The following is a 72,089-nucleotide window of genomic DNA, read 5'->3' as shown; positions in this document are numbered from 1 at the left end:
TGAGTGTATTGTAGTTCTCAGCTGCGCCGGCTGCAGAGGCAGAGGGACTCCTGTCTGCAGGAGGTCAGGGATCTGAAGGAGGAGCTGGCTGCTCTATGTAAACACAGAACTGCCTTAACGGATGGGATCTGTGTGGACAGGGTAACACATGCTTTTTCTAGCCCACTTGACACTTTCCCCCCCTCTATTACAATCTAATTATTTAATTATTACAATTTCATGCCCTCTCTCCCCTACCTCCTCCCCCACTGTCTCAGAGAGTGACCAATGTCAGGATGTCTGTCCTTGAGAGAGAGGAGTTGGACAGACAGCTGAACACTGCCAAGACAGAGCTGTTTTCTGAGCAGCGGTGCTCTAGACTCAAACTGGACTCTATGCAAGAGGTACAGTATTAGACTGGTTCTCAGAACATGTTACAGTGATAGTCACTGCTTTGAATGTGTTTGAATTTGTTTCTCTGCATCTGTTGGCTCATGCGTGTGTATCAGAAGTTGGACGAAGCTCATGAGGAGCTCCAGCGTGTAACAGAGGAGGAGACGTTACTGAGGGATAGGTGTGCATGTCTGGAGGAGAAACGCAGACTGAAACAGGAGCAGGAGGAGGTACCATCTACACCTGTCTACCTTATTACCCTTTATCATAACCAGACCTAAGCTTTCACCACACCTCTGACCTCTATCTGTCTTAAGATCTCACTGTCTATCCATCTCTCCCATCCTCTGTCTCTCAGGCAGTGGAGGTGCAGGTTTGTGAGCTGCAGAAAGAGCTGGGGGAGAGTGAGAGCAGGGTGGAGAGGATAGTAGCACAGAAGGAGCTGCAGCTGCTGGGGTTCCAGGAGGAGAGTAGTGCCTTGCAGGCAGAGCGAGATGGGCTGCAGGAGGAGCTCCAGAGCCTGAGGAAGCAGCACAGCATCTCCCTGAGAGAGACCCAGGAGCAGGCACTCACACAGACGGTGTGTGGGCTGGGTAGTCCCTAGTACACAGTGTCTATGGATGAGTCAGCTTGACTGTGCGTGTGAATGTCCGATTTTCCATCTTATACCAGCTCTCACCCATTATAAATGAGGGTAACTCACTGTGTGCATGATAGTGTGAAAGCATATGTAGTTAAATGTGTATGTGTGCAGTATGTAAGGGGTGGTTTTGTTTGTCTCCTTTAGCAGCGAGAGCTGGAGCAGTTGAAGAAAGAGTTGGCTTTGACTCATGAGAAACACATCCAGCAGGTGAGAGGCTCTGTCGACTGGGTTTATTTAACATTAGCAAAGATCTCCATATTTCCTTTATGTTTTCTATCAGATTCAAACATTGATGTTTTTCTTGCTGCTGTGTTTCCAGGCTAATATTCAAGCTGAAGAAGAGAAAATAGTTTCTCTCAGAGAACAGGCCTTGTCTCACACACAGCACATTGAGTCCATACAGAGCTGCATCCAGGTCCGTATCTCAGGCTGTCCTATCCTCTGAAAGTATCACACCATACCTTGCATAACTGTTCCTGGGTCAGTTTCACAGTTTCCTCTGCAGATGAAGGAGAATGAGTGGTGGAAGCTAAGGGAGGCTCTTAAGGAGCAGCAGGAGGTCATGAAGAGGCGAGAGGAGGAGCTGTGTGCAGAAGCTCAGGAGATGGTATATACTCCTACTTCCTCTGTCTCCTTTTCTGTCAGATGAAATGTATTGTAAAACTTAAAACAAATATGATAACAGTATCTGTTCTCTACCTTAGATGCACAGCACCATAGAGCGTGAGAGGAAGAAATGGGAGGTAGAGAAAGAAGAGGCTCTACAGTTGCAGTGTGCGATACTGGAGGAGCAAGGCCGGGAGGCTCTGGAGAGAGTGAGGGGAGAGAGTGAGAGAGAGAAGAGGAATGCCCTGGCTCTTCAAAACAAAGTGGTGGAATTGCAGACAGTAAGCAGAACCAAGATGGGGTGGGAGGTAGCCTAGCAGTTAGAGCGGTGGGCCAGTAACCGACAGGTTGAGGTTCGAATACCCGAGCCGACAATGTGAAAAAGGCACTTAACCCTAATTGCTCCAGGGTCGCTTTTGATAGTGGCAGACCCTGGCATTTACCCCTCTCCGATGGTGTCTCAGGGGGATTTGGGATATGCAAAACTACACATTTCCAATTCATACTTGTACATGTGTGAAATAGAGATGTCAATCCTCTCTCCCTCCCCTCTCAGAAAGTGCAGGAGCTGGAAAGTGAAGGCGGTGTGCAGCAGAGTGAGCAGGCGTCTGCTCTGGCTGCAATGCGTAGGTCCCTGAGAGAGAAGCACCAGGCTGAGCTACAGAGACTGCGCAGGCACATGGAACAGGTGATGACAGGCGACCACCTTCTAAACTAGCATCTGGAGATGACTACATATGACATACAGTATACAGTGTATAGTTTCCAGGGGCGCAACTTTGGTTTTAGAAGTGGGGGGACATTTTTATTTATTACTATTACTTTTTTTATCCAGTCGGATAAACACTCCAAACAGCCTACCCGACTGCTCGGAGGCGTCCGCATGGTCCTAAAGCACACCGTTGCCTTGTTTTGTATCACATTCCTTCCAATAAAATTGGAGGGGACAAAAATGCAATTTCAGAATGTGGGGGGGACATTTCCCCCCGTCCACAGTGAAAGTTGCGCCCCTGGTTTCCAGTGTATGGTTGACATGGTGGACCGACTGGGCTGTGGTTGTAGGAGGGCGAGAGGGAAGCTTTGAGGCTGGAGCAGGTTGTCCAACAAGCAGAGGAGGAGGCTGGTAGACTGCAGGTGCTGCTGGGGGAGAGGGAGCACAGCAACAAGCAGGCCACAGCCAGGCTGGAGCAGCAGCACAGACACTGGGCCCGGGAGATGGGGGCAGAGTGTCAGCATCTACAGCACCTACTGGAATACAGTGGGGCCGTAGGGAGCTCCCTTCAGCTCCCACACAGGTACTCTCTCACATAGACACAAACACACACACTCATATTCTCTCTCATACACATACAGAAGCACACATTTCATTATCAGCATATGAATTTGGATATAGTACTGTGTATTCTAATATTTGGTGCTGTGCTGCAGTCCTACGGTGGCCCAGGCAGTCCAAACCCTGCAGGCCCTCAGAGAGCAGTTGCAGCAGTCAATCAGCCAAATACAGCAGGAGCTTGACTCACAGAGACGCAGCACTCAGCAGCTGAGCCGGGACAAAGTGTGTTCAGGACACACTCACTAAAATACACACAAACACACACAGATACAGCACATACAAACATGCTTACACTCTTGTTGCGTTACACATGCTGTTAAGAATCACATTTGTGTGCTATAGGAGCGGGAGTTACGTATTCAGAGGGAACAGATGGAGATGGAGAGAGAGCAGGCTGTGGACTCACTGAAGGAGAGACTCATTCAGGTATGGATCCCACTGTTTTTGTGAGACACACACACACACACACCGTGTACCATCATATATTAATGCTGCAGGAGCACATTGAGGAGCTGAGCGGTCTGCAGCGAGCCCAGGTGCGGGAGGGAGGAGACGAGGCAGGAGGTTTGGCTGCATCCCTGCGCAGGCAGCTGCAGGCCAAAGACCAGGAACTGCGCCAGGTGCAGAGGAGCATGGGACAGTGGAAGGAGCAGACCACGGCTCGCCTGGCACGCAAGTTTGAGGAGGAGCTGACAGCTGAACTGGAGAGGTATGTAGCGTACAATCCCACACTATTTACACAGAGTCGACTTTTAAAGGAGTCACTCATCCTTATTTTTTCAGATGAAGGTGTGCAGGCTTTGAAAAGGTTGTATCATTAACTGACTTTGGGAAGTGTTCTGTTGTGTTCAGTGTTTTCACTTTTCCCACTCCACAGGTGCAAGGCAAAGTTGTTAAAGGGGAGGTAACTGACTTTACCATTTTGAGACAGCATGTCTAGAGACTAAGCCTAGAGTCTAACTCACTAACTAGTCATCCCATTCTTCTTACAAACCATCATCATCATCATCATCATCTCAACTCACTGTAGAGCAGTTCTGTTCAGTAGTTTGTACACTGTTAGCACTGATGTGTTTATACAGTGACATTAACCATCAAAGTTGCACGTTAGTTATGCTCTGTCAGGAGAAGATATTTCCTACAGACTATCTATAATATCTGGGTGTGTTTGTGTTGCAGGAAGGCACCTAAGGCAGAAGAGGAGAAGCAGAGGAAGCTGGAGAAACTGAAAGGGGAGATGGGACGCATTACTGGGGTAAACATCACCATATAAGACCTGCGGGAGCCTGGGCATGAAGCTACTCTAAGGAGGGTTTGTTTGTGCTGAAGTAGTTTACTGGTTGTTGGTTAAGGCTAGGGTTAACTGAATGTGCAGTTAAAGTTAGGGTAAGGGTTAGGGTTAGCACGGTAGGGTAAAAAGCATGACATTTTTATTATTCAGTTGGATAAAAGTATTATTTTGAGGTGGGTAAACTGATTGATTAATTTAAGGCCTAGATTCAATCAGATCAAGCATAGCTGATGTTTTGGCAGACGGAGGTGTAACTGCGTTAGAGCTGTCAAATCAGTAAGCAGCTGCTCATGGTCATTGTCACGAAGCCACACCCGTCCCACTGTCACGATCGAGGTAAGGAGTAGACCAAGGCGCAGCGTGATGAACAAACATACTTTAATTAGTTAAAGCATCAAAATACAAAACAAAACACGACTCGTGACGTCCACGGTATCAATGACCGAACACGGAACAAAAACCCACAACCACAAAGGGAAAACATACAGTTAAATATGGCTCCCAATCAGAGACAACCAGCCAACAGCTGACACTCGTTGCCTCTGATTGGGAGTCACTCAGGCAAACATAGAATACAACAAACTAGAATGAACACCAACACAGAAATACACACATAGAAATGAACACACCCTGGCTCAACATAATGAGTCCCAGAGCCAGGGTGTGACAGTACCCCCCCCTAAAGGCGCGGACTGCGACCGCGCCTCAACTAAACAAACCAGGGGAGGGCTGGGCGGGCATACCTCCTCGGCGGCGGTTCTGGCTCCGGCCTTGACCACCACCCTCCAATACACCCCCCATAGTGCCCCTGGTCCAGTCTGGCCCCGCCGGCTGGAGCAGGACTGGACTTAACAGGAGCGATCCTTACCAGGCTGTCGACTCGCACCCCTGGCTTGGTGCGTGGAGGAGGAACGGGCCTTACCAGGCTGACGACGCGCACCCCTGGCTTGGTGCGTGGAGGAGGAACGGGCCTTACCAGGCTGACGACTCGCACCCCTGGCTTGGTGCGTGGAGAAGGAACGGGCCTTACCAGGCTGACTTCTCGCACCCCTGGCTTAGTGCGAGTGGCAGGAACAGGCCGGACCGGGCTGGCGACGCGCACCGTAGGTTTGGTGCGAGTGGCAGGAACAGGCCGGGTCGGGCTGGCGACGCGCACCGTAGACTTGGTGCGGGTGGCAGGAACAGGCCGGGTCGGGCTGGCGACGCGCACCGTAGACTTGGTGCGGGTGGCAGGAACAGGCCGCACCGGGCTGGCGACGCGCACCGTAGGTTTGGTGCGAGTGGCAGGAACAGGCCTGGTCGGGCTGGCGACGCGCACCGTAGACTTGGTGCGGGTGGCAGGAACAGGCCGGACCGGGCTGGCGACGCGCACCGTAGGTTTGGTGCGAGTGGCAGGAACAGGACGGACCGGGCTGGCGACGCGCACCGTAGGTTTGGTGCGAGTGGCAGGAACAGGCCGGGTCGGGCTGGCGACGCGCACCGTAGACTTGGTGCGGGTGGCAGGAACAGGCCGGACCGGGCTGGCGACGCGCACCGTAGGTTTGGTGCGAGTGGCAGGAACAGGCCGGGTCGGGCTGGCGACGCACACCGTAGGCTTGGTGCGTGGAGCAGGAACAGGCCGGGCTGGGCTGTCGACGCACACCGTAGGCTTGGTGCGTGGAGCAGGGACAGGCCGGACTGGGCTGGCGACGCACACCGTAGGCTTGGTGCGTGGAGCAGAGACAGGCCGGGCTGGGCTGGCGACGCACACCGTAGGCTTGGTGCGTGGAGCAGGGACAGGCCGAACCGGGCTGTGGAGACGGATAGGAGGCCTGGAGTGAAGAGCGGCCACCACCCGTCCTGGCTGAATGCCTACCCTCACACACTCTGTGTGAGGCATCCGCACAGGACGTACAGGGCGGTGAACCCCTGGCCTGGTGGCCTTCTGGATCCGCCCCCTTTTCTCCTCCGTCAGCCCCGTCGTCCATGCCGTGTGCCCCCCCCTAAAAAATTTCTGGGGTTGCCTCACGACCGTCCGACGACGACCCTGATCACGCCGTTGCTCCTCTCTCCGTCGCCTCTCCACTGTCTCACTCCATGGCCGGCGATCCATCCCGGCCAGGATTTCCCCCCAAGTCCAGGACCCTTTACCGTCCAATATCTCCTCCCATGTCCAGGCTGTCTGCTCCTGGACACGCTGCTCCTCTTTCGCCAGGGCCTTTCCTGGCGCTTCCTCCCATGTCCACCCCAAGGGCTGCCCCTGGACACGCTGCTTGGTCGTTGCATGGTGGGTTTTTCTGTCACGATCGAGGTAAGGAGTAGACCAAGGCGCAGCGTGATGAACAAACATACTTTAATTAGTTAAAGCATCAAAATACAAAACAAAACACGACTCGTGACGTCCACGGTATCAATGACCGAACACGGAACAAAAACCCACAACCACAAAGGGAAAACATACAGTTAAATATGGCTCCCAATCAGAGACAACCAGCCAACAGCTGACACTCGTTGCCTCTGATTGGGAGTCACTCAGGCAAACATAGAATACAACAAACTAGAATGAACACCAACACAGAAATACACACATAGAAATGAACACACCCTGGCTAACGCGTATCTGATTGAATAAAGCCCTAAATTAGATAAACATTATTTTGAGTTGGATCAATTTATTTTGAGTTGATGGAATTATTATTTTTGATTTGGATAAATGTATTATTGTGAGTTGGATTAAATTATTATTATTATTATTATTAAATTAATCAATCAGTTTACTCAAAATAATAACTCTACACAAATCAAAATAATTTCATACAATTCAAATGACCAAACTCTAATTATTCAATAACCCTAACCATAGCATAACCCTAACCCTAGAAATAGCCCTAACCCTAAACTTAACCCTAGCTTCATGTCCACACCCCTCCGGCTTGGAATGCAATTCTCATCAAATGAATGGGAAGTCTGAATACGAGGCAAATGTAAACAAGTTAGGACACCAGAAAGGGGCTGAAATACAGTACTACCCTGGGGAAAATGTGACATCTGGTAACCATAGAGGCTACTTTAGGGCCTAGATTGAATCTTTCCTTCTCTACTCCTTTGTCTGTCTCTAATCCCCAACCCTCTGCTCTCCTCTCCCATCTCCCTGTCTCCTGTTAGGAATGCAGTGACTCTGGAGCTCAGCAATCAGCATCCTCTCCCTCCCTCCACATTGGGGAACCCCCTACCTCCCCCGGGTCCTCAGACCTGGCCTCCTTCAAGCTACTGCGTCACCTCCAGAGCCGGGTCAAACAGCTCCGTGCTGAGAACCAGGCCCATGCCTGCAGCTCCTCTCAACTGGGCAAGACCCCACTAGGCAGGGCCCCAATGGAGCTGGCTGGGTCCTACCTGGAAACAGTGAGTTCTACGTGCCAACTGAGTGGGGAGGCAATGACATCCTCTGTCCTACTAATAGTAATAACTTAATAATAATAGTATTTTGGGTCCTGATTTAAATGAAGTGCTATTTACAAAGGCTTCATAAAGCATTCATAAAGACTTCATAAACACTACATAAATGAGTCACAAATTATCTATAACCGTATGTCATGCTCTGTAAAGGATTCATAAATGTGGCATAACCTACTATGCCAAATATGACATTAACCAGTGCTTATTAAAGGGTGACATAAGCACCACTTAGTAAAGGCTTTATAAATCATATTAAATTGAGGCTTCACAAAGCATCTATAACCTTGTCATGTCATACTCTAAAACATTTCTAGGAGGGCCCAACCTCTTTCCCTCTTGGGTGCGTAGCCAATATTGGACCTTACCCCAACCTTCCCCAAAATGCTGTGGTGCAGGATGACACGCGCTCCATAAAGTGCAGTCATGGTAGTCACATTACACCAGGCACAACTTACATTGATGAAAGCCCCCAACATCAGAAAATGGAAAGTGGCTTTCTTCTGGGACCAAGTTATATCTTCCTCAGTACACGAACATGCACAGTCGCACACAACAATATAACTTGAGCCAAACTGTGCGGTGCTGGACCCAGTCAGGTCTTTGACACATTCACCCTCTCCCGCTGAAAGATCAACCACAGAATGTTCCAGTTGTAATCAAGGGCTAGATACTGTACTTACTTTGAAGTCAGACGCCTTATGTTATTCATAACACCTACATAAGGCTTAATGTTGTAAACATTGTTGGGCCGCCCATCCTATAAATGTTTTACGTGTATGACATGCCAAGGTTATGGGTCTATAATCTATAGATCGCCTCATCTAGCTCTGTGAAGCCTTTATTAAGCAGTGCTTATGTCACTCTTTAAAAATCACTGGTTTATGCTATATTTGACAAAGTGGGTTATGTCACATTTTCCATGGGTGGTTATGCCACACAGTTATGCCACATTTATGAATCCTTTATAGAGCATGACATATGATAATAGATTTTGACCCATTTATGTAGTGCTTATGAAGCCCTTATTTGGTCTGTCATATCTGTTAAAACCAGTGGTGTAAAAATACTTTAGAGTACTACATAAGTCGTTTTTTGGGGTATCTGTACTTTACTTTAATATTTATATTTTTAGCAACTTATACTTTAACTTCACTACATTCCTGAAGAAAATCATGTACTTTTTACTCCATACAGTTTCCCTGACACCCAAAAGTACTCATTACATTATGAATGCTTAGCAGGATGGAAAATGGTCCAATTCACACACTTCTCAAGAGAACATCCCTGGTCATCCCTACTGCCTCTGATCTGTTGGACTCACTAAACACATATGCTTGTTTGTAAATGATGTCTGAGTGTTGGAGTGTGCCCCTGGCTATCCATAAATTTTAAAAACAAGAAAATTGTGCCGTCTGGTTTGCTTAATATAAGGAATTTGAAATTATTTATACTTTTACTTTTGATACTTAAGTATATTTTAGCAATTACATTTACTTTTGATACTTAAGTATATTTAAAACCAAATACTTTTAGACTTTTACTCAAGTAGTATTTTACTGGGTGACTTTCACTTTTACTTGAGTCATTTTCTATTAAGGTATGTTTACTTTTACTCAAGTATGACACTGGGTACTTTTTCCATCACTGGGTAAAACAAGCTTCAGTGTATCTTTGTGTTGGCATGGTTTATGATGTGTTACTAAGGAGAAGTAGTGGTGGGGTGGGCGACATTTTTGAAAAGTTGAAATGCAGTTTTAAAAGTATTCTCTGGAGTAATAGGTATATTCTATCTGTAATTCTTATCCAATCAGATCACACCATCCCAGGAATGCGCTCAGTTTTGGAGTCGTTCCCGTTCCAGGACAGTCCAGAGTGAAGGACTGTGAGTTTTGCCAGATGACAACGAGTGTGTGTTTGAAAAATGAATTACTGGAGGACAGCAATCTCAAATCACTTCAAGGTACTCGTAAACTGGATGACACATTTGGGGTAAATGGCCTAAAGGTCAAAATGGGTTAAGTTGATGTTCCTCTGCCTTTGGAGCAAATACGTTTTACTGCTTGGCTAAAGGTTGGGGACTGAGTGAATGTTTGCTCAACCAACTGACATGTCTGCATAGTGCCTATTCCGGAGCTGTGACTCTTTAGGCAGAGGGATCAAGCTGAAATTAGGAACGTTTGAAGAAGCAAGTCATCTTGTGTCAGTTTCTTGCAGTTGCTCAATGTACACTCGGCCAGTTTATTGGGTACACCCATCTAGTACCGGGTCGGACCCCCCTGAATTCTATGGGGCAGGGATTCTACAAGTCGGAAATGTTCCACAGGTATGTTGGTCCATGCTGATGCAATGGCATCAGGCAGTTGCTATAGATTGAACGGCTGTCCCATTGACACCAGGCAGGATGGGTCCATGGACTCATGCTACTTACGCCAAATCCTGACTCTGCCATCAGCATGATGCAACAGGAACCGGGATTTGTCGGACCAGGCGATGTTTTTCCACTCCTCAATTGTCCAGTGTTGGTGATTGCATGTCCACTGGAGCGGCTACTTCTTGTTTTTAGCTGTTAGGAGTGGAACCTGGTGTGGTTGCAATAGCCCATCCGTGACAATGATCGACGAGTTCTGCGTTCCGAGATGCCGTTCTGCACACCACTGTTGTACTGCACCATTATTTGTCTGTGGTCCGCCTGTTAGCTTGCACGATTCTTGCCATTCTCCTTCGACCTCTCATCAACGAGCTGTTTTCGCCCACAGGACTGCCACTGACTGGATGTTTATTGTTTGACGCACTATTCTCGGTAAACCCTAGACACTGTCGTGCGTGAAAAGCCCAGGAGGGTGGCCGTTTCTGAGATACTGGATCCTGCGTGCCTGGCACCGACGATCATACCACGTTCAAAGTCGCTTAAGTCACTCATTCTTCCCATTCTAACATTCAATTGAACAGTAACTGAATGCCTTGATGCATGTCTGCCTGCTTTATATAGCAATCCACGGCCACGTGATCCATTTTTGTGAACTGGGTGGTGTACCTAATAAACTGGCTGGTGAATGTATACTTCAGATTGCATGCATATTTAAGTTGTACAGATAATCCAAATATTTGTTTTTATTTAGAAATACATTTTGTTAGGAACTGGAATAAACTTTTAATATTTAAAATCCGTGATTTTTCATACTCTATGTACCTTTGGCATTAAAACATTGTACATGAACACCATAAGCAATAAATAATTTATTTAGAAACAGATATAAAGTTGTAACACTCATCTGGCTAATGCTTCTGTTAAGGTGCATATATGAGAGGATACAATCAAAATGTACAATGATGGTGAATTTTAGTACATTCATTATTTTTCACATTATTGTAGGAAGACCAACATAGCTGTCTTTCCTCCAAAGCAAACTGGTATACTATAACTTAAAATGCATAACAACAGTTTAAAGAAAGCTGACATGCTTTCAGCAGACTTTATTCTTGAATGCGGAAACAAGGACCAAACCAGCTTTAAACAGTAACTGTTCTTAAAAACATAACCCCACTGGGGCTAAAAGATGAGTATAAAACGTTCATACTGACATTATCGGAGCTCAACGCCCCTACTTCCCTTTGAATAAAGTTGAATGTATTACATCCTTGTTCTTTGTAAACCAAAGCATTGGCTAAGCACATATCATATTTGCTTGCATTTAATGTAACTACAACAAAACAGAGACTTCTCCAAGTTGGCTAAGCAGTCTGCTATGAAACAGTTGTTACAACAGAATGTATTAGACCATTTAGAAATATCAGAAACTCTTGACGTGTGCTGCCACTGGTCTTAAACTTCAACATAGACATTCCATTAAAGGGATAGTTCGGGATTTTGGCATGAAGCCCTTTATCTACTTCCATGCTAGCTGATTCCAAAGACTTCTAGTCTTTGCGCTAACGCTAGTTAGCATTGGCTCGCGAAATTGCCTCTAACTTCCTTTATACTGGACGCAGACATAAAAATGGTATCCACAAGTTCATCTGAAGTATATAAAGATCTTCATTTCCAAAATCCCAAACAATCCCTTTAAAAGGTGTCTTAATAAAATTACTGTGGCTTTGTGGTCCTTGCTATAATTTGTCCCATTGCATCTTTTCCTGGATCATAGTAGACAAAGGGATACTGCAAGATTTCAAGATTTAGGTCATTTTTCTACTTACCCAGAGTCAGATGAACCCATTTTTAGGTCTCTGCATGCAGTTTGGAGATCATTGAAGTTAGCATATCATTAGCTTAGCACAATTACTGCAAGTCTCCAGGTACAGTAGCCAGCTCCTCTCAAAAGCAGGGAAATATACCTAGCTACTCCAAAGCTGGGTGGTTGGTAATTTATAGTTTTACAATATTTTATCAATTAATTAATTTGACTGATAATCATAAGAAATGAGATTCACTTCCTCATTCTGTCCCGTTGTCGCATAAAGATCGCAACGTTGTATCTATCAATGGCGCTGCCCGTATGCCCACAGACGCCATAATGGGACAGATACAACGTTATCTCTATACATCTTTGTGCGGCAACGGGACAGAATGAGGAAATGGACAGAATCTCGTTTCTAATGATTATCAGTAAAATTAACTAATTTATAAAATATCGATTAACATGTATAGCTTTGTGAGACTATACAGTGCCTTCAGAAAGTATTCATAACCCTTGACTTATTTCACATTTTGTTGTGTTAAAGCCTGAATTAAAATTGGTTAAAATTGATTTGCCTTCCTCACCCATCTAGACACAATACCCCATAATGACAAAGTGAAAACATGTTTTTTGAAATTTTTGCAAATTGATTGAAAATGAAATGCAGAAATATCTCATTTACATAAGTCTTCACACCTGAGTCAATACATGTTAAAATAACCTTTGGCAACAATTACAGCTGTCTTTCTGGTTAAGTCTCTAAGAGCATTGCACACCTGGATATTTGTACAATATTTGCACATTATTCTTTTTTTAATTCTTCAAACCGATTTAAGTCCAAACTGTAACTAGGCCACTCAGGAACATTCAAGGTCGTCTTGGTAAGCAACTTCAGTGCATATTTGGCCTTGTGTTTTAGGTTATTATCCAGCTGAAAGGTGAATTTGTCTCCCAGTGTCTGTTAGAAAGCAGACTGAACCAAGTTTTCCTCTGGGATTTTGCCTGTGCTTAGCTCTATTCCGTTTATTTTTATCCTAAAAAACTCCCTAGTCATTGCCGACGACAAGCATACCCATAACATGATGCAGCCACCACCATGCTTGAAAATATGAAGTGGTAAGAGGAACAGCCTGAAGAGGATCTGCCCCAAACATAATGCTTTGTATTCAGGATATAAAGTTCATTTCTTTGCACATTTCTTTTTGCAGTTTTACTTTAGTGCCTTATTGCAAACAGGATGCATGTTTTGGAATATTTGTATTGTGTACAGGCTTCCTTCTTTTCACTCTGTCATTTAGGTTAGTATTGTGGAGTAACTACAATGCTGTTGATCCATCCTCAGTTTTCTCCCATCAAAGCCATTAAACTGTTTTAAAATCACCATTGGCCTCATTGTGAAATCCCTGAGCGGTTTCCTTCCTGTCCGGCAACAGAGTTAGGAAGGACGCCTGTATCTTTTTGGTGACTGGGTGTATTGATACACCATCCAAAGTGTAATGAATAACTTCACCATGCTCAAAGGGATATTCAATGTCTGCTTTTTTTTTTTTTTTTTACCCATCTACCAATAGGTGCCCTTTGTGAGGCATTAGAAAACGTCCCTGGTCTTCATGGTTGAATCTTTGTTTGAAATTCACTGCTCGACTGAGGGACCTTATAGATCATTCTATGTGTGGGGTACAGAGATCAGGTAGTCTTTCAAAAAGCATGTTAAACACTATGATTGCACACAGAGTGAGTCCATGCAACTTATTATGTGACATTTTACTTCTGAACTTATTTAGGCTTGCCATAACCAAGGCGTTGAATACTTATTGACTCAAGAAACTTCAGCTTTTAATTTTTTATTAATTTATAAATGTTTCAAAAAATATAATTCCACTTTGACATTATAGGGTATTATGTGTAGGCCAGTGATACAGTCTCAATTTAATCAATTTTAAATTCAGGCTGTAACAGAACAATGTGGAAAAAGTCAAGGGGTGTGAATATTTTCTGAAGGCATTGAAAATGACCAACCACACCCAGCTGTAGAGTAGTTAGGTCTATTTCCCTGCTTTTGTGAGGAGCTGGCTACTGTACTACCTAGAGCAGAGTATGTGAGCAGTCGGAAATCCCGCTCCATGTAGCGGTACTTGCGCATACTCTGGCGCTCCATGTCCTTTCCAACTGCTCTGCTAAAAACTGCTCTTTGCTCACAGGAAAATAAACTGCTGCTCCAAATTCACTCCACTCATTAAAATCACAATTTATTTAACCAACACGATCTATTTTTGTGACTACCTGGACCTACCATTTCGTTTGAAGTATTGAAACCAAACCATATGATTTGAATGAAAAGGTGAACGTAAGAAGCACTCATCATTTCAAATAGGCTACATGTCATATTAAACAGCATATAAACACTCTAAATAGGTCAGAGCCAGACAGGGAACCTAAGAAGGAACAAAAATGAATTATTTAGGCTATATTATTTTAATTATTTCAAGGCTATAGCCTACAAAGAAATACATAGTGAAGCATTTGCGAGTGCAACACTAGGCTGGTGGGGACATAAAGGGCTCAGCATTTAAACAACATTTCATTGTATTAAATCATTATAGTCTATAAATTGCGCATATAGGCTGTGACTAACTTAGAATTAAATACAAATTAAACGAAAAATGCCTTATTAGGCTGTGCTTTTTAATTCATTTTTAGAAACACGAGTTTGGCCAGTCTGTTGCTTCAGGCTCATGCCTGGTGCCTGGAGAGCAGGCCAGCAGCAGAGAATATCCTCTCCACGCTTGCAGAGCCACTGGGATGGTAAACACCCTTTTGGCCACTCTTGCCAGGCTGGGCAGAGATGTTTTTATTCTTGTATTTTTTATATATAGGTAGGCCTAAAGGTTCAGGCAAAATAACCCAATCAAAACAGAAAGCTCCTTGAAAGTGAGAATATGCCAGGCCTATTGGGCCAAAATCAATGATGGCCTATTGTACAGATAATAGAAAACAATTTACGAAACTTTTAAGAGATCTGATTTTTTGTTTATAAATACTTTGCTACAATGACACACTTAGCTAGCTACCCACCTCGTTCCTTTATGTTAGATGTGCACATAGTAAGTACACCATCATGCTTTCGGGATACGTGTCTTTTCAGATTCCACAATGATTATTTAGTTGTGGACACTACATCACCGCACTCCCTCTCCTGCTCCTCATCTTCGGAAGTCACCTTGATTTTGCACCTGTGTGTTTTATCAGTTTCTTTATGAAAATATTTAGCGAACTCCATGACAGAAGCTAGAGCAAGGGGCTATAGCAGCACACAAGTAGACTACAAATGCATGCTGGGCCGGGCTTGCCCTGAGCTCGTGAAGTGAGCGCTATTGGAGCGAGAAGGCCGCGCTCCAGTCAAATGGGCACGCTCCGCTCACATACTCTGACCTGGAGACTTCCAACAAATGCGCTAAGATAACATTATGCTAACTTCCATAATCTCCAAACTGCACGCAGACATAAAAATGGTATCCATGAGTTCTTCTGACACTGGGTAAGTAGAAAAACAACAACAAACCCAACATTTATTTACGTTGTGATGCAGTGACGACCACAAGTCTCTTTTGGACGAGATTTACTTTATTACCAAAATTATCCTATTTACACTTTGTATTCAATTTTGACAGTAGAATAAATGGTTCTCACTCATATTGATGCCACATAGGCTGTTTTCTAAATGAGAAGTTGGTTTTTAGAGGCAGTTGCTCTTTAAATCCAGTATTATCTGACTATAACACAAAGAAAGTGGGTACATACATGTGCCATGCTGCCCAACAGCCTGGTCTTGATCCAAAGCGGACGTTCATATCACTGTGAAGCTTTTGGATCTGTCTATACAGTTTTTTCTGCCTCTCCATGGCTTCTCTGAGGGGCCAACCAAGTGATCCAAGGCTGAGACCTGTAGCTACTCTGGGCATTCCTGATGCTGGGTCTCCAAAGCCCTACAGCTCCATGTCCTCCTCTCCAGAGCTGTGGGCCCCGGCCCCTGGGCTGCAGTACAGAGGGGAGTACGTCTCCCCTGGGGGGTTTGTGGGGGTGGAGGGAATCTGAGGTGTAGGAGTGGCACTGGGGGTCGGGGGTTGCCTGCTGGTAGTCTGCTGCTTCCTCTGCAGGGAGTCTTTCAGCTTTCGGGCCAGCGCATCCTCTGGGAGGCGCCATACTACCAGCTCCATACAGGAGTGGCTCCTATGGGAACAGGAGAGGAACAGGTGAGTCGATGGGACTGAAAGAGAGAAACAAATAGTGAACACCTCCAAAAGGTATAACGTTTATTCACTACTGGCCACCATGACAGACGGGTCAGGGTTCTATACTAACTTTTCCCACTGTTGCCACTGATGCTACCAACCTTTTCAGTTGGTGGCACCAGCACATGATTTGTTCACACCAATTTTTGTAAGAATTGTTTTAAGAATGATCTGGCCCGTGTCCCATAATGTGCCTGCATTCCATACAGAACCAGGCTAATGACTAGCCATCTTTTAAATTACCATACCCTTGAGTGCTTACATTGATTTGGATAGATTTACTGTAACAGCAAAGAAAAGAGACTGTTAAATGTATTTATTGCAGATTTTAAAGTGCCACGTGTTCTTTTTTGCAAAATCCTTGAGAGCAGAATTTGAAAAAACGATACTTGATACCACAGCAACAACAAAAGGAAAGCGGGGAGAAGGACTGTGATTTCTTTTTTTAAATAGAAAAACAAAATGGGATGTTCTAAATCCACAACAATGCTTAAACCACATCAGGGGCAATTCTTTAGGTCTGGGAAAAACTTGAGACATTTATATTTCTTTGTGTAGTTACCCTTTAATTCAGGTTCACACCAGCCAGACAGTTGTGTTCGCTAGTGGTGTTTCTGTAGCACACAATGTGATGGAGTTTTCAAAACAAATGGCCACTGGATTGATGCAAATAATCATGATTTCCCAGTGCCAACTGAAAGCTACTGGCCCGAATGAGAAAAATACTGTCCCGGGTCAAGATCTGACCGGAAAGCGAATGATACGTGCATAATTTCAATAGCAGGTGATTTTATCTTTCATTTACGGGCTGAGCAAGTAGCCTATACAGGGTTCATACAGACATTGGCAAGTCAAATAAAAATGACTTTCAAGGACTTTTTCAAGCACTTAATTGTAATTTTCAAGGACCTAAATTGTATATTTAATTGTTGTACCAGCCTATAGAAAAAAATAACTCCCCCCAAAATGTATGCAAAAAAAGTATGTATTACCATTGAACCCTGTGGGTAGGTAGGTACTTGAATGAAATGTTCCTCTGAGGTGGGGGATGAGAAGGAGAGGAATACTTACACAGACTGGGCCACAGTGTGGGGGAGAATGTCACTGATGCCACGCTGAAGCCCCTCCCTCAGACTGTCAGACATCACCAGCACTGGCCGCCTGGGTGCTGGCTCTACATCCAGGTCCTCATCATCATCATCATCATCATCCTCCAGGGTGATCCTGACAGAAACAGACTAACTTCACTGTATGACAGAGTGTGTAGTGCACGGTGCAGACAAAACAAATGGTGATAATGCTAATACAAGTTATATTCAGTTACAATGCATATTGAAATTATGATGAGTTATGGACAGTAACAGAAACTGGAATCTCTCACATTGCCCTCATAAGGTCTCTCATAGCTAACCTTTCCTCAATCTCCTGCAGTCTCCTATGAGCAGTCGCCACCTCGATGCAGGAGCCTTCTGCTTCTGGACGGGCCAGATGGGAGGGAGACCCGGATATGGGCAGCTCCAGGTTCTGAGTCCCCAGGCAGTGCTGGGGAGGTGCTTGGCTGGCTGATTCAGGTAGAGGGGAGCAGTTGTTGCCTGGTGGCCAGATCTGACACACATTAGGGCTGAGGTCATCCAAAGGATCACATCCTGCCTCTCCCATCAGCCTCCTCTTTTTGGCACTGCATCCTCTGGAGAACAAACACAAATAATTTGTCCTTTGAAACTAACATGCGCTGCAGAATAAACACTGACGTTCATATTATAGATTTTTCCTATTCTTAACTCACTCGTCATCTGCTCTCCTCCTGTGCTTTCTCAGGCATCGTCTCTCCCAACTCCTGAAGAAATAGCAATAAGAGAAAAAGAAACGCAAGTAAAATGTAATGCCAACATGCTAGCAAGTCTGGGTCTTGCAAAACTCCTGTAAAGCACATGGTTGTTACATCTGTGTGTATTGTGCAGCGGTCCCATCAGTAGAAGCAACACAAACATAGACACATGCATACAAACACACGATAACATACGCACTATACACATATGTACACATGGATTTTGTGTTATAGATATGTGGTAGTAGAGGCCTGAGGGCACACACTTAATACATTGTGAAATATGTTATGAATGTATTGTAATGTATTGTAATGTATTGTAACTGCCTTAATTTTGATGGACCCCATGAAGTGTAGCTGCTGCCTTGGCAGCAGCTAATGGGGATCCATAATAAATACAAATACAAATACTCACGTGCTTGGGGGCGACACTCCTGGCAGGTGTTGAAAGGTATTTGCAGAGCCAATATTGATCCCCATTTCAGGTACATTGATAAAGCCAGGGAATGAGTACATGGCAGGCAGAAAGCCCAGCTCGCTGCTCATGGGGCTGGGATGATGCTCCCGGTTTATCTGAGGTGGAAGGGTTGAACAAAAGCCTCGATGGTAGATGAGCAGACAGAAACAAGGAGGATAAATTGACTTCTTGAAGGCCAACCTAGAAAACAGAAATCGATTATTATAAAAATGAACCATTTTACAGGCATGTGTGTAGCTGTCAGTGGTGCACAGATGGATATAACTAATAAATAATGTTTGGTACAGCAGCGATAGCTGTTGTTTTGGTCACCTATCCATCATAACAAATATTACTTTTAACTACTGTACTAGCTAATGTCGACTCAGCTAGCTACTAATTCTGAATCTTGTAAATTGTCACTCTTCTTCGCCTAGCGTTATGGCTAGCTGCCTTGATCAAATTTAAATTATCCAATAAAGTTATGAGGCCCTGAAATTTAACTAGTTTACATACCGTTGATAGCCACAGGGTTAGTTCTGTGTAATCTTTGGTAGCTAGTTAGCAAGCTTGCTAAAATTACTATTAGCAAGCTAGCGGAGTCAGCTGCCTAGCAAACTTTATTTCACAGGAATAAATAGTCTTTAACATTAAATAAAGGTAGCCCTTCATAATCAGTAAAGAATGGCTTGCCTTGCTCTTCTGCAATATATTCGTCTCGGGCTATCTATGGCTAGCAAGCTAACTAACTAACTTAGGTAGCTAGCCAGTTAGCACTAAGGGTACAACATGACCCGCCCCGCCCCCTGCCTGTTATTGTTGTTGCATGTGAACCCCTGTTGCAGTTCGAACTTCGAACTCTTGAACGTATTTAGCTAACAAACATACCTGTATAACTTTCACTGCGTTTATCTACCTCTTTATTTTCGCTGTCACATTTTCAGCTTTTCTGAGAATAAATTCTGGGTTGAATGAATGCATTGAAGTGAGGTGCTAAGAACCACCAAGTACACTGCGCAAATGCTGATGAAGAATCGAATCGCGCAAAAAAACTCGTTCACGTTCTACAAAAGACTTGAGCATGCGCTTCTGAGACAACACCAGGTCACTTGACACGACCAATACATGAGAGCAATGTCAACATAAAATCAAGTTAAAGAAGGTATCCTCTTGTCTTGACAACAAGGTCACTCTACAGGTAAGCGACATAGATTTGGATCATTAAGATGAATCATGTGTGAAATGTCATTTTAGGAATAGCTAATCTATTGGCTTGTCTATCAACAACAATAGGGTAGGGATGGACAGCCGAGTAAACTCAACTCCGTTCGTAGAGATTTATGGACGGGGTTGAGTTTACTCAGCTAGTTTGGACACTTATTTTCACTATATAGCGAACGTTAGTTGGCTACTGTAAATGAAAATCTATTGATTCTAGCTGTTTTTTTCCCCTCTCTAAGGTTGGTCAAAATGTATACCCTGTACATTGTGAGTGGACTGCTGGCACTGGTTGCAAGCAAACCCTGTGGTAACTATAATTTATCCCAGAAACACAATATTAGAACACCTGATTGGTCAAGGTCAATATAAAAAATATATATAACTTATGAAACGACCACCTATGTTTGTCCTCTGTAGTTGCATGCCTTTGTTTGTTGAAATCCATACTTTTTCATGAAACGTTAATCAAATACAAGCACCGATTGTTGCTCATTGCTGTTGCTCTAAGGGTGTTTTCACACTTGGTCTCTTTCAGCCATTTTTTGTGTGCAGTGCGAACACTCTAAAGGAACTCAGACCCCTCAAAAGAGCCCCTGAAGCGAACCGAACTGAGACCATCTCGAAAGGTGGGCTGAGTTCGGTTCGGTTGAATTCCGCGGTCCGGGTCCCTTTTTTAGGGCAATGTGAACGCAACGCTCCGCAGGTTCGCTTGTCATTATTCATGCACCACACACTAGACTACTGCAACACCGTTTCCCTTGCCAAAAACCCTCACGTTGGTGCCACAAGAGAATATGGTGCAGGTTCGCGGGGGGAAATGTGTGCTGTTTTTGGATATTGATTAGCGATTGTCAAGGACGCACAGAAATTCCAAAATGTGTGAGTTTTTAGTTCAGATTATTTGTTTGCAATATGTGATCTATAGACTAAGAGAGCTTCATACGCTATTTATTGATTGTGGGGTTTGAATAGTGTGTGAAGACAACATATTTGGAGAGAATCACAACATAGGGTACAACATATATTCTAGCTTTAAAGGGGCAGTAGCCTACCTTGGGTGTACAATTTTCAATTACAGCATTATTTATTTTGCAGTTATTCTATTGCTATGTATTCTGTTAGCAATAAAATGTACATGTTTATAGTATCTTCTGATTACAATTATTATGTCTCATATTTTAATTAAATGCAATCTATTAACTTCCAAAATGTAAGTAGGTACATCTAGCTGTCCGATAACACATTCTGATTGAATGGCTTGTCCTGCACTGTAAAAACCCAGAGTGCATTGAGTGAATGTTGGACAAAGATATTGGTTCCTTTCTAAACATAGCAATGTGAATGCAAAGAGGACTCGTTCCACAAAATAGATGAAGTGAACTGGCAAAATAGTTGATTCTTCATTCAAAGGCAAGGGCAGTGTGCATACAAAACAGAACTGAAAATATATCCTTTATAGTAAAAGCAGTGAATGAATCTATCATCGTATTTACAGGTCAGAGAAAAACTAGCCATTTATAAACATTTCACGCAATTCTACGTAAGTTACAGGCCAATTCCAAATCAGTGTGTTTTGTTTGCAACAAAATTGTCCCTGTTTGCAAATATTTACATCTGAGACGTCATTAGGAATCTGAGCATGGTACTTTCAAAAGTTGCGCCTACCTTTCCACCCCAGAAAGAGTAGGCCTACCGACGCAGAAAAATGTAAGCTTTAACTGCTGGATACTCTTCTTCCGTTGCTTAACCCAACCCATCGGACTCACGTCTTTCCCGGGTATTTTACAGCTTGTCTCTAGCATAAAGCATTGTGGACCAAAGCGTTTTTATAGATCTCTTTATATAATTGGATCCCATTCTATTTTCTTCAAAATCTTAAGCTAACAAGGGGTAGGCCTGTGCTTTTTTTCCAATTATTCTTTAATAAAAGGTAGGCCGATGGCAAACCCCCTCAATTCGAGTCTTGGTTTTAACTTAACAGCCCTTCACTGACACGAGGTAGGCTATTTAAAGAGTGCATGGTGGGTGGAGGAATTTACCCACAAATCTATGGATATAGCAGCCTATAGCCTAATTTACATCTGTCAAACAAGTAGGCCTACCTCTTATTTCTTAAATAGGAAGAAATAAGCTCCAACACAAAGCCCTCTTGTTGTTAGTAAAGTCTAATTAAAATGTAGACAGTTGAAATGAATTATGCCTACTCGAATTTGCCTACTTTCAGTACCATGAGCTGTCCATTTCTGATTGATTGTGCCGCTGCTGCTGCTTGAAGTTTCAGCACCACAGTGTAAGTTACTCGAATCAATAACTCTGATAAATACATTGTGGGCAAGAAACATATTGTTTTGAATAAAATCAATAATATACTGAATAAAAATATAAACGCAACATGTAAAGTGTTGGTCCCATGTTTCATGAGCTGAAATAAAAGATCCACAACATTTTCCATATGCACAAAAAGCTTATTTCTCTAAAATGTTGTGCACAAATGTGTTTACATCCCTGTTAATGAACATTTCTCCTTTGCCAAGATAATCCATCCACCTGACAGGTGTGACATATCAATACACTGATTAAACAGCATGATCATTCCCGGCACAAGGTGCACCTGTATACAATAAAAGGCCACTCTAAAATGTGCAGTTTTGTCACACAACACAATGCCACAGATGTCTGAAGTTTTTGAGGGAGTGTGCAATTGGCTTGCTGATTGCAGGAATGTCCACCAGAGCTGTTGCCAGAGAATTGAATGTTAATTTCTCTACCATAAGCCGCCTCCAACGTCGTTTTAGAGAATTTGGCAGTACGTCCAACCGGCCTCACAACCGCAGACCACGTGTAACCACGCCAGTCCAGGACCTCCACATTCAGCTTCTTCACCTGCGGGATCGTCTGAGACCAGCCACCCGGACAGCTGATGAAACTGAGAAGTATTACTGTCTGTTATAAAGCCCTTTTGTGTGGAAAAATTCATTCTGATTGGCTGGGCCTGGCTCCCCAGTGGGTGGGCATAAGCCCTCCCAGGCCCACCCATGGCTGCGCCCCTGCCCAGTCAAGTGAAATCCAAGGTTAGGTCCTAATTTATTTATTTCAATTGACTGATTTCCTTATATGAACTGTAACTCAGTAAAATCGTTGAAATTGTATGTGGCGTTTATATATTTGTTCAGTATAGTAGTACCAAGCTATCAAAGTTGACCTCCGGTCCTCCTTCTCATCTTTGCGCTTTCCTTCTCAAACTGAACAGAACATAGGCTATGGATAGTCCGCACGCAAAAGTGACTTTTTTTGGACTAGGCTTAAAAAATATAAAAATATGGAAAGAAACCTTTGACTCTCCTCCTGAACTGCCACTGTAGCCCTACACAGCACAGCCATTAGTTTAGCAGCACTCAAAAAAGTGTTTGATCAGCAAGAGCAGAGCAGGCCAGGGCTCAGGGTTGGAATATCCATTGCTGTGTGTAATGCAGCCTATTTTCATTTACACCATCCCAGCAGCTGTCTTAGACATATAACTTTGCTCTGTGCTTCTCCGAGCATGCACTTCGTAGGCTATGGATCATTTGATTGAAACCACACTAAATAGCCTCTAGGTGCACTTAATATTGCGCGCCCAGCGGAGAATCAGAGATGGAGGGGCGGCATCGGGCACACTTTTATTTATATACACTACCGTTCAAAAGTTTGGGGTCACTTAGAAATGTCCTTGTTTTCCAGGAAAACATACATTACATTTATTTGAATAGGAAATATAGCAAAATGAATAGGAAATGTAGTCATTGACAAGGTTAGAAATAATGATTTTTAATTGAAATAATAATTGTGTCCTTCAAACTTTGCTTTCGTCAAAGAATCCTCCATTTGCAGCAATTTCAGCCTTGCAGACCTTTGGCATTCTAGTTGTCATTTTGTTGAGGTAATCTGAAGAGATTTCACCCCATGCTTCCTGAAGCACCTCCCACAAGTTGGATTGGCTTGATGGGCACTTCTTACGTACCATACGGTCAAGCTGCTCCCACAACAGCTCAATAGGGTTGAGATCTGGTGACTGTGCTGGTCACTCCATTATAGACAGAATACCAGCTGACTGCTTCTTCCCTAAATAGTTCTTGCATAGTTTGGAGCTGTGCTTTGGGTCATTGTCCTGTTGTTGGAGGAAATTGGCTCCAATCAAGTGCCGTCCACAGAGTATGGCATGGCGTTGCAAAATGGAGTGATAGCCTTCCTCCTTCAAGATCCCTTTTACCCTGTACAAATCTCCCACTTTACACCCACCAAAGCACCCCCAGACCATCACATTGCCTCCACCATGCTTGACAGATGGCATCAAGCACTCCTCCAGCATCTTTTCATTTGGTCTGCGTCTCACAAATGTTCTTCTTTGTGATCCGAACACCTCAAACTTCGATTTGTCTGTCCATAACACTTTTTTCCAATCTTCCTCTGTACCGTGTCTGTGTTCTTTTGCCCATCTTAATCTTTTATTTTTATTGGCCAGTCTGAGAATTGGCTTTTTCTTTTCAACTCTGCCTAGAAGGTCAGCATCCCGGAGTCGCCTCTTCACTGTTGACATTGAGACTGGTGTTTTGCGGGTACTATTTAATGAAGCTGCCAGTTGAGGACCTGTGAGGCGTCTGTTTCTCAAACGAGACACTCTAATGTATTTGTCCTCTTGCTCAGTTGTACACCGGGGCCTCCCACTCCTCTTTCTATTCTGGTTAGAGACAGTTTGCGCTGTTCTGTGAAAGTAGTAGTACACAGCGTTGTACGAGATCTTCAGTTTCTTGGCAATTTCTCACATGGAATAGCCTTAATTTCTCCGAACAAGAATAGACTGACGAGTTTCAGAAGAACGTTTTTTGTTTCTGGCCATTTTGAGCCTGTAATCGAACCCACAATTGCTGATGCTCCAGATTCTCAACTAGTCTCAAGAAGGCCAGTTTTATTGCTTCTTTAATCAGCACAACAGTTTTCAGCTGTGCTAACATAATTGCAAAAGGGTTTTCTAATGATCAATTAGCCTTTTAAAATGATAAACTTGGATTAGCAAACACAACGTACCATTGGAACACAGGACTGATGGTTGCTGATAATGGGCCTCTGTACGCCTATGTACAGTGGGGAAAAAAAGTATTTAGTCAGCCACCAATTGTGCAAGTTCTCCCACTTAAAAAGATGAGAGAGGCCTGTAATTTTCATCATAGGTACACGTCAACTATGACAGACAAAATGAGAAAAAAAAATCCAGAAAATCACATTGTAGGATTTTTAATGAATTTATTTGCAAATTATGGTGGAAAATAAGTATTTGGTCAATAACAAAGTTTCTCAATACTTTGTTATATACCCTTTGTTGGCAATGACACAGGTCAAACGTTTTCTGTAAGTCTTCACAAGGTTTTCACACACTGTTGCTGGTATTTTGGCCCATTCCTCCATGCAGATCTCCTCTAGAGCAGTGATGTTTTGGGGCTGTCGCTGGGCAACACGGACTTTCAACTCCCTCCAAAGATTTTCTATGGGGTTGAGATCTGGAGACTGGCTAGGCCACTCCAGGACCTTGAAATGCCTCTTACGAAGCCACTCCTTCATTGCCCGGGCGGTGTGTTTGGGATCATTGTCATGCTGAAAGACCTAGCCACGTTTCATCTTCAATGCCCTTGCTGATGGAAGGAGGTTTTCACTCAAAATCTCACGATACATGGCCCCATTCATTCTTTCCTTTACACGGATCAGTCGTCCTGGTCCCTTTGCAGAAAAACAGCCCCAAAGCATGATGTTTCCACCCCCATGCTTCACAGTAGGTATGGTGTTCTTTGGATGCAACTCAGCATTCTTTGTCCTCCAAACACGACGAGTTGAGTTTTTACCAAAAAGTTCTATTTTGGTTTCATCTGACCATATGACATTCTCCCAATCCTCTTCTGGATCATCCAAATGCACTCTAGCAAACTTCAGACGGGCCTGGACATGTACTGGCTTAAGCAGAGGGACACGTCTTGCACTCCAGGATTTGAGTCCCTGGCGGCGTAGTGTGTTACTGATGGTAGGCTTTGTTACTTTGGTCCCAGCTCTCTGCAGGTCATTCACTAGGTCCCCCCGTGTGGTTCTGGGATTTTTGCTCACCATTCTTGTGATCATTTTGACCCCACGGGGTGAGATCTTGCGTGGAGCCCCAGATCGAGGGAGATTATCAGTGGTCTTGTATGTCTTCCATTTCCTAATAATTGCTCCCACAGTTGATTTCTTCAAACCAAGCTGCTTACCTATTGCAGATTCAGTCTTACCAGCCTGGTGCAGGTCTACAATTTTGTTTCTGGTGTCCTTTGACAGCTCTTTGGTCTTGGCCATAGTGGAGTTTGGAGTGTGACTGTTTGAGGTTGTGGACAGGTGTCTTTTATACTGATAACAAGTTCAAACAGGTGCCATTAATACAGGTAACGAGTGGAGGACTGAGGAGCCTCTTAAAGAAGAAGTTACAGGTCTGTGAGAGCCAGAAATCTTGCTTGTTTGTAGGTGACCAAATACTTATTTTCCACCATAATTTGCAAATAAATAAATTAAAAATCCTACAATGTGATTTTCTGGATTTATTTTTCTAATTTTGTCTGTCATAGTTGACGTGTACCTATGATGAAAATTACAGGCCTCTCTCATCTTTTTAAGTGGGAGAACTTGCACAATTGGTGGCTGACTAAATACTTTTTTTCCCCACTGTAGATATTCCATTAAAAATCAGCCGTTTCCAGCTACAACAGCCATTTACAACATTAACAATGTCTACACTGTATTTCTGATCAATTTGATGTTATTTTTATGGACAAAAAAATTGCTTTTCTTTCGAAAACAAGGAAATTTCGAAGTGACCCCAAACTTTTGAACGGTAGTGTATATATGTATTTATATACTAAACCCTCCCCTTGACTGAAATTGAAAAAGCATGACACTCCCCCATTTTCTTCTAGGTAACCATTCTGTAAACGTTGATCCGTCCCTTACATTTCATATGGTATGTATTAATTTGTGGATGTCCATCATCCATTTCGTATGATATGTTATGAATTGCATTTCGTATGATATGTTAAGAATTGCCATTTGTACAATATGTTACGAATTGCAATTTGTACGATATGTTACGAATTTGCAAAACATATGATATTTTAGGAATTCCAATTTGTTGTTGCTAACATTAGCTAGGTGGCTAATGCTAACGTTAGCCACTAGTTGATAGGGGTTAAGGTTAGGGGAAGGGTTAGCCTTTGAATTGCTAGATGTTTGCGTTATACCCCCCTCTCGGTTTTGCCTTAAGTAACTTATCTTATGTAACTATACCAAACGTAACATATCATACTAATTTGAGTGTCCCAGATGTACATTTACTATGTTACGTCTAGTATATGAGACCAGTCTGCGATTCTACAAAACCTGGTCTCCGCTCCACCCAAGTTGGTGAAGTTCATCAAACTTCCTTCACCTGAGTTTCCTCACAAATGCATTTACTCAACACTAGTTATTTGAAGAGCCAGTGGGAAAGTACAGAGTTGGTTAGGCATGATGCACCGATGCTATCCGATACTCTTGGACATCATCGGCACAAAAATCCATAGCTAGCTTCATGTCCTCTGTGTCACGAATGTTGAATAAATATGACACTTCGCTAAGCCCTGCCCCCCTCTTGGTTACTGTTGCAACAATGGCGCCGGAGGGGATGGCTGCCGTTTTACGGGCTCTTAACCAACTGTGCTATTTTGTTAGTTTTTTCGCGTTGTTTGTAACTTATTTTGTAACTTATTGTGTACATAATGTTGCTGCTACTGTCTCTTATGACCTAAAATAACTTCTGGACATCAGAACAGCGATTACCTCGAACTGGACGAAGATTTTTTCTTTAACGAGTCCAACGCGAAGGATATACTGCTTTCTCGGGAACGGGCCCAAATCCCCGTCATTTGCGTGAAGAAAAGATGGAGAAAAAGGGGGCGGAGGTCGGGCTGCCTTCTGAGAATTCGTAGGCGAGTGAGTAAACCTCCACTACCATCCGTTCAATGGCCAACGTGCAATCATTGGAAAACAAAATGGATGATCTACGATCAAGAATATCCTACCCATGGGACATTAAAAACTGTAATATCTTATGTTTCACCCAGTCGTGGCTGAACAACGACACAGATAATATAGAGCTGGCGGGATTTTCCATGCATCGGCAGGACAGAGAAGCTACGTCTGGTAAGACAAGGGGCGCCGGTGTGTGTCTATTTGTCAGTAACAGCTGGTGTGCGATGTCTAATATTAAAGAAGTCTCGAGGTATTGCTCGCCTGAGGTAGAGTACCTTATGATAAGCTGTAGACCACACTATCTATCAAGAGAGTTCTCATCTATTTTATTTGTAGCCATCTATTTACCACCACAAACCGATGCCGGCACTAAGACCGTACTCAACGAGCTGTATAAGGCCATAAGCAAACAACAAAATGCTCATCCAGAAGTGGCCGGGGACTTTAATGCAGGCAAACTTAAATCCGTTTTACCTAATTTCTACCAGCATGTTACATGTGCAACCAGAGGAAAAAAAACTCTAGACCACCTTTACTCCACACACAGAGACACACGCATACAAAGCTCTCCCTCGCCCTCCATTTGGCAAATCTGTCAATAATTCTATCCTCCTGATTCCTGCTTACAAGCAAAAACTAAAGTAGGAAGTACCAGTGACTCGCTCAATACGGAAGTGGTCAGATGACGCGGATGCTACGCTACAGGACTGTTTTGCTAGCACTGACTGGAATATGTTCCGGGATTCATCCAATGGCATTGAGGAGTATACCACCTCAGTCATCGGCTTCATCAATAAGTGCATCGACGACGTCGTCCCCACAGTGACCGTACGTACATATTACATTTACATTTACATTTTAGTCATTTAGCAGACGCTCTTATCCAGAGCGACTTACATATTATTTTTTTTTATACTGGCCCCCTGTGGGAATCGAACCCACAACCCTGGCGTTGCAAACACCATGCTCTATCAACTGAGCTACATCCCTGCCGGCCATTCCCTCCCCTACCCTGGACGACGCTGGGCCAATTGTGCGCCACCCATGAGTCTCCCGGTCGCGGCCGGCTGCGATACATATCCCAACCAGATGTCATGGATTACAGGCAACATCCGCTTAGAGCTAAAGGCTAGAGCTGCTGCTTTCAAGGAGCGGGACACTAATCCGGACGCTTATAGGAAATCCCGCTACGCCCTCAGACGAACCATCAAACAGGCAAAGCGTCAATACAGGATTAAGATTGAATCCTACTACACTGGCTCTGACGTTAGTCGGATGTGGCAGGGCTTGAAAACTATAATGGACTACAAAAGGAAACCCAGCCGCGAGCTGCCCAGGGACGCGAGCCTACCAGACGAGCTAAATGCCTTTTATGCTCGCTTCGAGGCAAGCAACACTGGAGCATGCATGAGAACACCAGCTGTTCCGGACGACTGTGTGATAACGCTTTTGGTAGCCGATGTGAGCAAGACCTTTTAAACAGGTCAACATTCAGGACGTGTACTCAAAGCATGCAACTGGCAAGTGTCTTCACTGACATTTTCAACCTCTCCCTGACTGAGTCTGTAATACCTACAGTGAGGGGAAAAAAGTATTTGATCCCCTGCTGATTTTGTACGTTTGCCCACTGACAAAGAAATGATCAGTCTATAATTTTAATGGTAGGTTTATTTGAACAGTGAGAGACAGAATAACAACAAAATCCAGAAAAACGCATGTCAAAAATGTTATAAATTGATTTGCATTTTAATGAGGGAAATAAGTATTTGACCCCCTCTCAATCAGAAAGATTTCTGGCTCCCAGGTGTCTTTTATACAGGTAACGAGCTGAGATTAGGAGCACACTTTTAAAGGGAGTGCTCCTAATCTCAGCTTGTTACCTGTACAAAAGACACCTGTCCACAGAAGCAATCAATCAATCAGATTCCAAACTCTCCACCATGGCCAAGACCAAAGAGCTCTCCAAGGATGTCAGGGACAAGATTGTAGACCTACACAAGGCTGGAATGGGCTACAAGACCATCGCCAAGCAGCTTGGTGAGAAGGTGACAACAGTTGTTGCGATTATTCGCAAATAGAAGAAACACAAAATAACTGTCAATCTCCCTCGACCTGGGGCTCCATTCAAGTTCTCACCTCGTGGAGTTGCAATGATCATGAGAACGGTGAGGAATCAGCCCAGAACTACACGGGAGGATCTTGTCAATGATCTCAAGGCAGATGGGACCATAGTCACCAAGAAAATAATTGGTAACACACTACGCCGTGAAGGACTGAAATCCTGCAGCGCCCGCAAGGTCCCCCTGCTCAAGAAAGCACATATACATGCCCGTCTGAAGTTTGCCAATGAACATCTGAATGATTCAGAGGAGAACTGGGTGAAAGTGTTGTGGTCAGATGAGACCAAAATGGAGCTCTTCGGCATCAACTCAACTCGCCGTGTTTGGTGGAGGAGGAATGCTGCCTATGACCCCAAGAACACCATCCCCACCGTCAAACATGGAGGTGGAAACATTATGCTTTGGGGGTGTTTTTCTGCTAAGGGGACAGGACAACTTCACCGCATCAAAGGGACGATGGACGGGGCCATGTACCGTCAAATCTTGGGTGAGAACCTCCTTCCCTCAGCCAGGGCATTGTAAATGGGTCGTGGATGGGTATTCCAGCATGACAATTACCCAAAACACACGGCCAAGGCAACAAAGGAGTGGCTCAAGAAGAAGCACATTAAGGTCCTGGAGTGGCCTAGCCAGTCTCCAGACCTTAATCCCATAGAAAATCTGTAGAGGGAGCTGAAGCTTCGAGTTGCCAAACGTCAGCCTCGAAACCTTAATGACTTGGAGAAGATCTGCAAAGAGGAGTGGGACAAAATCCCTCCTGAGATGTGTGCAAACCTGGTGGCCAACTACAAGAAACGTCTGACCTCTGTGATTGCCAACAAGGGTTTTTCCACCATGTACTGAGTCATGTTTTGCAGAGGGGTCAAATACTTATTTCCCTCATTAAAATGCAAATCAATTTATAACATTTTTGACATGCGTTTTTCTGGTTATTTTTTGTTGTTATTCTGTCTCTCACTGTTCAAATAAACCTACCATTAAAATTATAGACTGATCATTTCTTTGTCAGTGGGCAAACGTACAAAATACTTTTTTCCCTCACTGTACATGTTTCAAGCAGACCACCATAGTCCCTGTGCCCAAGGAAGCGAAGGTAACCTGCCTAAATGATTACCGCTCCATAGCACTCACGTCGGTAGCCATGAAGTGCTTTGAAAGGCTGGTCATGGCTCACATCAACAGCATCATCCCGGATAGCCTTGGCCCACTCCAATTCGCATACCGCCCCAACAGATCCACAGATGATGCAATCTCAATCGCACTTCACACTGCCCTTTCCCACCTGGACAAAAGGAACACCTATGTGAGAATGCTGTTCATTGACTACAGCTCAACGTTCAACACCATAGTGCCCACAAAGGTCATCACTAAGATAAGGACCCTAGGACTAAACTCCTCCCTCTGCAACTGGATCCTGGACTTCCTGACGGGCTGCCCCCAGGTGGTAAGGGTAGGCAACAACACGTCTGCCACGCTGATCGTCAACACTGGGGGCCCCTCAGGGGTGCGTGCTTGGCCCCCTCCTGTACTGCCCTGTTCACCTACGACTGCATGGCCAAGCATGACTCCAACACCATCATTAAGTTTGCTGATGACACAACAGTGGTATGCCTGATCACCGACAACGAAGAGATAGCCTATAGGGAGGAGGTCGTGAAGTAGTGAGTGTACTCTGTGTTGTTTTTATCGCACTACTATGCTTTATCTTGGCCAGGTCGCAGTTGTTAATGAGAACTTGTTCTCAACTGGCTTACCTGGTTAAATAAAGGTGAAATAAATAAAAATAAAAAGTACAGCTTGTATAACAGTGTACATTTGCTGTCCCCTAAGTGAAAATGTCCAAATTGGGCCCAAAGTGTCAATATTTTGTGTGGCCACCATCATTTTCCAGCACTGCCTTAACCCTCTTGGGCATGGAGTTCACCAGAGCTTCACAGGTTGCCACTGGAGTCCTCTTCCACTCCTCCATGACGACATCACGGAGCTGGTGGATGTTAGAGACCTTGCACTCCTCCACCTTCCGTTTGAGGATGCCCCACAGATGCTCAATAGGGTTTAGGTCTGGAGACATGCTTGGCCAGTCCATCACCTTTACCCTCAGCTTCTTTAGCAAGGTAGTGGTCGTCTTGGAGGTGTGTTTGGGGTCGTTATCATGTTGGAATACTGCCCTGCGGCCCAGGCTCCGAAGGGAGGGGATCATGCTCTGTATGTCACAGTACATGTTGGCATTCATGGTTCCCTCAATGAACTGTAGCTCCCCAGTGCCGGCAGCACTCATGCAGCCCCAGACCATGACACTCCCACCACCATGCTTGACTGTAGGCACTTGTCTTTGTACTCGTCACATGGTTGCCGCCACACACGCTTGACACCATCTGAACCAAATAAGTTTATCTTGGTCTCATCAGACCACAGGACATGGTTCCAGTAATCCATGTCCTTAGTTTGCTTGTTTTCAGCAAACTGTTTGCAGGCTTTCTTGTGCATCGTCTTTAGAAGAGGCTTCCTTCTGGGACGACAGCCATGCAGACCAATTTGATGCAGTGTGCGGCGTATGGTCTGAGCACTGACAGGCTGACCCCCCCATCCCTTCAACCTCTGCAGCAATGCTGGCAGCACTCATACGTCTATTTCCCAAAGACAACCTCTGGATATGACGCTGAGCACGTGCACTCAACTTCTTTGGTCGACCATGATGAGGCCTGTTCTGAGTGGAACCTGTCCTGTTAAACCGCTGTATGGTCTTGGCCACCGTGCTGCAGCTCAGTTTCAGGGTCTTCGCAATCTTCTTATAGCCCAGGCCATCTTTATGTAGAGCAACAATTCTTTTTTTCAGATCCTCAGAGAGTTCTTTGTCATGAGGTGCCATGTTGAACTTCCAGTGACCAGTATGAGGGAGTGTGAGCGATGACACCAAATTTAACACACCTGCTCCCCATTCACACCTGGGACCTTGTAACACTAACGAGTCACATGACACCGGGGAGGGAAAATGGCTAATTGGGCCCAATTTGGACATTTTCACTTAGGGGTGTACTCACTTTTGTTGCCAGCGGTTTAGACATTAATGGCTGTGTGTTGAGTTATTTTGAGGGGACAGCAAATTTACACTGTTATACAAGCTGTACACTCACTACTTTACATTGTAGCAAAGTGTCATTTCTTCAGTGTTGTCACATGAAAAGATATACTAAAATATTTACAAAAATGTGAGGGGTGTACTCACTTTTGTGAGATACTGTAAGTAAGCATTTCACGGTAAGGTCTACACCTGTTGTATTCGGCGCATGTGAAAAATAAAGTTTGATTTGACAAGCCCAATTCCACATGAAATTAAACACCGACTACCCCTTGCTAATCAGGAAGTTCTTGGGTATGTTGTAGTGGACTGTCATTACAATTGCTTCACGGGAACCTGGTAAAATGATGTTAGTAGTGTAGCTAGCCACTGAATGGATCTGAATTCACTGTCAGCATGCAGTCAAAGCTATAACAACTTTTGGAGCTAACTAGTGCTCTCAAATCATATCCTGATGTCGACAGCAGATGGGAGTTGTATTCATAACATTGCTAACTTAACTAGGCGAACATATATTTTGAGAAAACAAGTTATATTAAGTGGTTTGCTAGCTAGCTAGCGTTAGCAACGTTTGGTGGTCAATGAGACTGAGAGCTAGCTAACCATCTGAACTAGCAAACAATGTAACAAAAGTATAATTTCGGATTCCAACAGGCTCTGCATTTCAGGAATCACAGTAGCAATTACTCCTGGTACACTATTTAGCCATTTAAACATTTTATTTTTAGAAAATAATCTGGTTTTGTCATAGCCCCGATTTTAAACGCGAGCGACAGTTGCTATACATTGGAGTGGGCCCAATGATTGGTTGCCCAAAATTCTGGGGCGGGGCTTAGCAAAGGGTCAATTCCATTCATTTTTACATTGTAGTAAAATGATGTGAAGCAGAGTGGAAGTGATTATGTCAGGTACCTGCAGCAGACCCACGTTTGGAAAGTCTGTTTATTAATATGTTCCTTTGTATATTTTGTGTAATTCTGTCCTATTATAAGAAGCAACCACACGGACAATCGGCAGAGTAAATTCAGATGGAATTTTATTCGACAGACGGGACGTATTTGTTTCCGTCAGTAAATGTATGTGACTGTTGTCCAAGGGACAGCATAGGAACGTTGGGGCTAAGAGTTGGTACACGTTGATCCACTTCATCCACTGCAGGACTTTCAATGATTTTGCAATGAATTGTTTGAGTCTGAATAGATAATGCACAGCCCCTCTTGTTGAACAAATCTGCTGTGATGCAAATAATCTCACTTGTGTCGTGCCACCTCTGCTCTATTAAAGTTCTGTAATTTGATGCACATAATTGATTTCATGTTGCTAAGGCATTCTTACCAGTACATCTGTCTACCACCATACTATTGTCAGCGCCTGGAAAATCCCGCTGGCACTGGGGTCACAGTGACCTGGGTAGACTGACTATGAGCAGCCTGTACTTTGTCCTTGTATGAGTCAGTTACATCAAGGTGACAGTGGGAGAAGTCATGCTTAAGGACACAAATTGGCTGCCTTGTGGAAATTAATTTGGTTATTAAGTTGCTGATGTCTTTGCTTTTCATAGTCCTGCTACGATTGCTGAAACACAGGAAACACTGGTTGGAGAAGTCATGCTTAAGGACACAAATTGGCTGCCTTGTGGAAATTAATTTGGTTATTACGTTGCTGAAGTCTTTGCTTTTTCATATGATTGCTGATACAGCACAGGAAACACTTGTTGTGCAATGCTTTGACCTAGATTACAGAGTTTGAGGATACTATACAGTGGGGAGAACAAGTATTTGATACACTGCCGATTTTGCAGGTTTTCCTACTTACAAAGCATGTAGAGGTCTGTAATTCAACTGTGAGAGACGGAATCTAAAACAAAAATCCAGAAAATCACATTGTATGATTTTAAAGTAATTAATTTGCATTTTATTGCATGACATAAGTATTTGATACATCAGAAAAGCAGAACTTAATATTTGGTACAGAAACCTTTTGTTTGCAATTACAGAGATCATACGTTTCCTGTAGGTCTTGACCAAGTTTGCACACACTGCAGCAGGGATTTTGGCCCACTCCTCCATACAGACCTTCTCCAGATCTTTCAGGTTTCGGGGCTGTCGCTGGGCAATACGGACTTTCAGCTCCCTCCAAAGATGTTCTATTGGGTTCAGGTCTGGAGACTGGCTAGGCCACTCCAGGACCTTGAGATGCTTCTTACGGAGCCACTCCTTAGTTGCCCTGGCTGTGTGTTTCGGGTCGTTGTCATGCTGGAAGACCCAGCCATGACCCATCTTCAATGATCTTACTGAGGGAAGGAGGTTGTTGGCCAAGATCTCGCGATACATGGCCCCATCCATCCTCTCCTCAATACGGTGCAGTCGTCCTGTCCCCTTTGCAGAAAAGCATCCTCAAAGAATGATGTTTCCACCTCCACGCTTCACGGTTGGGATGGTGTTCTTGGGGTTGTACTCATCCTTCTTCTTCCTCCAAACACGGCGAGTGGAGTTTAGACCAAAAAGCTCTATTTTTGTCTCATCAGACCACATGACCTTCTCCCATTCCTCCTCTGGATCATCCGGATGGTCATTGGCAAACTTCAGACGGGCCTGGACATGCGCTGGCTTGAGCAGGGGGACCTTGCGTGCGCTGCAGGATTTTAATCCATGACGGCGTAGTGTGTTACTAATGGTTTTCTTTGAGACTGTGGTCCCAGCTCTCTTCAGGTCATTGACCAGGTCCTGCCGTGTAGTTCTGGGCTGATCCCTCACCTTCCTCATGATCATTGATGCCCCACAAGGTGAGATCTTGCATGGAGCCCCAGTCCGAGTCGATTGACCGTCATCTTGAACTTCTTCCATTTTCTAATAATTGCGCCAACAGTTGTTGCCTTCTCACCAAGCTGCTTGCCTATTGTCCTGTAGCCCATCCCAGCCTTGTGCAGGTCTACAATTTTATCCCTGATGTCCTTACACAGCTCTCTGGTCTTGGCCATTGTGGAGAGGTTGGAGTCTGTTTGATTGAGTGTGTGGACAGGTGTCTTTTATACAGGTAACGAGTTCAAACAGGTGCAGTTAATACAGGTAATGAGTGGAGAACAGGAGGGCTTCTTAAAGAAAAACTAACAGGTCTGTGAGAGCTGGAATTCTTACTGGTTGGTAGGTGATCAAATACTTATGTCATGCAATAAAATGCAAATTATTTACTTAAAAATCATACAATGTGATTTTCTGGATTTTTGTTTTAGATTCCGTCTCTCACAGTTGAGGTGTACCTATGATAAAAATGACAGACCTCTACATGCTTTGTAAGTAAGAAAACCTGCAAAATCGGCAGTGTATCAAATACTTGTTCTCCCCACTGTATATAGTCTCAGTGAGCACACAGCACATCTTTTGGAATCTTACTGTAGGTTTTGCTATAATGTACTATTCTTGTTGCATCAGTTTTCAACCCACATTGTGTCCAGATCCTGTAGGATCGGAACATAGTGAGCTGCTCCTCTCACTCAATAAGAAGCTGCTACGTACTCTGGAGGACCAGGAAACATCCCCCAATCCGAGTGTGCACCTGGCCCTGCGTCTGTCCACTCACCACAACCTTGGCAAGGAGAGTGATCACCTGAATGCACTCAAAACAGATTTCCACAATGACATTGAGAGGTAAAAGACCATGTTTATAAAGCCCTTTTATTGCACATTTCTAGATGTCATTGTGAATGTCATGCTTGATAATGACCTAGTTGTGCAAACGTCCTTTTATGTAGTCAATGCCTTCAAAACTACCTGCAGTGCATTTGTATCCAATTTCTGGAATTACGATTGATACTTCTGAGATTATATTGAAGTATCTTTACCCATCACAACTCTCCTGTATCTCCCCCTTACCCTGTATCCTCTGCTCTCAGCTCTCTGGCTAACAGCCAGCCAGTGGTGGGTCGCCTGGCCCTGTACACTCTGGCCCTGAAGGCCTCCTGCTACGATCTCAACACCCTAACCTTCACCGTCAACCAGAGGAGCGAGACCCTGCTGACTCATCTCAAGAGACAGATGGCACTGGAGAAAGAGCACATCGCCTGTACGCCTCCTCATTCCACCATCTGACCCTTACCATCTTTGTTAATGCTCTATAAAATTTGCCCGTCATACTTTATTTGTTTTCCCAGTCGCTGTTACTAGTTAATTATTTTGTCTGATATGTATTTGTGTCCGTCTTTCTCTCTTGAAGTCAGCCACCGTCCTCTGACAAATTACTACCAGTACTCTCTAGGCGTGCTGGCACTGTGTGTGAGTGGAGTTAGAGTCAATTCTCACGTCAGCAACAAGCTCATCGGGGCTGTAGAGCATGGACATATCAAACATGGAGACTCCGATTGCATCGGTAAGTATGACCAAGGAAATCCAGGAGCATCTCCCAACTCCGATTCTGTTTTCCTATAAAACGTATTCACTCACACTGGCTCCCTCCAATCAGATTCTCTATAGGTGATTTCAGGGAGATGATGCTATACCCTTGCTTCATCCCCTCTGTCTTTCTTTAGACACGTTTGCCATGGCTGGGATGGCCCTGCAGTGCCTGAAGGAGTCTGACACTCAGGTGCAGGATGCGGCTCTGGACAAGGCCCTGGGCGTCATCAAGCAGAAGCTACTGGACTCCCAGCGGGATGATGGTCACATGGGCAATGAGTTCAGCACAGGCCTGGCAGTGCAGGTAAGGACTGGGTCACTTCCCCTCTCTAGGCCTACAGTGCCTTCGGAAAGTATTCAGACCCCTTGACTTTTTCCACATTTCGTTACATTACAACCTTATTCTAAAATTGATAAAATTGTTTTTTTTTCCCTCCCTCATGAATTTACACACAATACCCCATAATGGCAAAGCAAAAACAGGTTTTTAGAAATGTTTGCTAATTTATCATTTAAAAAAAAACAGAAATATTACATTTACATACAGTACCATTCAAAAGTTTGGACACACCTACTCATTCAAGGGTTTTTCTTTATTTTTACTATTTTCTACATTGTAGAAAAGTGAAGAAATCAAAACTATGAAATAACACATGGAATCATGTAGTAACCCAAAAAGTGTTGAACAAATCAAAATATATTTTATATTTGAGATTCTTCAAAGTAGCCAACCTTTGCCTTGATGACAGCTTTGCACACTCTTGGCATTCTCTCAACCAGCTTCATGAGGTAGTCACTTGGAATGCATTTCAATTAACAGGTGTGCCTTGTTAAAAGTTAATTTGTGGAGCCAATCAGTTGTGTTGTGACAAGGTATACAGAAGATGGCCCTATTTGGTAAAAGACCAAGTCCATATTATGGCAAGAACAGCTCAAATAAGCAAAGAGAAACGACAGTCCATCATTACTTTAAGACATGAAGGTCAGTCAATACGGAACATTTCAAGAACTTTGAAAGTTTCTTCAGGTGCAGTCACAAAAACCATCAAGAGCTATGATGAAACTGGCTCTCATGAGGACCGCCACAGGAAAGGAAGACCCAGAGTTACCTCTGCTGCAGAGGATAAGTTCATTAGAGTTACCAGACTCAGAAATTGCAGTAACAGACACAAAAAAAGTAACAGACACATCTCAACATCAACTGTTCAGAGGAGACTGCGTGAATCAGGCCTTGGTCGAATTGCTGCAAAGAAACCACTACATTTACATTTTAGTCATTTAGCAGACACTCGTATCCAGAGTGACTTACAGTTAGTGAATGCATACATGTTGTTTTTTTTCATACTGGCCCCCCGTGGGAAACGAACCCACATCTCATTAACATCTGTACATATACACCCCCAGGAAGAATTACACTTTTTAAAACATTTTCTGACAAGCAAGCACTTAGATATGGTCATTTTCAAATTTTCATAAATTCTTAGAATGTTTGGGAATTACATATACTAAGGCATTTGTGAAAATTCTATAGCAATATAGAGTGGGAAAGCGGCCGTAAGTTTGGACAATTAATAGACACCGCAGTAAATAAAACATCTGTCTCATCCAGGACGGGAATCTACGTAGACCGGTGCACCATAGCCAATCAGAGCTACAGTAGGCCTTTATGCAAACATGCCATTTGCCACACAGGCCTGCCATCATTCACTTTGAACTGGACTGTGTGTTCACAGGTAGTTGCAACAGCACGACTTTGGATCATTAGAACGCATTCGCCAAAAGGCACAAGATACTCCTGAATGGATTTCTGCAAATATGTTAATACCATGGGAGTCCTCTTACATTTGGGAACTTTACAGTCCTATTGATCAAACCCATCAATTTGGCCTCTGCACACCTCTGGAGGCGCCGCAATTGCGTCACACCCTGCATACGGATCCTCCGATCACATTTTCGGATCAAGCATAAATTGGCTTTAACAGTCGTTCAAGTTCTTGCTAGCTAACCAAATGACACCTGTATCTCTAGCTGTGTATAGCCACCGAAAAACAATATGAGGGGAAAAAGTCAGTCACTCACCCACTCCTCCAAATACATGACATGCTCCTAGCAGCTAGCTAACGTTAGTCGCTGTGTTTTTTACTTGCTACATAAATAGATATGCTAGGCTATTAGCCACGTTATGACTGACTTGTGATCATTGCCCTTGCTAGTTTGATTGTATTGGCATTCCCAGACTTAGATACATTTGTCCGTTGTTGTACAAAATATTGAGTCATTGAAACTGAAACAGTGCATCCCGAATGGAGGCAGAAAACAATGTACCAGGCCAAATGTGATTTACAACCTGATAGCAATATTTTTGGACTACCAAGAAATGTATTGGTGAATTATATTATATATTATCATGCATTGAACTGCATCCATCTATTCTGCCAACAATGCCTTAGTGTACCATCATGGAATGTTAAGTCAAATACTAAAGGACACCAATAAGAAGAGACTTGCTTGGGCCAAGAAACACAAGCAATGGACATTAGACCAGTGGAAATCTGTCCTTTGGTCTGGAGTCCAAATTTGAGATTTTTTTTGTTCCAACCGCCTTGTCTTTGTGAGACACAGAGTAGGTGAACGAATTATCTCCGCATGTGTGGTTCCCACCGTGAAGCATGGAGGCGTGATGGTGTTGGGACGCTTTGCTGGTGACACTGTCAGTGATTTATTTAGAATTCAAGGCACACTTAACCAGCATGGCTACCACAGCATTCTGCAGCGATACGCCATCCCATCTGGTTTGCGCTTAGTCCCACTATCATTTGTTTTTCAACAGGACAATGAACCCAACACACCTCCAGGCTGTGTAAGGGCTATTTGACAAAGGAGAGTGATGGAGTGCTGCATCAGGTGACCTGGCCTCCACAATCACCCGACCTCAACCCAATTGAGATGTTTTGGGATGAGTTGGACCGCAGAGTGAAGGACTGTTGAAAAAGCATTCCAGGTGAAGCTGGTTGAGAGAATGCAAAGAGTGTGCAAAGCTGTCATCAAGGCAAAGGGTGGCTACTTTGAAGAATCTAAAATATATTTTTGATTTGTTTAACACTTGTTTTGGTTACTACATGATTCCATATGTGTTATTTCATAGTTTTGATGTCTTCACTATTATTCTACAATGTAGAAAATAGTAAAAAATTAAGAAAAACCCTTGAATGGGGTAGGTGTGTCCGAACCTTTGACTGTAAGTATTCAGACCATTTCTGCAGTACTTTGTTGAAGCACCTTTTGCAGCGACTACAGCCTCGAGTCTTCTTGGGTATGGCGCTACAAGCTTGGCACACCTGTATTTGGGGAGTTTCTCCCATTCTTCTCTGCAGATCCTCTCAAGCTCTGTCAGGTTGGATGGGCAGCGTTGCAGCACAGCTATTTTCAGGTCTCTCCAGAGATGTTCGATCGGGTTCAAGTCCGGGCTCTGGCTGGGCCACTCAAGGACATTCAGAGACTTATCCCGAAGCCACTCCTGTGTTGTCTTGGCTGTGTGCTTAGAGTCGTTGTCCTGTTGGAAGGTGAACCTTCGCTCCAGTCTGAGGTCCTGCTCTGGAGCAGGTTTTCATCAAGGATCTATCTGTACTTAATCTTTGGCTCGATCTTGACTAGTCTCCCAGTCCCTGCCGCTGAAAAACATCCCCACAGCATGATGCTGCCACCATGCTTCACCGTAGGGATGGTGCCAGGTTTCCTCCAGATGTGACGCTTGGCATTCAGGCCAAAGAGTTCAATCTTGGTTTCATCAGACCAGAGAATCTTGTTTCTCATGGTCTGAGAGTCTTTAGGTGCCTTTTGGCAAACTCCAAGGAGTGGCTTCCGTCTGGCCACTCTACCATAAAGGCCTGATTGGTGGAGTGCTGCAGAGATGCTTGTCCTTCTGGAAGGTTCTCCCATCTCCCCAGAGTAACTCTGGAGCTCTGTCAGAGTGACCATCGGGTTCTTGGTCACCTCCCTGACAAAGGCCCTTCTCCCCCGGATTGATTAGTTTGGCTGGCCGGCCGGCCAGCTCTGGAAAGAGTCTTGGTGGTTCCAAACTTTTTCCATTTAAGAATGATGGAGGGCACTGTGTTCTTGGGGACCTTCAGACATTTTTTGGTACCCTTCCCCAGATCTGTGCCTCGACACAATCCTGTCTTGGAGCTCTACGGACAATTCCTTCCACCTCATGGCTTGGTTTTTGCTGTGACATGCACTGTCAACTGTGGGACCTTTTATAGACAGTTGTGTGCCTTTCCAAATCATGTCCAATCAATTGAACTTATCACAGGTGGACTCCAATCAAGTTGTTGTAGAAACATCTCAAGGATGATCAGTGGAAACAGGAGGCACCTGAGCTCAATTTCAAGTCTCATAGCAAAGGGTCTGAATACTTATGCAAATAAGGTATCTGTTTTTTAATAATAATAATAATAATAATATGCGTTTTTTGTTTTTAATACATTTGCAAAGATTTCTAAAAACCTGTTTTCGCTTTGTCATTATGGGGTATTGTATGTAGATTGCTGAGGATTTTTATTTATTTAAGCCATTTTAGAATAAGGCTGTAACGTAACAAAATTTGGAAAAAGTAAAGGGGTCTGAATACTTTCCTAAGGCACTGTGCAGCATTTCCATATATGTCTGAGTGGAGCAATATAAGCATTTCCCATGGGAATAACATGGTGTGTCCCTGTGTCCCAGGCCCTGCTGGCTATGGGCAGCCAGGTGCAGGAGTGTGCTACCTCAATGGAGGCCATAAGGTCAGATGTGAGGAAGGGAACATATCTCAACCCCATGGCCATGTCCCAAACTCTGCCTGCCCTCCAGCAAAATACCTATCTGCAAGTCAAGGGCAAGCAGTGTCGCAATGAGGATGGCAAGTGCTGCATTATCATCTAACCCAACAGTGGTCAATCTGTTTTTGAGGTGTGATCTTCCTCATTCTTACTGCCTCTGCTTTGTTGGGTTTTCCTCTACAGACAGCCTGGTCCTGGAGGCCAGTGAGCCCGTGATGGTGTTACAGAGCCATACCAAAGTAGCCCTGAAGTTTGAGGTGATCAAATCACATGGGGCTCCTGATGTCTATTCTGTTAACGTGCCAACGGGCACCTCGTTGGTTTATGCCCTTGAACTCCTTCAAAAGAAGAACATTGGCTTCACGTGAGTTAATGGGGCACTTTTATAGTTATTTTGGTTGATATGTTAATCAAGTTCCAAATTGATACTTTTTGGAGAGCTAATTTGTCTCATTTACATTGCTACAACTCAAACTTTGTAGAACTTCCCAGTGTGGTGATGAAAAGCTTAGTGTCATATCATAAGTTTAACATTATGAACTCTCCTCCTTGCTCCGTCCTCTGCCTACACTGCAGGTTTGAGAAGGAGACCAGCCTGTGGGGACCCTTCCTGAGCGTGGTGAATGGGGAACGGGCTCGACAGACCGACCGCAGATACTGGCGCCTCTCCTCAGACGGCAACGCTCTCAGCCAGGGTAAGAACAGATGGTTATATGGCATAGGCAACATATACACAACTGCACATGCAAAATACACAACTTTCCTATGTCGTTACTAGTTATTGCTCAACAATACAATTCATGTTTTAGCTGCTTTGATCCAAACATTGATTTCCCTCCTACTGTGACTAAAGATCAAACGATGATTGGTTTCTCTATTAGGTATCAAAGACTTCAAGATTGAGACGGCTCAACAGATCACCATTGAAAACACCAGCTACTGAGAATCAAGATGTTTGAAGCACAGTGATTGACAAGGTGTCATGTCAAGTTATCTGATGTGAAAGTAATCCAGCTCAACAATGTGATTTATACTGTCATGTACTAGGATATTTTTGGAGTAAAAAAATTGTAGAGATCTTAGGATACTCAAAGTTTTGCAACAACCTTTATGGACTTGATTCATTTCCCCAGTGAGTGAAAATGAACTGTTAATTTTAGCAGAGAAAATCAACTCATGACTTTCTTCACTTTTACCTCTATGGATTAAAAACACATTATGTGAATAAACATTTATAGAGAATAATTGCCTTTTTATACTTAACATTTCAAAATCTGGTAATAATAAAAAAATATGTATGGTTTAAACGTTTTGCATTTGAATAAACAAGATAAACCTTTGGCTATATTTGTCTGCTTTATTTACTCATTTTAGCAGTGTTGTATTAAGGGTTGGGGTGGCCATTGTTTCCAAAAATAAATAGGCTAAGCCTACTCTCCAGTCATTTGTATTCATAAATAATTCTGATAAAGTGGAGGTGAGAATGAAATGAAAGTCAAATTACCTCACATCACCCCTGAATTTCACACATAGCTTGTAATTTATCCAGGATTAGGTGACAACAGCAGGTGGCAGGAGCTATGCACAAGCGAATGTATTACTTTTTTTTGACAACCAAAGATGCAGTGTCTGCCTGACTGAGGTACAGTTGAAGTCGGAAGTTTACATACACCTTAGCCAAATACATTTAAACTCAGTTTTTCACAATTCCTGACATTTTATCCTAGTAAAAAGTCCCTGTCTTAGGTCAGTTAGGATCACCACTTTATTTTAAGAATGTGAAATGTCCGAATAATAGTAGAGAGAATGATTTATTTCAGCTTTTATTTATTTCATCACATTCCCAGTGGGTCAGAAGTTTACATACACTCAATTAGTATTTGGTAGCATTGCCTTTAAATTGTTTAACTTGGGTCAAACGTTTCGGGTAGCCTTCCACAAGCTTCCCACAATAAGCTGGGTGAATTTTGACCCATTCCTCCTGACAGAGCTGGTGTAACTGAGTCAGGTTTGTAGGCCTCCTTGCTCGCACACGCTTTTTCAGTTCTGCCCACAAATTTTCTATAGTATTGAGGTCAGGGCTTTGTGATGGCCACTCCAATACCTTGACTTTGTTGTCCTTAAGTCATTTTGCCACAACTGTGGAAGTATGCTTGGGGTCATTGTCCATTTGGAAGACCCATTTGCGACCAAGCTTTAACTTCCTGACTGATGTCTTGAGATGTTGCTTCAATATATCCACATAATTTTCCTTCCTCATGATGCCATCTATTTTGTGAAGTGCACCAGTCCCTCCTGCAGCAAAGCACCCCCACAGCATGATGCTGCCACCCCCGTGTTTCACGGTTGGGATGGCATTCTTCGGCTTGCAAGCAACCCCCTTTTTCCTCCAAACATAACGATGGTCATTATGTCCAAACAGTTCTATTTTTGTTTCATCAGACCAGAGGACATTTCTCCAAAAAGTACAATCTTTGTCCCCATGTGCAGTTGCAAACCGTAGTCTGGCTTTTTTATGGCGGTTTTGGAGCAGTGGCTTCTTTCTTGCTGAGCGTCCTTTCAGGTTATGTCGATATAGGACTCGTTTTACTGTGGATATTGATACTTTTGTACCTGTTTCCTCCAGCATCTTCACAAGGTCCTTTGCTGTTGTTCTGGGATTGATTTGCACTTTTCGCACCAAAGTACGTTCATCACTAGGAGACAGAGCGCGTCTCCTTCCTGAGCGGTATGACGGCTGCATGGTCCCATGGGGTTTATACTTGCGTAGTATTGTTTGTACAGATGAACGTGGTACCTTCAGGCGTTTGGAAATTGCTCCCAAGGATGACCCAGACTTGTGGAGGTCTACATTTTATTCTCTGAGGTCTTGGCTAATTTCTTTTGATTTTCCCATGATGTCAAGCAAAGAGGCACTGAGTTTGAAGGTAGGCCTTGAAATACATCCACAGGTACACCTCCAATTGACTCAAATGATGTCAATTAGCCTATCAGAAGCTTCTAAAGCCATGACATCATTTTCTGGAATTTTCCAAGCTGTTTAAAGGCATAGTCAACGTAGTGTATGTAAACCTCTGACCCACTGGAATTGCGATACAGTGAATTATAAGTGAAATAATCTGTCTGTAAAGAATTGTTGGAACAATTACGTGTGTCATGCACAAAGTAGATGTCCTAACCGAGTTGCCAAAACTATAGTTTGTTAACAAGAAATTTGTGGAGTGGTTGAAAAACTAGTTTTAATAACTCCAACATAAGTGTATGTAAACTTCCGACTTCAACTGTATAATAAGAACGGTCTGCCTGTCCAAAACATCGGTAGTCACTAGTTACTACAGACACAAGTCAAAATTGGCTATATCGTAAAAATTAATGGGGGAAAAAATGGGGTGTTAAGGTTAGTGTTAGGCATAAAGTTATCAGGTTATGTTTAAAATCAGATTTTAAGAAGAGAAGTTAGCCAAGGTATCGTTACTCATTGTGTATTTATTCCTCACGTTATTGTTCTATTTTTCTTTTATTTTTGCATTGTTGGGAAAGGCCTGTAAGTAAGCATTTCACTGTTAGTCTACATCTGTTTACAAAGCATGTGACAAATAAATGATTTTGATTTGAAATTGTAGAAATAGGCGGGGTTTAGCTATTTGTGGCTGTGGTAACTAGTGACGACCCAAAACATCCTGTGTTGGCAAGCAATAGACAAATGAGGGTCGTCACTAGTTACCACAGCCTATTTCTACAATGTATCTTCTTAAAATCAGATTTTAACCCTAACCACACTGCTAACCCTATGCTTAACCTTAAAGGTGCAATATGCAGAAATTGCTCCAGCATTTCCTGGTTGCAAAAATTATAATAGCTCGCCTAATTTCTGATTGTGATTTGTGGAGAATCATTGTACCATCTAAACCACTGTGTAATATCTTTTCAATAACCAAAAATATTGTAATTTCAGCTGTTTGTAGCTGGTGTACAAAACCGAAAGTAAAACATGCTTGCTAAACTTAAGCAAGGGAAGCATAGAAATAGCTCACATAGAACATGTCTACTGCTTCTTAGACTTGCTTTCAATGACAATGACAGAGCTATAACTCACAATTCTATGTGAATTTGATCAGGTGGACTAAAATGTTACACATTGCAGCTTTAAATTAAGACCAAAAAGCTAATTTTAGTTTTCATACATTTTTATATGCAATTTTGACTTTGTGGCTGTGATAACTACTGACAACCGATTATGAGAGAGAATGAATGAAACTTTATAGGCTGTACTGTAAACGCTACTGTAAAGGATACTTTAAAGTACCGATGAATACATGCTAGCTAACTAGCTACGTTCTGGTGTTCAAATCATTCCGCTTGTGTGGATTGTTAATATTTATTAATGGCCGAACTTGGCATTGATTTCTTGTGTTTCACTTAGCGATAGCCATCTACTACTAGCCATCTGGGCCCGGTTTCCCAAAAGCATCTAAAGGCTAAGTTCATCATTAGAACCATCATAGGAGCATTGTTTATTCTCCAAGCTGTTTTCCAAAACCATCATTCGCTTTCCTTTCCGTAGCATGAACTCCTTCCCCTTCACGCGATGTGATTGAGATGCTTCATATCAAAGATGTTTACAGTCACGCCACCTGTCACTATAAAAGGCAGTGTGGTGTGACATATTGTCTATTACTTCACTCGAACCCCACGGAGGTGGAGGAATGACATGAAAGCTTGGCTACCCATTACTGTACTAAGAGAACCAAGGTTACATCTGTAACCCAACGTTCTCTTTTGTTTTCATAACGGGTCGCCAAACGACCTATTGGAAATGCTGTACCAAAGAGGTTGTGTGGACAACACAGTGGGATAACTCACCATTTAACTTAGTCCAGATGAGTCCCTGGGACATCCTACATGGTTACCCAACAGGGTAACACAGAATTTCAACAATGGTATACAACCGCATACACAAGCAAGCTAAAAGCTAGAACTTACAACATGAGGCTTCAATTGGGTGCAACAGCAGTGGAAGGCCTCTGTATAGAACATCCATCTCACTGATAAGTAACTATGCACAAGGTTTTACGGTACACTCAATTTTCTGGGTTGAGAGAGTGTGCCGTGTCCAGAACCACAGGCCCCACTGATGGTGTGGACATAACATTGACTCTGTAGTACCTCATGAAAGTCATGGGTGTTGCCCAACTTGCAGCAGCACAGACAGAGTCCAGGGAGGTCCATTAAGTGTTCTACTACGCCATCTGGAGTTGGTCTCCATGCTGCAGCATATGATTTTGACACTGCATTGGTAATCCAATGTGCCAGTCTCTGCTTCGAGACAGCGCGCCCTTTGGTGTTCTCCTCATAACACACAAAAAACGTTTCTGTTTGACGAACAGTTCTTGTTGCAGAAAGACCGAGCAAAGTGTATGCAAGTCACGACTCTCCTGTGAGGAGTGGGGAGGCGGGTGAAATTACCCAGTATGAAAATGTATGCACTCACTAACTGTAAGTCGCTCTGGATAAGAGCGTCTGCTAAATGACTAAAATGTCAAATGTAAATTGCGCTATGATTAAGGGCTGGTTAGCATGTGATAATGAAAGCACCATAGGTAAGAATGCTGGAATTTGCCGAAGCACTGCCAAAGTGAGGCATGAAGGATGGGTAGAAAGTGCATGTAATTCTCCAACACGCTTGGCTGAAACAATTTTTTTTATTTTTTATTTTATTTCACCTTTATTTAACCAGGTAAGCCAGTTGAGAACATGTTCTCATTTACAACTGCGACCTGGCCAAGATAAAGCATAGTAGTGCAATAAAACAACAACACAGAGTTACATATGGGGTAAAAAACATAAAGTCAGAAATACAACAGAAAATATATATACAGTGTGTGCAAATGTAGCAAGTTATGGAGGTAAGGCAATAAATAGGCTATAGTGCAGAATAATTACAATAGTATTAACACTGGAATGCTAGATGTGCAAGAGATTATGTGCAAATAGAGATACTGGGGTGCAAATGAGCAAAATAAATAACAATATAGGGATGAGGTAGTTGGGTGGGCTAATTTCAGATGGGCTGTGTACAGGTGCAGTGATCGGTAAGGTGCTCTGACAACTGATGCTTAAAGTTATTGAGGGAGATAAGAGTCTCCAGCTTCAGAGATTTTTGCAATTCGTTCCAGTCATTGGCAGCAGAGAACTGGAAGGAATGGCGGCCAAAGGAGGTGTTGGCTTTGGGAATGACCAGTGAGATATACCTGCTGGAGCGCAGACTACGGGTGGGTGCTGCTATGGTGACCAATGAGCTAAGATAAGGCGGGGATTTGCCTAGCAGTGATTTATAGATGGCCTGGAGCCAGTGGGTTTGACGACGAACATGTAGTGAGGACCAGCCAACAAGAGCGTACAGGTCACAGTGGTGGGTAGTGTATGGGGCTTTGGAGACAAAACGGATGGCACTGTGATAGACTACATCCAATTTGCTGAGTAGAGTGTTGGAGGCTATTTTGTAAATGACATCGCCGAAGTCAAGGATCGGTAGGATAGTCAGTTTTACGAGGGCATGTTTGGCAGCATGAGTGAAGGAGGCTTTGTTGCGAAATAGGAAGCCGATTCTAGATTTAACTTTGGATTGGAGATTCTTTATGTGAGTCTGGAAGTTGAGTTTACAGTCTAACCAGACACCTAGGTATTTGTAGTTGTCCACATACTCTAGGTCAGACCCGTCGAGAGTGGTGATTCTAGTCGGGTGGGCGGGTGCCAGCAGCGTTCGATTGAAAAGCATGCATTTAGTTTTACTAGTGTTTAAGAGCAGTTGGAGGCTACTGAAGGATTGTTGTATGGCATTGAAGCTCGTTTGGAGGTTTGTTAACACAGTGTCCAATGAAGGGCCAGATGTATACAAAATGGTGTCGTCTGCGTAGAGGTGGATCTGAGAGTCACCAGCAGCAAGAGCGACATCATTGATATACACGGAGAAAAGTGTCGGCCCAAGAATTGAACCCTGTGGCACCCCCATAGAGACTGCCATAGGTCCAGACAACAGGCCCTCCGATTTGACACACTGAACTCTATCTGAGAAGTAGTTGGTGAACCAGGCGAGGCAGTCATTTGAGAAACCAAGGCTATTTAGTCTGCCAATAAGAATGCGGTGGTTGACAGAGTCGAAAGCCTTGGCCAGGTCGATGAAGACGGCTGCACAGTACTGTCTATTATCAATCGCGGTTATAATATCGTTTAGGACCTTGAGCGTGGCTGAAGTGCACCCGTGACCAGCTCGGAAACCGGATTGCATAGCGGAGAAGGTACGGTGGTATTCGAAATGGTCAATTATCTGTTTGTTAACTTGGCTTTCGAATACTTTCGAAAGGCAGGGCAGGATGGATATAGGTCTGTAGCAATTTGGATCTAGAGTGTCACCCCCTTTGAAGAGGGGGATGACCGCGGCAGCTTTCCAATCTCTGGGGATCTCAGACGTTATGAAAAAGAGGTTGAACAGACTAGTAATAGGGGTAGCGACAATTTCGGCGGCTAGTTTTAGAAAGAAAGGGTCCAGATTGTCTAGCCCAGCTGATTTGTAGGGGTCCAGATTTTGCAGCGCTTTCAAAACATCAGCTGTCTGAATTTGTGTGAAGGAGAAGCGGGGGGGGCATGGGCAAGTTGCAGCAGAGGGTGCAGAGTTGGTGGCCGGGTTAGTGGTAGCCAGATGGAAAGCATGGCCAGCTGTAGCAAAATGCTTGTTGAAATTCTCGATTATTGTAGATTTATCGGTGGTGATAGTGTTTCCTAGCCTCAGTGCAGTGGGCAGCTGGGAGGAAGTGCTCTTATTCTCCATGGACTTTACAGTGTCCCAAAACTTTTTGGAGTTAGTGCTACAGGATGCAAATTTCTGTTTGAAAAAGTTAGCCTTTGCTTTCCTGACTGCTTGTGTATATTGGTTCCTAACTTCCCTGAAAAGTTGCATATCGCGGGGGCTATTTGATGCTAATGCTGTACGCCACAGGATGTTTTTGTGCTGGTCAAGGGCAGTCAAGTCTGAGGAGAACCAGGGGCTATATCGGTTCTTAGTTCTGTATTTTTTGAATGGGGCATGTTTATTTAAGATTGAGAGGAAATTACTTTTAAGGAACAACCAGGCATCCTCTACTGACGGGATGAGATCTATATCCATCCAGGATACCTGGGCCAGGTCAATTAGGAAGGCCTCCTCGCTAAAGTGTTTTAGGGAGCGTTTGACAGTGATGAGGGGTGGTCGTTTGACCGCGGACCCGTTACGGACGCAGGCAATAAGGCAGTGATCGCTGAGATCCTGGTTGAAGACAGCTGAGGTGTATTTAGAGGGTATGTTAGTCAGGATGATATCTATGAGGGTACCCATGTTTACGGATTTAGGGTTGTACCTGGTAGGTTCGTTGATAATTTGCGTGAGGTTGAGGGCATCTAGCTTGGATTGTAGGATGGCTGGGGTATTAAGCATATCCCAATTTAGGTCACCAAGCAGTACAAACTCTGAGGATAAATGGGGGGCAATCAATTCACATATGGTGTCCAGGGCACAGCTGGGGGCTGAGGGGGGTCTGTAGCAAGCGGCAACAGTGAGAGACTTATTTCTGGAAAGGTGGATTTTTAGAAGTAGAAGCTCAAACTGTTTGGGCACAGACCTGGATAGTATGATAGAGCTCTGCAGGCTATCTCTACAGTAGATTGCAACAATAGCCAATAGAAAGGCAGTCTTGACTGAGAGGTCACATAGCTCAAGTGAAGACTCTACCCACATGTACAGTCATGGTCAAATGTTTTGAGAATGACACAATTTCTAATTTTCACAAAGTCTGCTGCCTCAGTTTTGATGATGGCAATTTGCATATACTCCAGAATGTAATGAAGAGTGATCAGATGAATTGCAATTCATTGCAAAGTCCCTCTTTGCCATGAAAATAAACTTAATCCAGCTGCCATCATGTCAGTGATTCTCTCTTTAACACAGGTGAGAGTGTTGACGAGGACAGGGCTGGAGATCACTCTGTCATGCTGATTGAGTTAGAATAACAGACTGGAAGCTTTAAAAGGAGGGTGGTGCTTGAAATCATTGTTCTTCCTCTGTTAACCATGATTAACTGCAAGGAAACACATGCCGTCATCATTGCTTTGCACAAAAAGGGCTTCACAGGTAAGGATATTGCTGCTAGGAAGATTGCACCTAAATCACCCATTTATCGGATCATCAAGAACTTCAAGGAGAGAGGTTCAATTGTTGTGAAGAAGGCGTCAGGGCGCCCAAGAAAGTCCAGCAAGCGCCAGGACCATCTCCTAAAGTTGATTCAGCTGCGGGATCGGAGCACCACCAGTGCAGAGCTTGCTCAGGAATGGCAGCAGGCAGGTGTGAGTGCATCTGCACACACAGTGAGGTGAAGACTTTTGGAGGATGGCCTGGTGTCAAGAAGGGCAGCAAAGAAGCCACTTCTCTCCAGGAAAAACATCAGGGACAGACTGATATTCTGCAAAAGGTACAGGGATTGGACTGCTGAGGACTGGGGTAAAGTCATTTTCTCTTGTGAATCCCCTTTCCGATTGTTTGGGGCATCCGGAAAACGGAGTAGTTCAGGACCCTGACGATGAACGGGGGCTAGCTGTCCTTATGCACTCAAAAACACGTTTTTGGAAAGTGAATCTAGAATGGGGATATGAAAGTATGCATCTTTCAGGTCCACTGTGGTGAACCAATTGCCTGGTTGTACTGACTGAATGATGGTTTTGATTGTCAGTATTTTTAAGGGAAGTGCTGAAAGATGACGATTCAGGCACCTTAGGTCCGGGATCGGACGGAGGCCTCCGACCTTTTTTGGCAACAGAAAATAGATTAAATTGAATCCGCAGTTTGCTTTTTAGCAGGGTTGCGAGTTGTTGTTTTCAAGACACCCCTGAAGCGTGGGGGTCGTTGACAAAACACCCATTTGTTGGCCATTGACCTTTTCCTGCTGGAAAGGTGGTGCTCGAGGAAATGGTGTTGTGCTAGAGAATCAGTCCCATCAGGACTGAGACTGCATGCTGTGGTGCAGAGGGGACGTGGCATGCATATGATGCACCTCTGCCTCTAGGGCGATGCTGCAGCTCCACCTCTTCGGTAGGGCTGAGATTGTCTGTTCCTCCACTCCTGAGCAGGTGCATCGTGAGTCGGAGCCTGGTTTCTTGACATCCCAGTTGGTGCCCTGGGATGGGAGTAATGGTTTGCTGGCTGATGCATTCTAGGCTTTGGAATGTGGTGCTGAAGCTCCATTTGTGCTTCTCTGTCCTCATTCGACACTTGGAGGAGGTGGGCCACTGCTGGAACAAATGTCTGGCCAAGTGATATGTGTAGACCTAGGAGTGGAACGTTCTCTTTGTCAGGGAGCTTGGACTGCACTAACCATAGGTGGCGCTGTGCAACACACAGTGTTGCCAAAGATTTCCCAACCATCTGAGCATTGCCCCGAAGGCATTGGATGAGCAGGTCTGTTACTGTAGACAGTTATTTCATGGTCTCAGCATCATAGTTTGTGAAGAGGTGTTCCTGCAGTTCCTTCTGATAGAAGGCCAGTATCGCGCTGAATTCCTAAGCCTAGCGGCTGAAGCAGTGCTGTCATGTGTCCTGTGTAGGAAGCTATCAGATGCCCTGCATTGTTTGTTAGGCAGCTCTTGGTCTGAACTGTGATAGAGAGAAGCAGGCAGAACAAGCGAAGCAAATTATTTGTCCATACAAAACCAATCTCATCTGCACCATGAACTGTAGCTAAGCAAGTGCATATGCTTGGCATGGCAGGGGTTCTGTCATTTGGCATACTCTAAGTGCATTGGAGCTCATGCACAAAGTCTTTGAACAATGGGATGGATGTCGGTCTATGAAGAACTGAATTAATCAAACGTTGATATTGACGCCATTGGCAGTAAGTGAGCGATGGCATTTATTGGGCGGTGGATCACAAGGGGAGGGAGATCCGTCATTAGACCTGGAGCATTTGGAATGATCATTGATCTGTGTGGCAGACTCATCTGATGAGATTCCTGAGGCTCCGCACCCCCAAAGCGCAAGTGAAGATTTCAATGCTCTTGGTTTGAATTTCTGACAGTGAGTTTAAGAGCTGATACCCTGTGCAGCCGCTTGAGCATGTTCAGCTCCAAAGCAAAGAACGCAAGGTGCCTGCAGGCTACAGACCCCCAAGGCTCCTTCAGTACCCTCATGGGAGTTGGATGTCCTACGATCACAATTTGAACCCGTCTTCACTTGAGCTATGTGAGCTCTCTGTCAAGACTACCTTTCTATTGGCTGTTGTTTCAGCCAAGCGTGTTGGAGAATTGCATGCACTTTCTACCCGTCCTTCATGCCTTTCATTATAACATGCTAACCAGACCTGAATCATAGCGGCATTTCACCCGCCTCCCTCCTCCTCACAGGAGAGTCGTGACTTGCATACACTTTGCCCGGTTAGGGCATTGAGTGCCTATCTTGCTGCAACAAGAACTGTTCGTCAAACAGAACAGCTTTTTGTGTGTTATGAGGAGAACACCAAAGGGCGCGTTGTCTCGAAGCAGAGACTGGCACATTGGATTACCAATGCAGTGTCAAAATCATATGCTGCAGCATGGAGACCAACTCCAGATGGCGTAGTAGAACACTTAATGGAGTCAATGTTATGTCCACACCATCAGTGGGGCCTGTGGTTCTGGACACGGCACACTCTCTCAACCCAGATAAGTGAGTGTACCGTAAACCTTGTGCATAGTTACTTATCAGTGAGATGGATGTTCTATAAAGAGGCCATCCACTCTTGGTGCTGTTGCACCCAATTGAAGCCTCATTTTGTAAGTTCTAGCTTTCAGCTTGCTTGTGTATCAGGCTGTATACCACAGTTGAAATTCTGTGTTACCCGTTGGGTAATTATATTCTGTTGCATCCTGTGGTGGATACAAGGGCGTCCTAGGGACTCATCTGGACTAAGTTAAATGGTGAGTTATCCCACTCTGTTGTCCGCACCTCTTTGGTACAGCATCTCCAATAGGTCGTTTGGCGACCCGTTACGAAAACGAAAGAGAACATTGGGTTACAGATGTAACCTTGGTTCTCTTAGTACAGTAATGGGTAGCCAAGCTTTCATGTCATTCCTCCACCTTCGTGGGGTTCGAGTGAAGTAATAGACAATATGTCACACCACACTGCCTTTTATAGTGACAGGTCACATAGTTACAGTAAGGGTGTGGCGTGACTGTAAACATCTTTGATATGAAGCATCTCAATCACATCGTGGGAAGGAGTCCCGGTTACTCTTCTCAGAGAACCAAGGTTACATCTGTAACCCAACGTTATTAATATTGCACTTGAAAATGCTCGTAATCTTCCTGCTTCAGACAACTTGTAGAACAGCTAAGTGTGTCATTAGATGCTTTTTTGCCCTCCCGCGTGACTTTATACACATAAGATCTCCGCTAAACATAGAATCACAGTGTTTATCAGCTTTTCCATGACCACTGATAACTTCACAACGAAGCTGAGTACAAATACAAAGTTGCCAATGTCTTTGCAATTGTTACAAACAAGCGAAGGATAAAAATATTACAACCGAAATCACTCCATTAACAGATAAATAACCTACCAACTGTATAGGTTGTAGGCCTATACATTTCAATGATATTGAAATAAATTTCATTTTCATTCAATTCAATTCAGTTTTATTTGGCTATTTGGCTACCGTCTAATATTTGCCTCAATATATTTCATGATTTGTAACCTAGCACTCATTTGTAAATGTTTTTATTATCACATTTATTTCTTGTTTTTTTCGCTTACTTTTTTACTCAGCATTGTTGGGAAATGGCTCGTAAGTAAGCATTCCACAGTAAAGTCTACACCTGTTGTATTTGGCGCATGTGACAAATAAAATTGGATTTGATCATGCTGGATGTGCCAAATCTTGATTTAGTGCATTTATTATAGGGTAAGCATTACAATAAGCCGCCTCAATATTTACAGCCATAGGTGATAATCTCTCTCTATGAGCTGATCTGTCGTCAGTATTGTGGAATAATAATAATTCTAATGTTAAGGTAAGATTTGAATGGAAAAAGCTGACCCAAGAGCAGTGCTGCCTTTCTTTTGATCCTATCAGTATCGACAAATGATGCACTTACAGAACGTTCTCTCTGGTTGTGTCAATATTGATAGGATCGGAAAAAAGGGAGCGCTGCTCTTGGAAAGCAAGTTTTCCTGCAAATCTACATATTTTGCCATCAGGCAGAGGAAAATAAGCAGTTTTACAGCAGATTTCCTGCAATTCTACACATTTTGCCATAGGATGGAGAGAAATTCTTGCAGTTTTTAATATGATATCTGAGTGAGACTGACTAACAAAATAAATGTGGGCCCCCCGGACGGTAATTCGACCATGATAACAAGTTTACAGTGCCTTCATAAAGTATTCATACTCCTTGACTTATTTCACATTTTGTTGTCTTACAGCCTGAATTCAAAATGGATTCAATATTATTTTCTTTCACCCATCTACACACAATACCCCATAATGACAAAGTGAAAACATGTTTTTAGACAATGTATTGAAAATGAAATACAAAAATATCTAATTTACAAAGTATTCACACCCCTGAGTCAATACTTTGTACTGTAGAAGGACCCTTGGCAGCGATTACAACTGTGAGTCTTTCTGGGTATGTCTCTCAGAGCTTTCCACACCTGGATTGTGCAAGATTTGCCCATTATTATTTTCAAAATTCTTCAAGCTCTGTCAAATTGGTTGTTGGTCATTGCTAGACAACCATTTCCAGGTCTTGCCACAGATTTTCAAGTAGATTTAAGTCCAAACTGTAACTCGGCCACTCAGGAACTTTCACTGTCTTCTTGGTAAGCAACTCCAGTGTATATTTGGCCTTGTGTTTTAGGTTATTGTCCTGAAAGGTGAATTCATCTCCCAGTATCTGGTGGAAAGCAGACTGAACCAGGTTTTCCTCTAGGATTTTGCCTGTCCTTAACTCCATTCAATTTCTTCATTATCCTGAAAACTTCACCCGTCCTCAATGATTACAAGCATACCCATAACATGATGCAGCCATCACTATGCTTAAAAATATGAAGAGTGGTACTCAGTAATGTGTTTTATTGGATTTGCCTCAAACATAACACTTTGTATTCAGGACAAAAAGTTAATTGCTTTGCCACATTTTTTGCAGTATTACTTTAGTGCCTTGTTGCAAACAGGATGCATGTTTTGGAATATTTGTATTCTGTACAGTCTTCCTTCTTTTCACTCTGTCAATTAGGTTAATATTGTGGAGTAACTACAATGTTGTTTTCTCCTATCACAGCTATTAAACTCTGTAGCGGTTTTAAAGTCATCATTGGCCTCATAGTGAAATCCCTGAGCGGTTTCCTTCCTCTCCGGCAGCTGAGTTAGGAAGTACACCTGTATCTTTATAGTGACTGGTTGTATTGATACACCGTCCAAAGTGTAATTAATAACTTCACCATGCTCAAATAGATATTCAATGTCTGTTTGTTTTTTTAACCCATCTACCAATAGCTGCCCTTCTTTGCGAGGCATTGAAAAACCTCCCTGGTCTTTGTGGTTGAATCTGTGTTTGAAATTCACTGTTCGACTGAGGGACCTTACAGATAATTGTATGTGTGGGGTACAGAGATGAGGTAGTCATTCAAAAATCATGTTAAACACTATAATTGCACACAGAGTGAGTCCATGCAACGTATTATGTGACTTGTTAAGCAAATGTTTACTCCTGAAATGATTTAGGCTTGCCATAACAAAGGGGTTTAATACTTATTGACTGAAGACATTTCAGCTTTTCATTTTTTATTAATTAGTAAACATTACAAAAAAACATATTTCTACTTATGGGGTATTGTGTGTAGGCCAGTGACAAATAAATCTAAATGTAATCCATTTTAAATTCAGGCTGTAACAAGTCAAGGGGTGTGAATACTTCTGTAGGCACTGTATACCTCTCTGTGTCTGAAGGTTGTACCACAGTTTGACCACATGGGGTCTTGCTTATGACAGTCTTGCTTGTCTTGCTGTTTGAAAAACATAATTTGGCTTCACAGACCTAAAGTAATCCTCCCTTTTGTTTTATCATATATGTATTTGATATTGTTGGTAAGATTTCTTTGTTGTTATCTGTGTTTTTACATTTGAATATTTTTGATGTCTTGTGTGTTTGAGGTTTGATATGTCAAGTATTTCTCTAATAAGTGTTGTGTGAGGTTATGTCTTATATATTGGGTTCGTAGGAGTCTCTTGTTTCCCTCTACATAGGTGAAGGTCTTCTTCAGTGGACTATGAGGAACAGTCAGTTGTGCTTCTATCAACTCCATGGAATGAAGATATCTGCAACCATTTGGACCTCAGTCAGTATAAATGTGAATTTGCAACCTTCCTCTTTGACTGAATTTTTACATTTTACATTTAAGTCATTTAGCAGACGCTCTTATCCAGAGCGACTTCCAAATTTCTCCTCTTTCTTTCACTGTATCTATTTTCACGCATTTTGGGGGATTTCTATATAATTACAGATTTCAGTAATAGCATAGGGGCACCAGATGCTTTTAACCAATTACTTTCTTTGTGAATATAGAATCTGATCTACATTGGACCATTTTCAACACAAAGAGAGAATCAGACTTTGGACTGTTACATGGGAACAGTAAAAAAAGTAGTCCACAATATGATGCAAAATTGTCTAGCCTAGTAGTCTTTTGCAGATTTTGTGTTTCCCTTCTATTTTGTTTCAATTTCAATGTTACTTTGGGTATTTAGTTGTTATTTATAATTTAGCTATTCCTGTATTTACAATGTGCCAGAGTTGCATCCTATTTTAGTGGCTTACAGTTGGATATAATGCAGAATACTGCATCAACAAATGTTTTATAGGCCTATATAAATAAATTGTGGATGCATTTTGCAGCCAAACCTGATATAAGTAAAATGAAAGCTAACTTAATAGAAATTGAATTTTGAAAGTTGTGGTGAAAGTTTATTCCATTAGATCAGTCTATTTCGTATAGGCCTACATATTTATTAGATGTCTTAAATGTAACGGGGAAATGTAGATTCCCGCCTAAATAAACATACCCAAAAGTAACTGCTATTCATGTATAATTATATGATTCCGACATGCAAAAACTTGGTATATTTGGAAATAAGACATCTGGGAGATTATGAGGAAACAATCAGAATAGGAGTTACATAGTTCAGAATACACAAGATCAAGCACACACAAAATAACAGTTTATATGTTTTTTATTTTGAAAGTCATTTTTCATTGACAAGCTATAAGTGAATTATTGATGACTAGAGCTGGAAACACATCAGATGGCTTCCACAACATGTGAGCAATATCAGAAAAAAATGGATTGATACACCTAACAACTAGAAATGGGCAAATTATTTAGTAAGTGGTGTCAGGTGTGGTCACGGGACGATTCCAAGTGTCCCTAAACCTCTCCAAAGTGACATACAGTGGGGGAAAAAAGTATTTAGTCAGCCACCAATTGTGCAAGTTCTCCCACTTTAAAATATGAGAGAGGCCTGTAATTTTCATCATATGTACACGTCAACTATGACAGACAAAATGAGAAAAAAAAATCCAGAAAATCACATTGTAGGATTTTTTATGAATTTATTTGCAAATTATGGTGGAAAAAAAGTATTTGGTCAATAACAAAAGTTTCTCAATACTTTGTTATATACCCTTTGTTGGCAATGACACAGGTCAAATGTTTTCTGTAAGTCTTCACAAGGTTTTCACACACTGTTGCTGGTATTTTGGCCCATTCCTCCATGCAGATCTCCTCTAGAGCAGTGATGTTTTGGGGCTGTCGCTGGGCAACACGGACTTTCAACTCCCTCCAAAGATTTTCTATGGGGTTGAGATCTGGAGACTGGCTAGACCACTCCAGGACCTTGAAATGCTTCTTACGAAGCCACTCCTTCATTGCCTGGGCGATGTGTTTGGGATCATTGTCATGCTGAAAGACCCAGCCACGTTTCATCTTCAATGCCCTTGCTGATGGAAGGAGGTTTTCACTCAAAATCTCACGATACATGGCCCCATTCATTCTTTCCTTTACACGGATCAGTCGTCCTGGTCCCTTTGCAGAAAAACAGCCCCAAAGCATGATGTTCCACCCCCATGCTTCACAGTAGGTATGGTGTTCTTTGGATGAAACTCAGCATTCTTTGTCCTCCAAACACGACGAGTTGAGTTTTTACCAAAAAGTTCTATTTTGGTTTCATCTGACCATATGACATTCTCCCAATCCTCTTCTGGATCATCCAAATGCACTCTAGCAAACTTCAGACGGACCTGGACATGTACTGGCTTAAGCAGGGGGACACGTCTGGCACTGCAGGATTTGAGTCCCTGGCGGCGTAGTGTGTTACTGATGGTAGGCTTTGTTACTTTGGTCCCAGCTCTCTGCAGGTCATTCACTAGGTCCCCCCGTGTGGTTCTGGGATTTTTGCTCACCATTCTTGTGATCATTTTGACCCCACGGGGTGAGATCTTGCATGGAGCCCCAGATCGAGGGAGATTATCAGTGGTCTTGTATGTCTTCCATTTCCTAATAATTGCTCCCACAGTTGATTTCTTCAAACCAAGCTGCTTACCTATTGCAGATTCAGTCTTCCCAGCCTGGTGCAGGTCTACAATTTTGTTTCTGGTGTCCTTTGACAGCTCTTTGGTCTTGGCCATAGTGGAGTTTGGAGTGTGACTGTTTGAGGTTGTGGACAGGTGTCTTTTATACTGATAACAAGTTCAAACAGGTGCCATTAATACAGGTAACGAGTGGAGGACAGAGGAGCCTCTTAAAGAAGAAGTTACAGGTCTGTGAGAGCCAGAAATCTTGCTTGTTTGTAGGTGACCAAATACTTATTTTCCACCATAATTTGCAAATAAATGCATAAAAAATCCTGCAATGTGATTTTCTGGATTTTTTCTCCTCAATTTGTCTGTCATAGTTGACGTGTACCTATGATGAAAATGACAGGCCTCTCTCATCTTTTTAAGTGGGAGAACTTGCACAATTGGTGGCTGACTAAATACTTTTTTTCCCCACTGTATGTCTGTAAATTAGATAATTCCAGTGCCATTACATATTTGCAATCCCTAAATGCTATTTGTTCAGTATAGAAACACAATTTCTACCATATCAACCTCACTCAAACATTGTGGTGGTGTTATGGGGTATCCAGGGCACATTCAAGTGTCCTTTCAACCTCTCCAAAGTGTCAGAATGTGGTAAATGCACTGTTTTTGCACACTGGATGTGCCTAAAAAACATTGTGGTGTTGTCGTGGGACATACAGGGGATATGGATGCCTACAGCGCGTAAGCAGGCAACATCATATTTTTGATGCGCAAAGATATAGTCACTCGGTGGACATTCGATGTTGCCATTAAGTCATACATCATCAGATAACATTGGCAATAGGCTAGATTTGTTCCTACCAACCTGAGGATTAACAGGTTTCCCTCAAGAATTTCCCTGTATTTAGTGCCATCCATCATTCCTTCAATTCTGACCAGTTTCCCAGTCCTTGCCGATGAAAAACATCCCCACAGTATGATGGTGTTCTCGGGGTGATGAGAGGTCTTGGATTTGCGCCAGACATAGTGTTTTCCTTGATGGCCAAAAAGCTCAATTTGATTCTCATCTGACCAGAGTACCTTCTTCCAAATGTTTGGAGAGTCTCCCACATGCCTTTTGGTGAACACCAAACGTGTTTGCTTATTTTTTTCTTTAAGCAATGGCTTTTTTCTGGCCACTCTTCCGTAAAGCCCAGCTCTGTGGAGTGTACGACTTAAAGTGGTCCTATGGACAGATACTCCAATCTCCGCTGTGGAGCTTTGCAGCTCCTTCAGGGTTATCTTTGGTCTCTTTGTTGCCTCTCTGATTTATGCCCTCCTTGCCTGGTCCGTGAGTTTTGGTGGGCGGCCCTCTCTTGGCAGGTTTGTTGTGGTGCCATATTCTTTTAAAAAAATTTGAATGGATTTAATGGTGCTCCGTGGGATGTTCAACGTTTCAGATATTTTTTTATAACCCAACCCTGATCTGTACTTCTCCACAACTTTGTCCCTGACCTGTTTGGAGAGCTCCTTGGTCTTCATGGTGCCGTTTGCTTGGTGGTGCCCCTTGCTTAGTGGTGTTGCAGACTCTGCGGCCTTTCAGAACAGGTGTATATATACTGAGATCGTGTGACAGATCAGTCACCTGTGAAGGTAATTGTGCACCTGTGAAGGTAATTGGTTGCACCAGATCTTATTTAGGGGCTTCAGAGCAAAGGGGGTTAATACATATGCACGCACCACTTTTCTGTTATTTAATTCTTTTCATTTCACTATTTTGTGTATGTCCATTACATGAATTCCAAATAAAAATGCATTTAAATTACAGGTTGTAATGCAACAAAATAGGAAAAACGCCAAGGGGGATGAATACTTTTGCAAGGCACTGTAATAGTGAAGACATCAAAACTATGAAATAACACATATGGAATCATGTAGTAACCAAGAAAGTGTTAAACAAATCAAAATATTTTATATTTGAGATTCTTCAAATAGCCACCCTTTGCCTTAACAGCATTGCACACTTTTGGCATTCTCTCAACCAGCTTCACCTGGAATGCCACCAGATTGGCATTCAATCAAACAGCTTCATAAGGTAGTCACCTGGAATGCTTTTCCAACAGTCTTGAAGGAGTTCCCACATATGCTGAGCAATTGTTGGCTGCTTTTCCTTCACTCTGCAATCCGACTCATCCCAAACCATCTCAATTTGTTTGAGGTCGGGGGATTGTAGAGGCCAGGTCATCTGATGCAGCACTCCATCACTCTCCTTCTTGGAAAAATAGCCCTTACACAGACTGGAGGTGTGTTGGGTCATTGTCCTGTTGAAAAACAAATGATAGTCCAACTAAGCCCAAATCACATGGGATGGCGTATCACTGCAGAATGCTGTAGCCATGCTGGTTATGTGTGCCTTGAATTCTAAATAAATCACAGACTGTGTCACCAGCAAAGCACACCCACAACATAACACCTCCTCCTCCATGATTTACGGTGGGAACTACACATGCGGAGATCATCCGTTCACCCACACCGCGTCTCACAAAGACAAGGCGGTTGGAACCAAAAATCGCAAATTTGGACTCCAGACCAAAGGACAAATTTCCAACGGTCTAATGTCCATTGCTTGTGTTTCTTGGCCCAAGCAGGTCTCTTCTTCTTACTGGTACCCTTTAGTAGTGGTTTCTTTGCAGCAATTTGACCATGAAGGCCTGATTCACACAGTCCCCTCTGAACAGCTGATGTTGAGATGTGTCTGTTACTTGAACTCTGTGAAGCATTTATTTGGGCTGCAATTTCTGAGGCTGGTAACTCTAATGAACTTATCCTCTGCAGCAGAGGTAGCTCTGGGTCTTCCATTCCTGTGGCGATCCTCATGAGAGCCAGTTTCATCATAGCGCTTGATGGTTTTTGCGACTGCACTTGAAGAAACTTTCAAAGTTCTTGAAATGTTCCGTATTGACTGACCTTCATGTCTTAAAGTAATGATGGACGTCGTTTCTCTTTGCTCATTTGAGCTGTTCTTGCCATAATATGGACTTGGTCTTTTACCAAATAGAGCTATCTTCTGTATACCTTGTCACAACATACTGTAACTGATTGGCTCAAAAACATTTTTTTTGTTTGTATTTTACCCCCTTTTTCTCTCCAATTTCGTGGTATCCAATTGGTAGTTACAGTCTTGTCCCATCGCTGAGGCAAAGGCCGAGAGTCGTGCGTCCTCCGAAACACCACCCAACCGAGCCGCACTGCTTCTTGACACAGTGCCCGCTTAACCCGGAAGCCAGCCGCACCAATGTGTTGGAGGAAACACTGTACACCTGGCGACCGAGTCAGCGTGCACTACACCCGGCCCGCCACAGGAGTCGCTAGTGAGCAATGGGACAAGAACATCCCTGCCGGCCAAACCCTCCCCTACCCTGGATGACGCTGGGCCAATTGTGCGTCGCCCCATGGGTCTCCCGGTCGCGGCCGACTGTGACAGAGCCCAGACTCGAACCAGGATCTCTAGTGGCACAGCTAGCACTGCGATGCACAGCCTAAGACACAAATTAACTTTTAACAAGGCACACCTGTTAATTGAAATGCATTCCAGGTGACTACCTCATGAAGCTGGTTGAGAGAATGCCAAGAGTGTGCAAACTGTCATCAAGGCAAAGGGTGGCTATTTGAAGACTCTCAAATATAAAATATATTTGGATTTGTTTAACACTTTTTGGATTACTACATGATTCCATGTGTGTTATTTCATAGTTTTGATGTCTTCACTATTATTCTACAATATAAAAAATTGTACAAATAAAGAAAAACCCTTGAATGAGTAGGTGTGTCCAAACTTTTGACTGGTAGTGTAAGTATTCAGATCCTTTGCTATGAGACTCGAAACTGAGCTCGGGTGCATCCTGTTTCCATTGATCATCCTTGAGATGTTTCTACAACTTGATTGGAGTCCACCTGTGGTAAATTCAATTGATTGGACATGATTTGGAAAGGTACACACCTGTCTATGTAAGGTCCCACAGTTGACAGTGCATGTCAGAGCAAAAACCAAGTTTGCCCGTAGAGCTCCGAGACAGGATTGTGTCGAGGCACAGATCTGGGGAAGGGTACCAAAACATTTCTGCAGCATTTAATGTCCCCAAGAACACAGTGGCCTCCATCATTCTTAAATGGAAGATGTTTGGAACCACCAAGACTCTTCCCAGAGCTGGCCGCCCGGCCAAACTGAGCAATCGGGGGAGAAAGGCTTTGGTCAGGGAGGTGACCAAGAACCTGATGGTCGATCTGACAGAGCTCTAGAGTTCCTCTGTGGAGATGGGACAACCTTCCAGAAGGACAACCATCTCTGCAGCACTCCACCAATCAGGCCTTTATGGTAGAGTGGCCAGACGGAAGCCACTCCTCAGTAAAAGGAACATGACAGCCCGCTTGGAGTTTGCCAAAAGGCACTTAAAGACTCTCAGACTATAAGAAACAAGATTATACTCTTTGGCCTGAATGCCAAGCATCACGTCTGGAGGAAACCTGGCACCATCCCTACAGTGCAGCATGGTGGTGGCAGCATCTTGCTGTGGGGATGTTATTCAGCGGCAGGGACTGGGAGACTAGTCAGGATCGAAGTAAAGATGAACGGAGCAAAGTACGGCGAGATCCTTGATGAAAACCTGCTCCAGAGTGCTCAGGACCTCAGACTGGGGGCGAAGGTTCACCTTCCAACAGGACAACGCAGGAGTGGCTTCGGGACAAGTCTCTGAATGTCCTTGAGTGGCCCAGCCAAAGCCTGGACTTGAACCCGATCTAACATCTCTGGAGAGACCTGAAAATAGCTGTGCAGCAATGCTCCCCATCCAACCTGACAGAGCTTGAGAGGATCTGCAGAGAAGAATGGGAGGAACTCCCCAAATAAAGGTGTGCCAAGCTTGTAGCGTCATACCCAAGAAGACTCAATGTTGTAATCACTGCCAAAAGTGCTTCAACAAAGTACTGAGTAAAGGGTCTGAATACTTATGTAAATGTTTTTTTTCAGATATCTATTTGTAATAAATTAGCAACAATTTCTAAAAACCTGTTTTTGCTTTGTCATTATGGGGTATTGTGTGTAGACTGATTTAAAAAAGTAAGAATTTAATCAATTTTAGAATAAGGCTGTAACATAACAAAATGTGGAAAAAGTCAAGGGGTCTGAATACTTTCTGAAGGCACTGTAGGTATCGCTCAAACGCAGACCAAATCGAAGCTTACCTTGGAAGATGTTTGCTGTTTGGTGAAAACGTTGTGTAAAACAAACATTTTGACTCTCGGGGCTGGTGATCAATAACGGTAGGTCACAGGCAGACAAATAAGATATTCTCATGATCTGTGGAGTCACGGCTTTCGGTGTGTATCAACGTATTCCGTGTTTATTTCGTTTATGCTTCACAACGCTAACCGGAATGTAGGTAGCAGCCATCTTGAAATTAGGTCATTGGCTCGGCCTTCCCTTATAAATTCTTATGCCCATATATGGTAGTAAGTCAGACCAAAGATTTGAAGGCACCGATCAATAGCCAAGATACTCAGCTTCCCGCAGACACCCTCCTTTTGCAGATAGGGGCTACCGTTCTGATACCAAACCAAATTTAATTTAAAAAATAAAATAGGGTCCCCAAATATGGGGACTTTACATTTAAGAGGTTTAATTTCACTTGTAAGCTTTATATACCTATGTTTTTATTTTAACGCAGTTGAAATTGGTTCAGTTTCACAGCCAACCAACATCCAAAATATTGCTTTTGAAACGTGGACATCGGTCCCACGATCAATGGATCTGACTCTTTGGAAAGAATCTCCAATATAATGGCTTTGATATTTTTGTATACTATCTAATTGAAGCACTTCGATGGGTTTCGATTTCATATTGATAGGTAGAAAACCGATAATAAATGACTATATTACTATAGTCAATAATATGTGGTCATACGAGTTGGATGACATTTTTCAATTTCCTTTTGTTTAATGTTTTAAAAAAAGAAAAAGGCGGCCAGGATGATGCAGGAAACATTAGTGAAGTATTCACAAAAATATAATGAATATTTAAAACAAGCAATGGTATACCGAATTGGTTAATTAAAAAAAATGTGTGCCTATTAGAGAACCTAATCTGATCTCAAAATGCACTTGTCTTGTCTGGCCTAATAAAAAATATATGTTTAAGTAATATTACTGTTTTTGAAAGTTTGATATCAAAGGGGTTCTAACAGTTGGGATCTTAATAAATGACAGAAGGATTATAGTCCTACCACCTGTAAATGTCTTGACAGTTTCGAAAGACAATGACCTTGGCTAAATGCTGTCTTGTTGTCCTCTCTCTGATGTGCACTTGGGATCAAAGGGTTGTTGAGATGCTTGTGATGGCTGGGGTCATCAAAGGGCAGCTGTCCACTATAACTGCCCTGTCTGGATCTCTGTCTGCTCACCGCATCATTTCAAACCAAGAGAAGCTAGAGGAAGGACGCTAGTTGTTGCCATCTCTCTCTTCTCTTTACTTTCAACGTGACTTAACGCTATAGTGGATACACCGCTTCAGCCAAAAATGGTACGCTTGGCACGGCTCGTCTTTTGCGCGCTCCTCGTCTGCTTTTTCAGGATTGGCAGTTCGGAGAAACTGTCGCACCATTCCCGGCATTACAAGAGCTCACCCGAGTCCAGTTTAGGATATCTGAATTCGTACCATCCCAACAGGTACCCTCTCTACATGATGCAGCTGTACCGCTCCTTCAAGACTGCAGACTCCTCACAGTCCGCGGCTGTCAGCGCAGCGGATGACAGACCCTCTCCACACGATTCTGATTCAGTCCTCAGTCTGATAGCAAAAGGTACGTAAAGTATTTAATTTCAAGTAATTGTGTTAGGCATATGAAAACTTTAACAGTATTGGCAACATTCCCAGAGGATCCTTATTTTGTTACATTTGTTTGGCATTTTCAATTGGCTTTCCAACATTTTATGCATTCACTGTGCCTGTCATGTCTTTAACTTGCTACTTTTTGGACCAATACAGACTGGCGCGTGTATTGTACATTTACATTTACATTTTAGTCATTTAGCAGACGCTCTTATCCAGAGCGACTTACAGTTAGTGAGTGCATACATTTTCATACTGGCCCCCCGTGGGAAACGAACCCACAACCCTGGCGTTGCAAGCTCCACGCTCTACCAACTGAGCTACAGTCTTCTATGATTATGTAGTTTGACCTGTAGTTCAAGCAAGCGTCCGAACAAGTCCACAGATCTCTTCAGGCTTGTCCTCTCCATCACTGTCAGGCACTTTGGTTGCAGGGTGTGTTATCTGTGTTTATCAGATCCTCCCTCTTTACAACCCAGAAGTGTCACAATGCTTATTCGGCTTTAAAGAGTTTTTCTGTTTTATGTGAGCGGGTGTGTGTATTAGCCCTACAGACGTCTGTACATATTGCGGTTGAATACACATCCTGCTCTGTCCTGTTTTCCCTCTCCCTCCAACGCTTTGACATTTTGTTGAATGGTTTGGCTAGTTTGTGGTGAAGTGTGCGTAAAGTTTGTCTTGTTGATTGCGCACTGATCTCATACAGAAGAGACCTGCTCAGTTGGTAGAGCATGGCGTTTGCAAAGCCAGGGTTGTGGGTTCGTTTCCCACGGGGGGCCAGTATGAAAATGTATGCACTCACTAACTGTAAGTCGCTCTGGATAAGAGCGTCTGCTAAATGACTAAAATGTAAAATGTAATACATTTGGTTTGCTGACTTTTGTTCGTTTTTCCAGGTTGCCATCAAGTGGGTGAGAAATGGACCATCAGTTTTGACATGTCCTCCATCTCTGTGAGTGACGACGTCCAGCTGTCAGAGCTACGGATCAGACTACCAGCGTTCTCCGCCTCCAAGCGCGTCACATTGGACATTTATCACTCACGAAAGGAGGACTGCGAGTCTGACACTGAACTGTGCAGCGAGGAACGCTTTCTCTTGGGCAGCTTTGGCGCATTGCCCAGTGACACCAGGTCTCAATGGAACGTGTTCAATGTGACAGCTCTGCTCAAATATTGGCTGCACCAGGGAGACGCAGTGAAGCAAATCCAAGAAGCAAGAGTTGGAGATGTGATAGAGGAAGAACACGGGAGTGGGGCACCGGACGACAGAGAGGAAATTGACATGGCCTACATCGGGCATAGGCGAAAGAAAGTTCACCATCCGACAGACGAACGGGTTATGATGGTTGTCTTCTCCAAGCACAATCTGCCCCGAGTTGGCGAGAGCGCACCCACTCTCATCCGTACCGTGGAGCACTCCAAATACGCAATTTTGGACCAAGTCAGCCGTGAAGCTCAAGGGCGACGCCACAAGAGAAACCGAATGGAGAGAGTGCGGATGGCCGGCGGAATTGCAGCTAATGCTACTGGGTCAGCGGCTGAAGCCGTCCAACGCCCACTCTGTCGGAAGATTGACATGTGGGTAGATTTCGACCAGATCGGCTGGAATGAGTGGATTCTGTATCCAAAGCGCTACAACGCGTTCCGCTGCGAGGGCGAGTGCCCTACTCCGGTGGATGAATCCTTCAGTCCCACCAACCACGCATACATGCAAGTAAGATCTAAAAATAAAACAACACTTTATATATTTGGTTTAAGTTCCCAATATGCATTTATGTTCAGTGCAGCTTTTCGTAAAAGCTTAATATTTTTTTGTGTGTTTTTCAGAGCCTGTTGAGACTGTACCATCCGGATCGCGTGGGTTGTCCCTCCTGCGTGCCCGCGCACCTCAGCCCGCTGTCCATGCTGTACTACCGGGACGAAGACGTGGTGTTGCGGCATCACGAGGACATGATCGTGGAGGGGTGTGCCTGTCACTGATACCCCAGCCACGTCGGCCCCGCAACCACAAAGACTATTGTGAAAACACTTATTTAAAAGGCTTCACTTGGAAACTATTGTGCGCCATGGAATGACTCTTGAAGGTCTGGTGTCCATCTACCTTAAATTGTTTGTGGTAGTTGTCACATTGAAGATACATTTCTTTGCTATGGTCCTTACTATATCTTATTCTATCTAGGCCTATGTCATGATCTCAGCTGGATCCACAGCATTCCATATTAGATTTGTCCTTGGTTTGAACCAGTATGATAAAGATGTACTGTTATTTATTTGAATATTTCAAGAAGAAAGACTACCCATTTTGGGTGTTACTTTTAGGCTATACATTTTATATTGTGTTTGTCAGTGTTTTGTAATTTAAGAAGTGAAAGATATATGCTGCCAAAATGGTGCCTTAATTGTTACAATGATGATTATTTTATATTTTCACTCATTTATTAATACTTTATTACAATATATATTTTTGTACATACAATGAAAAAATAAATATATTAAAGCATTTTATTCCGTTCAACGAAGTGTGACATTTATTGATTTCATCCTCTAAATAAGTGAGCGAAATCTATTTCTATACATTTCAGCATCATCTTCGCCTGAACTTTTGACTGTCTTGATGTAATTGACTCAAAGCCAATAATCTACTTGAGGCTAGCATAGCCCTGACCAAGCCTAATCTTGATGAACTGAACAAGACAAGTGTGTTTATGGCTTTTCGAACCAGTCACTTGTGAACAGCTTTACCACCCTCACCTCACCTCAAATCCACATCTGTTTTTATAGTATTACTGCACAGATTATGGGAAGTCATCAGTGCCTCGCATAAAAAGGCCAAAGCGAGCAATTTCCTAGTTGATTGTGATCGAAGTAGCGGGTAAAGGGAGCAACTGAACAGAGCAACAGGTTGTAATGGAGGGGTCAAGATAGGGGTGGTGATTGGAGGAAAGAAAAAGCCGTTTATTTTGGGGGTGCCAGGAATCAAGAGTGACAGGAACGAGGGCATATAGACCCCCTAACAAGAGCAGAGTGCAGTTAGTGAAGCTGTGTGCAGGAGGAGGGGTAAAGATCCCCGGGACCACCCATACGTAAAAATGTATGCACGCATGACTGTAAGTCGCTTTGGATAAAAGCGTCTGCTAAATGGCATATTATTATCATTATATTATTAAAGTGCAAAAGGTCCATCCACACCTTCACATTTCCCTGCCCTGAAATTACACCTATCTTTAGTCTCTCTCTTAGCAAAAGGAATGACACACTGCCCTCACACACCATTTTTAACCTGTGCACCAGCTCCTCAGAGGCAGGTTGAATTACAAAACTAAGCTGTTCATGTTAGCTCAGTTGGTAGAGCATGGCGCTTGCAACGCCAGGGTTGTGGGTTCGTTTCCCACGGGGGGCCAGTATGAAAATGTATTCACTCACTAACGGTAAGTCGCTCTGGATAAGAGCTTCTGCTAAATGACTAAAATGTAAATATTTAAGCAAGTACAGCCTAAAATAAAAGCAGTGTGATCACAGTCAAAATGTCAAAGCTGAATTCAAGGCTATCATCAATGCCTTATTAACTAAAGATGAACAACTAATACAGATTAATAATCACCCTTGACTCTGTGACGAGCCATGCTGACAAATAGTATAGCCATTTAAACCGGCTGATCTGTTAGGGTGCAGAAGTCTGTCATGTTGTTCATTGGGTCCTACTGTGGCAGGAGTCATTATAGGGCCTGGGGTTGGACCCTTGACAGTGTTTGTTCAGACACTAGGGCATGGGGAAAAGGCCCAGCGGGTTTTCCGTTAGTGAAGCAGCTTCAGGACAGTGGCAAGGAGCCAGGTGTCACAGATTCTCTAGCACGTGTTGATTCTCACACACTAAACCCTCATGAATAACCCTCTTATGTTCCCCACCACACCCTGGTGGTCAGCTCATTGTTCAGTCTAGTGGGCTAATATTGATTCTACACCGGGATTAGAGCCAATTTGTGTCCATTAATTACATTGCCGTTGATGTAACCTAAATGTTGTTTTACAATGGCCGATGGATAGCACCCTTATTTTTATTGGCGCAGATTTACAGAGAGAAAAGATTGAGTGTGAAAGTGTGCATATGATGTTGTGTGTTATTGAATTCTGAGGTAGAGGAACAAACCTTGGTTTCTGCTTGGCAAGTAGGGCAACTGTCAACGCTACAGTGGCTGGGAAGAATGAAGTGCTAGACTTGACAATTTAGGCAATGTCTGCTCTGATCTGACTGGACCAGATACCTGCTTTAATGATAACTAATTGGACAGCATCTCACAGCCAGGTGATATCACAGTCGCTTATGTATGTCAGTCACTGAGGTAAAATACTTGGTTGAAATTTACATTGGGATTGATCCGAAGATGGAAGAACCGTTTTTTATTGAATTATCTCTAAATAAATAAAATAATGATAGCATCACCTCTAAAGCATATCATGGATGTGTAAAAAAGACTGGAACCAATTTTTTAAATAATCATAATTCAAGTTATTTCATTTAGAGCCAATATGCATCATATAGGCCTCTGCTTATGTGCAGAGTGCAGACAGACAGTGGTGTGTAAGGACATCATGGTGTGTAATGATTACCGCTTTCCAGGCTGCTGGTTCTGGAATGTTATCAGTTGCAGGAGGGAACTTCCTGAAGAATTCCACTTATGTCACTCATGCCACACTATAGACGCTGGAAATGTACAGCTTTCCGTCACAGAAGAACGGGAGCGTGCCAGTGGATTTGTAGCCGCGGCGCCGATAGCCTTTGATGGATGTGAACAGCAAACAACATCAAGTTCAACCAGTGCGTTTTGATTTCGAGCAAAAATAAAAAAGTAACATCAATTAGGTGTAATTGGCTGATTGCTTCATGTAAATTTCTAATGAAATGTTTCAGGACCAGATAGACTTAATTTTTAACTCGTAATAATGAAATGTCATCCAAACCCTATGTGAACTCAAGAAAAGTAGGCCTAAGTGTTTTATGATTACTTATCCGTTATTTAAAAAAGCTATTGTCTTTCTTTTACTGCTATATTACCGGTGGAATAACCATTTCTTGGGTCATTAGTTTGTTTTCTGTCAGATACAAAGTGTTTTTCCCGAAAGGAACATGTATTGAAGTCAGTCAACCCATTTACCATGAGACTAATGACACTTGCCAGATAACCGAAAGTGCCCAAGGGTTTGACAGAAGCGATCCTCTGATTCTGGAATACACATAGCCTACCCATTCTATCCAACTCCCTATGTGCACTGGTTACTTTTTAGGAAACAAGTCTACTACAAAATATGTTTTCTTTTCTTTATTGATTCTTCTTACAAACCATGTGAAAATGTAGTTTTTTGTCTCAAATTTCCATATATATTTTTTTCTTTTCTTTGTATGACAATCTTTTTATCTGCAAAAATTAACAGTATTTTGAAGGCAGTGAAGTGTGGATAACCCAT

The 72,089-nt window shown here is 43.3% G+C and overlaps 4 protein-coding genes across 7 annotated transcripts in view; 2 read left to right on the top strand and 2 right to left on the bottom strand.

The window, feature by feature from the left end:
- Positions 1-15,287: 15,287 nt before the first annotated feature.
- On the bottom strand, positions 15,288-19,434 carry LOC311141402 (coiled-coil domain-containing protein 117-like). Of its 4 annotated transcripts, none has more exons than XM_084176716.1 (6): positions 19,324-19,434; positions 18,394-18,636; positions 17,937-17,987; positions 17,562-17,837; positions 17,222-17,374; positions 15,288-16,088 (listed from the first exon to the last, which is right to left on the bottom strand). In XM_084176716.1, the coding sequence occupies exons 2-6, from the start codon at positions 18,522-18,524 to the stop codon at positions 15,845-15,847; spliced, it is 855 nt and encodes a 284-aa protein (XP_084032842.1). In that variant the 5' UTR covers positions 18,525-18,636; positions 19,324-19,434; the 3' UTR covers positions 15,288-15,844. The 4 variants fall into 4 exon arrangements, with proteins under 4 accessions (XP_084032842.1, XP_084032841.1, XP_084032843.1 ...); XM_084176715.1 differs by having other exon boundaries at positions 19,352-19,434; XM_084176717.1 differs by lacking the exon at positions 19,324-19,434 and adding an exon at positions 19,129-19,219.
- A 97-nt stretch (positions 19,435-19,531) lies between these two features.
- LOC311141397 (transcobalamin-2-like) lies at positions 19,532-43,469 on the top strand. Its single transcript, XM_084176709.1, has 10 exons — positions 19,532-19,633; positions 19,896-19,963; positions 36,368-36,560; positions 36,806-36,975; positions 37,126-37,278; positions 37,439-37,608; positions 42,030-42,204; positions 42,308-42,488; positions 42,701-42,819; positions 43,006-43,469. Exons 2-10 carry the CDS (start codon positions 19,906-19,908, stop codon positions 43,065-43,067), a joined length of 1,281 nt encoding a protein of 426 aa, XP_084032835.1. The 5' UTR covers positions 19,532-19,633; positions 19,896-19,905; the 3' UTR covers positions 43,068-43,469.
- A 22,845-nt stretch (positions 43,470-66,314) lies between these two features.
- On the top strand, positions 66,315-68,606 carry LOC311141399 (nodal homolog; the record flags this gene model as incomplete). The annotated part of the gene is made up of 3 exons (XM_084176710.1): positions 66,315-66,597; positions 67,523-68,340; positions 68,454-68,606. 3 exons carry the CDS (start codon positions 66,315-66,317, stop codon positions 68,604-68,606), a joined length of 1,254 nt encoding a protein of 417 aa, XP_084032836.1.
- A 3,323-nt stretch (positions 68,607-71,929) lies between these two features.
- LOC311141404 (eukaryotic translation initiation factor 4E-binding protein 2-like) overlaps positions 71,930-72,089 on the bottom strand; it is a 5,230-nt gene continuing 5,070 nt past the window's right edge. The window contains exon 3 of the mRNA XM_084176720.1: positions 71,930-72,089. This exon is cut by the window's right edge and continues 407 nt beyond it. The gene's annotated coding sequence lies outside the window, so the exon portion shown is untranslated.

The sequence above is a fragment of the Coregonus lavaretus genome (genome assembly GCF_964263955.1).
Source record: "Coregonus lavaretus genome assembly, chromosome: 14".
Classification (NCBI taxonomy): Eukaryota; Metazoa; Chordata; class Actinopteri; order Salmoniformes; family Salmonidae; genus Coregonus; species Coregonus lavaretus.
This window is presented reverse-complemented; position numbering and strand designations above follow the sequence as displayed.

Coding starts and splice junctions, on each gene's coding strand:
- LOC311141397 (XM_084176709.1), top strand. CDS start 19,906: ATGTATACCCTGTACATTGTGAGTGGACTGCTGGCACTGGTTGCAAGC. Junction 42,489..42,700: donor AAGAAGAACATTGGCTTCAC/GTGAGTTAATGG, acceptor CCTACACTGCAG/GTTTGAGAAGGAGACCAGCC. Junction 42,820..43,005: donor CGGCAACGCTCTCAGCCAGG/GTAAGAACAGAT, acceptor TTTCTCTATTAG/GTATCAAAGACTTCAAGATT.
- LOC311141402 (XM_084176715.1), bottom strand. CDS start 19,416: ATGCATTCATTCAACCCAGAATTTATTCTCAGAAAAGCTGAAAATGTG. Junction 18,637..19,351: donor GTGACAGCGAAAATAAAGAG/GTAGATAAACGC, acceptor TCTGTTTTCTAG/GTTGGCCTTCAAGAAGTCAA. Junction 16,089..17,221: donor CACACTGTGGCCCAGTCTGT/GTAAGTATTCCT, acceptor CTGTTCCCATAG/GAGCCACTCCTGTATGGAGC.